At 36.3% G+C, this 72,089-nt stretch overlaps 3 protein-coding genes across 3 annotated transcripts in view; all 3 read right to left on the bottom strand.

Annotated features, from left to right (window-relative positions):
- Nucleotides 1-27,471: 27,471 nt before the first annotated feature.
- On the bottom strand, nt 27,472-30,598 carry LOC128867692 (endocuticle structural glycoprotein SgAbd-4). Its single transcript, XM_054109136.1, has 2 exons — nt 30,187-30,598; nt 27,472-27,959 (listed from the first exon to the last, which is right to left on the bottom strand). Exons 1-2 carry the CDS (start codon nt 30,360-30,362, stop codon nt 27,722-27,724), a joined length of 414 nt encoding a protein of 137 aa, XP_053965111.1. The 5' UTR covers nt 30,363-30,598; the 3' UTR covers nt 27,472-27,721.
- An 11,988-nt stretch (nt 30,599-42,586) lies between these two features.
- LOC128868045 (endocuticle structural glycoprotein SgAbd-3) lies at nt 42,587-46,091 on the bottom strand. Its single transcript, XM_054109767.1, has 2 exons — nt 45,933-46,091; nt 42,587-43,040 (listed from the first exon to the last, which is right to left on the bottom strand). The coding sequence occupies exons 1-2, from the start codon at nt 46,043-46,045 to the stop codon at nt 42,767-42,769; spliced, it is 387 nt and encodes a 128-aa protein (XP_053965742.1). The 5' UTR covers nt 46,046-46,091; the 3' UTR covers nt 42,587-42,766.
- An 11,096-nt stretch (nt 46,092-57,187) lies between these two features.
- The window catches only part of LOC128867329 (endocuticle structural glycoprotein ABD-4), a 20,003-nt gene continuing 5,101 nt past the window's right edge, over nt 57,188-72,089 (bottom strand). The window contains exons 2-3 of the mRNA XM_054108448.1: nt 65,833-65,960; nt 57,188-58,466 (exon numbers count right to left, since the gene is read on the bottom strand). Coding sequence (XP_053964423.1) covers nt 58,199-58,466; nt 65,833-65,960 — 396 coding nt within the window. The 3' untranslated portion in view covers nt 57,188-58,198. The remainder of the gene's footprint in view (nt 58,467-65,832; nt 65,961-72,089) is intronic.

Genomic DNA, 72,089 nt, shown 5'->3' with positions numbered 1-72,089 from the left:
ATTTTGGTGTGGCGAGTCATTCAAGATTACATTATTTATGATTATACGTACATGCTTTTATTGGTAGATAAAAAAATTGAGGTAGGATGGATGAGTAATAAAGCTGCGATCCCAAGCGATCGGTACCCGCCTAAGCTGAAAATCATGCTTCGAGAACCAACACATTGTATTTTTGTATACAGTTTTGAAGCCCATATTTTTAAATAATTTGAAAACAAAAATTGCAAGGGTGGTACAGATTTCATGTAAAGAGTGGAATAGCGTAACTAAGTTCTCTCTTAAGTCGACTCAGGTGGTTAATACTTTTGATCAGAGGATTATTTACAATATAAGGTTAAAAACACATTTTCTGATTTTTCTGATAACATTTTTACAAAATATGATTTTGGATTTGATTCAAAACTTCTGTAATAAAATAGAAACATATTTCATGGAAATTATTTGCAGAACATTTTAGAGTTTTCTCTATATATTTAATTGTTTTTTATGAATATTTTTATTAATTTTACTACCAAAAATTAAATGATATTTTCCTCTTTTTTCTTATCATACCTTGGGTGATCTGCTTAACATTTGTATGTTGCACATTTCCAACGTCGAAGTAGAGGAATGCAATTAGCGGTACTTGGTGTCAGAGGTGATGACAAATGACAACTTTTGACATGGGCACCATTTCCATTGAGCAAGTGTTAATTGCTTTTGGCGCTTACACTGGGTACCTTAATTAATGCGGAAAACAATAATACAAAGCAACAATAACAATAATAATTTGACAGATATGCATACAGATGGTCTTGTAAAATAATTAAAATGAATAAAAAGGGAACATAAATTACTTCAACTATTAATATACGTAATAATAATAATAACGGACAAATATACCAAGTCAAATTTCGCCTTCAATTTCCTTTCTCTAATTTTGTGGTGTGGCTCCTGATGTTGGAGGGATCTGCATTTTGATGACACTGGTTAATAGAAGATACATTTTTCTCAGATTTTTAGTTGCAAAAAAACACTCGGAGGTCTGGCATTGTCTGCCTCACGCTCAGGTCAAACTGCGTATATGCTACGTATAAACTAACTAGGCCTTTGTGGTTGCAAGTACCAAATTATATTAATTAAATGAATTAATTGTAAAATAAAATTATCCATCCAAATATTTTGTAATTTGGTTAATTGGTTAAAAAAAGTTATTCAGTAGTTACTCAACAGTTTAAAAATACTTTGGTAAATTTTCATACCAAAATATTGAAATTCAAGTGCCACGAAAAATTTGGTTTTGCGGTTCTCATCATAACTCGCAAGAAAATCATTTAAAATAAAAAAATTGAAATGAATTTTTATGAATGATATTACTGGGAGGATATTTTTTGATTGTCTTTCTTTTATTTAAAATTTTCTCTCTTTTGACGTATATCGCCCCAGAAAATGAATATTTCCCTCAGCATAGCTGGGAAAGTATTTTTGTGCAATGAAGCAATGCAAGCTGTCTCTGAACTTCTCAAATCTACTCTCCTATTAATTCGAAATTATATAGATTTCAAGCAGAGCAATATTTAAATTGTACAATGAACGGTACGAAAGTAGCATGAGTGTCATGAGTCTGCGCCTACATACTACTATAAATTACATGTTACATGTGAAGCCAAACAACGACACCAATTCACGATAAAAAGGAGACGAAAATGAAAACAAGCCCAAGAAAAGATAATAATCGAAGTTACTTTCAAGGCCCCGTTGGTCATTTGTCGCATGAGTGCATCAGTATGTTGAACGTGTGTATCTGTTTACATATCCAAATGTATATATATACATACATATACATATATGTGTATGCTTGTTTGTTTAATTATACGATGCTCTTGATTTGTTTTGCTTATTTCAAAGCTTTATGGCCACTTTTTGTTTACCTTTTGCAATGTTTTTGTTATGTGAAATGAACAGAAATCAAGTGACCATATGGCGATAAAAACTAATTTTACAATACGACAAAAAGAAAAATACTGAATTAAACCAAATTTGGTTAATAAGATTAAAATGTCATTGACCTTTCAATAATGTAGCAAAACATTGAAATTTCTATAAAAATTGGAGGTTCGTAATTTTTTTTGGCATCCTTTTCCAAATTTTAATACAAATTTGGTATACAAAAATACTTTTAAATTCAAAATTCCTATAGCTGTATAGACATCTTCAAACAAAACTTGTAAGTGTGATATTTAGTAGTTAAATAAAAGCTGAGCGACTGAGGAGTCAGTAATTAATTTTTCAACAGAAATACCGACACATTTTTAGATAGCTCTTATTCTAACGGGCGATCAGATTGGAAGTACTTTTTCCAACATGGTGTTTTTGACAGATCACGTGTGACTACTGTCAAAATAAATACAAATTTTTTTAAGTACTCATTGACATTTCATCATGGAAAGACGTATGCCTCAACAACGTTTACAAATCGTAATAGGACTATGAATAAGTTCGTGCGGGTTTTTTTGAAATTTGAAACTTTATTGACGTAAAATGGTTACAAATTTAATATTCAAAATATTGTCCATCGCTTACTACTACTTTTTCCCATCTTTCTGGCAATTCACGGATTCCCTTTGTGAAAAATTCGGTCGGTTTTGCCGCAATCCACGAATCGATCCATTTTTTGACTTCATCGTAATTACGGAAGTGCTGGTCAGCCAGGCCATGTTGCATCGATCGGAAGAGATAGTAATCGGATGGCGCAAGGTCTGGACTATACGGCGGGTGGGGTAGGACATCCCATTTGAGCGTTTCTAAGTATGTTTTGACCACTTGTGCAACATGTGGCCGAGCATTGTCATGTTGCAAAATAACTTTGTCGTGTCTATCGGCGTATTGCGGCCGTTTTTCTCGCAGTGCTCGGCTCAAACGCATCAATTGTCGTCGGTAGACATCCCCCGTAATCGTTTCATTCGGTTTCAGTAGCTCATAATACACAACACCCAGCTGGTCCCACCAGATACACAGCATAACCTTCAGGCCATGAATATTCTGCGCCGACGTCGATGTTGAAGCATGGCCAGGGTATCCATACGTTGCCCGACGTTTTGGATTGTCGTAATGGACCCACTTTTCATCGCCAGTCACAATTCGATGCAAAAAACCCTTTCTTTTGTGCCGTTGAAGCAGTTGTTCGCATGCCATAAAACGGCGTTCAACGTCTCTTGGCTTCAATTCATACGGCACCCAATGGCCTACCTTTCGGATCATTCCCATGGCTTTTAAACGTTTGGAAATGGTTGATTGATCAACTCCCAAAGTTTTTGCAACCTCTTCTTGCGTTTGAGCCGGATCTTGATCGAGCAATTCCTCCAATTCGGTATCCATGAACTTTGGCGGCGCACCCTCGCGTTCTTCGTCTTCCAAGCCAAAATCACCACTTTTAAAGCGTGCAAACCACTTCTGGCACGTTCGCTCAGATAGAGCATGCTCACCATAAACTTCCACCAAGATACGATGACTTTCGGCTGCTTTTTTCTTCATATTAAAATAATGAAGAAGAATTCCCCGCAAAAACACATTATTTGGCACGAAATTCGACATTTTCAAGTGTGGTAAAAATATTGTTGTTTACGCTTCAAATAAAAAACTTATACTGACGTTTGTGCCTTACGACAGTAGCTCTCCAATGAATGTTTGGAAATGTGGATCGATGGAATAATAATCAAGTTACGCCATCTGTTGTAAAACCGCACGAACTTATTCATAGTCCTATTACATTTGTATTACGAAAATAGACGGTCTGTGAAAAGCGTTCAGCGATGGCGCCCATTTTTGGCTTAATGGCTACGTCAATAAGCAAAATTGCCCTATTTAGGCTGAAAAGCAACTCGAAGTCATTCAAGAACAGCCATTAGATTAATTGAAAACACCCTTTTAGTGCGGCCTATGTGCACCGTGATCTCCACAAAATGTGGGTCCAACAAGACGGCGCTACAAGCGACACTGCCCAGGATACAATGGATTTACTGCCACATCGTTTTTATTTATCTCTCGTCTCGGACCAGTGGATTGGCCACCAAGATCATGTGATATCACACCTTTGGACTTTTATCTGAGTGTTATGTAAAGTCTAAATTATTTAGGGATGGCTGAATTACGGCAAAGTGGACGTCAACATTTGAAAGGGATTATCTTTAAATAAATAAAAATTAATGCGATGAATGGTTCTACACAAAAATAATAAAGAATGTCCTACTAATTTAAATTTTCGTTGTTTTATTTCAATTTAAAATCCGATACCTGTAAATTGATCACCCTTTACTATATCTTGTCTGTGTTGTATTTTTATTTCAATTTAAATTTTTATAACTGTTAAGATTTTCCGATCCGTCTATTCTTAACCGTCTATTCAATTATATACTTAAAAGTATATTTAAAGGTATTGTTAAAGTCCAAAACAGGAAAAAAGTGAGACAACAAATATAGATTATTTTCTTCGCATTATGCGACGTTTGGGGGAGATCAAATTCTTGAAAGGTTTCGCACCAAAAAATGGAAAATGGTTCAAAAAGTTTTAATTGCACCGAAATATTTAGCTTTTGTGTTTTTGTTTTGAAAGTTCAAGCCCGGTTTAACAATAAAGGAATAAAACAAAAAATTTATTTATTGTGACATTTCGAGCTCTGTTAGAAGTCTTCTTCAGGAACTCTTGAATGTGCATGATCGACCAGTGAAATAATTTCAGGACCAAAACTCAGAGAGTATGATCAAACGTTTATCATATTGACTTCATATGACTTCCGCTGACTTGTTTCTTTCCAGAGCACTTCGGAGAATTTCGCGACGAGAACTAAACTGAATTCCAATAAATACGTTTGAAAAATGATTTCATGGTTGTATTATTCGTTGGGTGTTGTTACGAAAGATACCTATTTTAGCGAAAATATGATAAATTTGAATGAATAATAAACATTCTTTGTTTTGTTTACAGATTCCCGGTAGGTTTTTGACAGAACTTATATAGGGCATTGCTATGTGATATTGTGATTGACATTGCGGATAGCTGCAAACTCGAAAATTTGGCTGAAATGGGTGTTACACCCAAATGTAGTACTTTTTGAGGCTTAAAACAAGCCGAAAGCTCACGATCCTCTGTTGAAAAATACTATATTAGAACGAAGACGTCTTAGAGATATTTTGAACTTATAAATATTAATCTTGAGCAAATAATGATAGTGATCGCAGTAATTGAGTATTATTTGAACAGAAATTGAATATGTATTATCAAAACAATGAGTTTCCTATCAAGGGACTTATTGACGAGTTTTGACAACTCATTTGCTTCTTATTTAATATCAACTATATAAATCCAAGTTTCAAACTATGTACACAGTAAAAAAATTTCAAAAATTTCACATTTGTCTTTCAGAATTTTTAAAAATATTTCGAGTCAGCAGTTTTAAGTCCTTAGAAGTACAATATAATATCCCTTTTGTTATAATAAAGAGTAAGTTTGAACCGCCATTTGTGGAGAATATCAAGACGCACACCACAAATAGGAGGAGGAGCTCGGCCAAACACCCAAAAAGTGTGTACGTGCCAATTATTATATATATATATATAAGTTTGAACCGGATATTTTGTGCTGACAATTATTTTGCTATTTGAGCCAAACATAGCAGGATTTGCTTTAACATTAATAAGGTTTAAACATTACTTTCTCCTTCTAAATATGTATTTCGTATTCGGTAGGAATAAAAGAAAAGAAAAGCAAGCAGCCTAACGAATGCAAACAAGTATAAATATACAAATTTCAGTTCGGTAATCTGGTTAAAAGCGAAAAATATTATGCAATACATGATTTTTGGTACTACCCAGTGAATCCCAGAAGACGTTATTTAGGGCAAATGTGAACAAAACGTGCTCTCGCGCATTGAACTCAGTCGCTAAGTAAGAGATGCTCATGTAGTGGCAAGCAAAAGAAGTGGCGCTGACAGAAATACAAAATCCAGTTATTGTACTACCAGTCAGATGAGTCAGCAACAATTGCAAGGCATTTTTAAAACTGTTATTACTTTTGTTTTCATTGCTGAAGTGATTGCTGCAATTTGTTTGGCACTGGCGGGTTGCTGGCTTAAGTCTTTCGTTTGGGTGCGGAAGATGCTCGTTAACATAACAAAGCGAGTGGATAGGTAGCCATAGTCCAATGAAGTGGAGGATATTTGACTGGCTGGCTGGCAGCAGCTGGGCTGTTTCATTCGTAGAGGGTTTCCAGCCAGTTTAGCAACTTCAACGCCATCATTTAAGAAACAATACCAACTTGAAAGCTTTTGCAACTCATCGTTGCGCACTGCGTCTCAGTAGTGGTGGCTTCTGATGTTTGTTGGAGTAGTTTAAGCATCAATAAAATAAAAAAAGTAAGCACTGTACAGCGTTTTGTTACGATTGATTATAGAGTGTAAAAAAAGTTGGAACTCCATAATGACCACACTTGTTTTTTAGGCCGGTAAGTGGTTATTCAACTTCTTATTTATTTGCCAAAACTGTTTTAAGATGTGGAAAAACTGCTAAAACCTACAAAAATTAATTCAAGGGATATAATGTAGTAAACGGAGGAATAACACTTTCCTAATAGCCAACGAAGTCAAATGGCTTTGACTTAATTATGATTTGTTTAGATGTAGGGAGGACAAATCTATCCAACCCTATTTTATAATAAATAGAACAATGCTGGAATTGGTCAGGCTTTCAGTTGGCACAATCTCATTACACTCAGGCACCAATCATATTCGGTGTTGAGTTTTTTTTTAATTATTATAATGCGTGTAACGGCATACGCTACATATATCAGCTCAGCAACCGTAGGTAGGTAGCGAAAATATTGGCCTATAAAACTAATTTCCAGTCAAAAGCTTCAAGAACCAGACCACTTAAATTTTCAATATCTGGGGAATCAGTTAACTTAACATATTAAGTGATATATCAATTTAAAGATAGTTAAATTTATTTATTTTAATAATCTACAGTACAAACTACCTTACAGACTAGACACAAATGTAAAGAAAAGCAAACCAAATATGTCAACTATAATAAATACATTATTATGTAACTAATTTCTTTTTACACATTAGATCTAGATAAAGCAAAATCAAGCATACTGATATTAGATAATGAATTATAGTCTGGCAAATTTAGTCTTAAAACCTTCCCCATAAAAAGAACAAGGTACCTAAACGCAGCTTAGCTAAATGAAGCAGAAATAATAGGTATACTTAATGGCTACAATTAGAAAAGGCTAACTTGTTTTATATACTCAGCCTTACGCTATAGAGTTCAATTATTAATTAATTTTTCAGCTGTGACAGACAACATTGTTGTTCCACAAATGGAGGAACCTACAGTTTCAAGCCGACTCCGAACGGCAGATATTTTTAATGAGAATCTTTTTCATGGCAGAAATACAAAATATTACTACTACTACTTTATGATTAGCATTAGCTTTGAGTCGAGAAATATCAGTTATCCGAGAGTTGGGAAGGTTAAATCAAAATTGTCTGATTTTTGAAAGTAATTGGCATTCCACCGATCCTGGAGGTAGCGGAAAATATTGCTGATATCTCTGCCATTCAAGCTCAATTCTATGGCAACCTAATCTTGAAAATACAACCTAATCACTATCTCAGACAGTTAAGCATCTCACTGCATTTCGCCCCATTTACATCTCTAGTATATCTATACTAATATTATAAAGAGGAAAACTTTGTTTGTTTGTTTGTTTGGTTGTAATGAATAGGCTCAAAAACTACTGGACCGATTTTAAAAATTCTTTCACCATTCGAAAGCTACATCATCCACGAGTAATATGGATTATATTTTATTTTGGAAATAGGGCTCGAGATATAGGTCAAAACGTGGACCCGGGTAACCTTCGGATGTGTATGTACAATATGGATATCAAATGAAAGCTGTTGATGAATGCTTTAGTCCAGAGTATTTTTCATGCCGCTCCGTGACTAGGGTCTCGAGATAGAGATCAAAACGTGGACCCTAGAATGTGTTTGTACAATATGGATATCAAATTGAAGCTGTTGGTGAATGCTTTAGTACAGAGTATTTTTCATGCCGCTACGTGACTGGGATCTCGAGATATAGGTCAAAACGTGGACCCGGGTAACCTTTGGTTGTGTATGTTCAATATGGGTATCAAATGAAAGCTGTTGATAAGTGCTTTAATACGGGGTAATTTTCATACCTATTGATGACTAGGGTCTCGAAATATATGCCAAAACGTGGACCCGCCGTGTCTTTGCACCGAATTAAACCAAACTTACGCACATTGTTAAGTAAGTATTGAAAATGGGTTTCGTAAAGTTTGGTTGTAATTCGGAGCACTGGCAACGGGTACAGCGTTCTTTTGAACCAGCCATAATGTCGCTTACTTTTTTAACGCTTGGGGCGGAACTGAACTGTCAAATTGACAGTGTGAGTTACAATGTGTCAATATTTCTTTCTGGTTTGGATGCCATAAGGAAAAAACGTAAGTGCAACATGTAAAAATTGTTTGTGAATTTTTTTGGAGTGGATTTTGGAACAGTGAATAATTTCTTACGAAATTTGAGAACTTAATGTGAAATCCGAATGTTCAAATGAAATTATGTGTTCGTGGAAAAAAAAATTTTTTTCGTTTTTTTTTTTGAAAAATATAAATGGATAATGGTTAAAAAAGCTCCAATGCTTAATAAAACATATAAATTGAAACGAAAAATTCATGGATGATCAGGAAAAAAGACGATTGTTTCTTAGTTATTCATATGCGTTGATTTGACATTTAAAAACAATCTTCTTTTTTCCTGATTTTCAATTTATATTTTATATTTACTCAAAAACAAATAGAAAAACAAAAAATATTGTTTATGCCAAAGCGTTTGAATAAAGAATAAAGAAATAAATAATATGAAAATCATATATTTTCTGTTCTAAACCATATCTATTCTATTTTAGTGTGCCCAGCGAAGGGGGCCGGGTTTGCTAGTAATATATAAACCGAAGAAGAACATCAATGATTAAAGACCGACAGGTTAAGATGCAGCTGATAGCCCCAGCAGTTTACCTATTACATTTTAACGATAAACGTAGTGGTAGATGGAGTAGTAGTAACTACGCAAGGGTATCGTGACTGCTTGGGTTAAGCTACTAGGCCACTTCCAATTTCCATTTTTTCACTTTTTTATTTATTCATTAATGTCTAACAAAATTCAGAATTAATTCAAAGCTGAAATACAAATTTTACAATATTTAAGATTAAAAAATGCAGGACAATTAGATTATCAACATAAGAAACCCTTAAAATGCTAAAAAATGTATATGAGTTAAAATTGAATTTTAACGAAATTAATAACAAACGAAAACGAAACGTAACAAAACTTACGAAGTATTACTTTGATTGTTTTTATGGAAAGTAATTTTTTAATTGCATTTGAAATACTTGTTTGGCCGCAGAAAGGTCCAAATCCAAAAAAGTTGAGAGATAATTCAAGTCAGACAACGTTCTAACGAGTGGCGCATGGGCACTATATAATGTCCTACTAAAGCCAACGCGAAAAATCTTAAAACGCTGAAAATTTCTGCTATGAGCATTAAACTATATTCTTTATAACATTTTTCAATATTAAGAATATACTATTCATAAGGCACCAGGAAAACAAATAATTCAGCTCAGACTGTAGGACGGCTGAATCACTAGAATTTCTTATTTCAGCATAAGCGTTTAGATCATCAGCATAGAGAAGGAAATTAGCAAAGGAAAAACACGAACCGCTATCATTAATAAACAAAACAAATAACAAAGGTTCTAAAATACTACCCTAAGGCACACCAGAGGTGGCAATAAACTGTTTCGAAGCAACCACATCGAAAACACAGCACTACACCTCTTTATTACAAAGGATCGAATCCAATCAAGAAAAACCGAATGAGAACCGAGACAAGCCAATTTAGTTACTAAAATCATATTTACTTACTATCAGGCATTGCCAGTAAATGAGAAACAGCTGGTAAGATTATCAGCTGACTAGACCTAATTACGACCCCGTTCGTACGTGAGTCCGCATTTATATGCGGAGAAGAGCTGGCACTACAAAAGTTTATGTGGGAATATTTTATGCTATTACAACATCAACCAATCAATCTGCTGTCCGTCTTCAAGGTTTGCTTTGCATTTATCAGTTGAGTGATACTTGAGGATATTACAATCTGCTTACATGCCATAGGTAACTTTTGAAATAATTTTTGTAACGTTTTGCGACAGAGAAGGCAAAATCTGGATACTCCCTCCCTCTTCAGCGTACTGACGAGCCTAACATCTTTCGTAGAACTTAAAAAAGTAACTTTTCTTTTAAAGATGCGTATTTTTTTCTCCAATAAAGCAGAGTTCCAAGATGGATATTCGTTTCTTCAATTGCCAAAGTTTCTATAACACGGTTTATATGATACAAACCAGATTCTTTATGAAACCTTTCACACCGTAAAATCGAATTAGGACGCTCGTACTTTTATAGCTAAGCTACGATTATTTTCTTGCATACATAATTTTATGTACCTATATATGTTAGTACATCTTTCGCTTTGGTGTTTTGAAAGGCAAAAGTAAATTAGAATTCAAAGCCACTTTTGAACTGTAACAGTAACTGCAACTGTAAATACTCGTTATTATCATATGTAAGTGGAAATACATTTGTATGTGTTTCATATGAATTTTTTTCAAAGGTATATTACAGCTATATACATACATAGGTACTCGCCTAAGCACTTACTGACAACAATTTACAAGTAAATTTTATTGTCAGACCTCACCACTACTTTGATGATGTAGCATTTTCTACTTGTGCATCAACCCGTGTAAGCCGACAGTCTGCAGTCTTTACAGTCAGCATAGGAAGTTGTCTACAAATCTAGGTTAACAAGCCTTCTGCCGATTACGTTTTATATAGGCATTTTTATCTTTTTTTCCAACTCAAGCGATTTGTAAAGTGTATATTTTTTTACTATTCAATGAGTACTTTGTAGAAAAAACGAATTCCAAATAATGCCGTTGAGCCTGAGCGAGCAGCAGGCGTCTCACGTTTGACATTTGTTGCTGCGATGAGGCTGCTTCAAGATTTGAGGCGTTGCCATTTTACGGAATGCCATTCTGTGCGTCGCTATCACAAACAAATTTATTTAATTTTATTAGATATTCGTTAGCAAATGCTGTTTTGCTAGTTGCAAATGGTTTTCTTCATTTACCACACTTTGGCGCAACATAGGTGAAGCGAGCGCGTAAAACGTACATATGTTTGGCAACATCAAAAGCTCTGTTCTGTTTATGTTTTTGTTTGTGTTATTGTTTGGGTTTTTCATATGCATCTAGCATTTTATTGAATTGCCATAAAATAAATTACTTGCGTTGCCAATTTATTTGATTTGCCATGCATAGTAGTTGTAGCTAAATGGAAAATATTGAAATTACCCCAGGTTTTTTGATTTATGGACGACGGTTTTGCAATGACCACCTACAATTAGATCCGCAAATTTGGTTTTATTATTGCTTATGCTGGCGGAATTCTTAGAGCTGAGATCAGCAGTGTGGTTTTGGTAGCGTGAAATAACTGATGCGTGTTAAATGATGCACTAAATTGATTTTATGACTATATTTTCATTACACAATTTTTTATTTCTAAGACATTTTTTATTTTTATTTATTTGGACTTAGTTAATAGCAAGAAAACTTATGGTTATGCAGTACCAAGCTTTCAAAGTAATGCAGTAGTCTTCCGATAGTAATAAGGAAAAGGAATTTCAGAAGAGGATTTTGAAGACTTATACAAAAAGTTCTTAAACAGTATTAATGTGTACACATAGATATGTGTACTCTGAGCAAAATCGGCCATAGAATGATAATTCTAAAATAGATTTCGAGACTCTTTATTTTTAATTTGAGCTATTAATTCTCAATAAACTTTTTTTGGAATAAATTCTTCGTATTTCAAATTTCGTTTGCTTAAACCCCTCTGCGAGAGCATAGCATCAGTAACAATCTGCAGTTTTTCACATTAATCCAACTGTATTGCCAAGATGACAATTGCGATCCGTGGCTTGCTTTCCGTTTTTGTAATGCGTCATATAGGTGACGAAATGCCAGCTGATTAAAACATAGAAAGCACAACAATAAATGTTAAGTTATGTTAAAGTTATTCCAAGCAACCTTTACGTACTTTATGTATTTATTTAAGGGAGGGTTCATTTTTCACCCTTCTGCACATTCTTATGGTAAATCGCCTTTGAGGAAAGCTATAAACCAAAGTAAAAAAGACAAATGGGAAGAGCTACGAAACGATCTTAACAATAACCCATGGGGGTTGGGCTATAAAATCGTTATGAAAAAGCTAGGGGCCAAATCCCCTGCTGCTGATATGGAAACCGAAATGGTAAGCAAAATAGTCGACACACTCTTCCCAACACACTGTGCTGAGAGGGAAGAACTCGAGTATGAAACAACGGAACCTGTCCCATTCACAGAAGAAGAACTTATGGTTGCTGCAAAAGCAATGAAATGCAATAAAGCGCCAGGACCTGATGGCATAGTTGCAGAAATATTGAAACTATTGGCAATCGAACGCCCTTTTTTGCTGCTAAACATGTACAACGCATGCCTAAAAGAAGGAATTTTTCCAGAAATATGGAAAAAACAAAAACTAGTACTAATTAGTAAGGGAATGGGAGACCCAACATTAGCGTCTGCTTATAGACCGTTATGTATGCTGGATAGAGCAGGAAAACTCTTTTAGAAACTGATAAAGCATAGGCTTAGCGAAGCCATAGAGAACAGCGGTGGCCTCTCCGACAGCAGCATGGTTTTAGAAGTGGCAGATCTACCTTAGGAGCCATCCAAGATGTAATAGCTAGCGTAGAACATGCCCAGGCAGATAATCGATACTCCAAACGTTTAGTACAGGGTGGCTGATGAAAGCCGCTACCAAAAAAAAATTGAATAACTTTTTTTCTTTTTCAGTTATTTGTTCCATTTTTGTTTTAATTTGCAGATTGATCTTTAAAATTTATTAAAATGGATAACTGGGACACGCAAACAAGAATTTGGATAGTCCGCCGCTATCACGCACTGGAGTCCGTAGTTTTGGTACAGAGAGAGTACAGGCGGATGTTTGGCGGCGATCCCCCGAGCAGATGGACCATAATGAGACTGGTGAATAATTTTGCTGAGCAAGGAACAGTCGCAAGAAGGCCTTATCATCGAAACCCACCAGTTCGGACGGAGGAAACGATCGCTGCTGTAGCTGCAGCTATACAAAGCAATCCAAGGGTTTCAACAAGAAGCTTATCTGCTCAACTTGGTGTCAGCCGACAGTCTTTGCAAACAATAATGCACAAAGATTTAGACTTATTTCCCTACAAAATTCAAATGGTTAACAAACTGAATGCAGCAGACTTGCCGATTCGCTTGGAATTTTGCCGGAAGATCCTGCAAATGGTGGAAGAAGGCCAAAACATGTTAAACTGCCTTTTCATGTCTGATGAGGCCCATTTCGATTTAAACGGCAATGTGAACAAACAAAATTGTCGAATATGGAGTACTTCTAACCCACAGATACTCCACGAGACGGAATTGCATCCTCTTCGCGTGACAGTGTGGTGTGCGGTTTCTTCACGCTGTATTGTCGGGCCTTATTTTTTTGAAGAAAATGGTCACACCGTTACGGTTACTGGAGACCGTTATTTGAAAATGCTGAAAGAATTTTTCTATCCAGAACTACGCCGAAAGAGAATTCCTTTCAACTCTGTGTGGTTTCAACAAGATGGGGCAACGTCTCACATAGCCCAGACTGTTATGACAGAGTTGCGACGAAAATTTCCCAATAAACTGATTTCAAGAAACTCCGAATTTCTTGGCCCCCCAGGTCGCCTGACCTTACTGCACCTGACTTTTTCTTGTGGGGTTTATGTAAACAAGAAGTTTATAAAACAAAGCCAACAAATTTGGATGAACTAAAACAATCCATTCGGGCAACAATTGCGGCTATTCCTGTCGCAACTTTCAAAGCAGCAATGAACAACTTTTTACTAAGATGCCGCACTTGTGTCAACGAGCATGGGGGCATTTAAATTCAATTATTTTTAAAACTAGTTAAGCTACATTTAATAAAATTTAATTACCTTCAACTTGAAAAAAAATAAATGAATTCCATACACTAAAAAAAAGTTATTTGAGTTTCTTAATGTAGCAAAATTCATCAGCCACCCTGTATTACTAGCCACACTGGATATCAGAAATGCTTTCAACAGTTTAAGTTGGGACGACGTAATTGAAGCCTTAAAGGTAAAATTCAAGACCCCGAATAATCTATTGAAGATTATTCGCAGCTATCTAAGCAATCGCGTGCTCTTATACGAAACGCGAGAAGAGTGTAAGACCAAACAAATAACAGCAGGTGCGGCCCAAGGATCAATACTCGGACCTGAACTTTGGAATATAAGCTACAATGAAATCCTTTGAATAGAGATGCCCGAGGATGTGCATTTGGTGGGATACGCAGATGGCATTGCAGCTGTAATAATCGCCCGGAACACTGACGAAGCCAAAAGGAAGTTAAATCAGGTGATGATCCGAGTTCAGACATGGCTAGAAGACCATGGATTAAAGCTGGCCACAGAGAAAACTTAAACTTAACTTAAAACTTAAAACTTAAGCTTATCCTTCTAACGAACAGACGTATCCCATTAGAAGTAGACATACAAGTACTCGATGCCACTTTATCGACAAAAAGAGTGGTCAAGTACCTAGGAGTGCAATTAGACACAAGGCTAACCTACTGGGCGCATATAAACCATGCTGCCACAAGAGCTGCCAAAGTAAGTGGCATGTTAAGTAAGCTCAGGGCAAACCTTGGAGGTCCAACGCAGAACAAGCGAAAACTTTTAATGGACACGACGAACTCGATTCTCTTATACGGATGCGAAATATGGGCAGATTCGCTAAGGGTGCAATGCCGGCGGAAAACTTTGCAATCTGTGCAACGCACCTGCGCTCTCAGAGTGGCTTCGTCATATAGAACAGTATCTGAAGCAGCGGAACCATCCCTATAGATATTCTAGCACAAGAGCGCAAACGGAGAAGGGAGGCAAAAAACACATGAACCTCAGTGTTACGTTTCTCCGATATTAGAGCCCAAACGCTCACACTTTGGCAGGCAAGATGGAACTCTGAACGGTATGGTAGATGGACAGCGAGACTAATACCCGATCTAAAAAAGTGAGTAGAAAGAAAGCACGGTGAGGTTAACTATTACCTCATACAGTTTTTGTCCGGACATGGGTCCTTTCTCAAGTATTTGTGGCGAATGGGTAACGTGAGCCAGCCAAACTGCATATATGGAGATACTGAGTATGATGATGCGGAGCACATCTTCTTTAAATGCGAGAGGTGGAACGTAGAGAGAACAGGTCTGCAACGAGCTATTGGTGTATCTACACCTGAAGAAATTATCGACAAAATGATGATAGACGAAGAAAAATGGAATGCCGTCACAAATTTTGTAGAGGATATTATCCGAAAAAAGAAGCGCGAAATGGAAAGTTATGCTGAAGAGCATTGAGCATAGGTTTCTCAAAACAGGCGACCCTGGACGCAGGTTGAGTAAGTAAGTGTCCTTCTTAGGACGCCGTTTTGGCCCTCTACCTCGAAGCAATGCGGAAGCAGTCCCGGGGTGGAGGGAAAACTCCAAGAGAAGAGGGGGGATATTTTTAGTGGAATCATCACACACGTAGTAGCGACCGCCAAAAAAAAAAAAAAAAAAAGTAAGTTGCCTTAGGAAACTATGTGAGCCTTACATTTTAGATATATGACATCCACAAGTAAAAAATAGCAGCGAAAAGGTTTGAGAAACCAATTCCTCGATAGATTTTTAATTTTTTTCTTTTTTGGTCTCCAACGAAATTAACCTTAAAATACAGTTTCCGTTTTGATTTATTTCTGGCATCAAGTTGAATTTTGATTTGTGAGATATGATACTTTTTTATAACAAATATTTTTATGGTACATTTTAATCCATTATATCACTCTGCTATGAGCACACTTCGCACAGTAACTAAAAAATGATTACTCTGTCGTTTTCTCATGTTTTTTTTTAATCTATATCGTAAATTCTTTAATGATGAAGTAAAATTATTAAATGTCTTTGCCGAGCCTCGGTGGATTGTAATAATTAATAGGTCGTTGAAAACAGAATTGAAAGTGGTTTATTCGGACATAATTTATACCCTAGGAAATAAAAGGCAAAAGGGGTTTTGACAGTTCACGCGTGACTACTGTCAAACTAAATTCATGATTTTTTTCAGTATTCATTGACATTTGATCATAGAAAGACGTACACCTCAACAATGTTTGCAAATTGTACAATTATATTACAAAATTCGGCGCTCTGTGAAAAGTGTTCATCGCGCGCTCAGGACAACTCATGGTGTATAACGATGAGGCCCATTTTTGTCTTAATGGCTACGACAATAAGTAAAATATCCATATTTGGGCTGAACAGCGACCCCAAGTCATTCAAGAAGAGCCAATAAATCTATTGAAAACAACCGTTTGGCGGGGCTTATGGGCTGGAGAAATCATCTGCGCATATTTCTTCAATCACGAGACTATCGCCAATGTAACAGTGAATGGCGAACGCTTTCGCACCATGATAAATGACTTCTTGATACTTGAAACCCGTGATCTCCACAACATTTGGTTCCAACAACACTATAACATTCCTCCTCCTCGGCTGATTTCCACCCTGGAACCACGTTAGCATTTCTTCAAGAGCCGCGTTTATGTCTATTGACAAAACAGGTACCTGCGTCCAGGTTCCGCTCCTGTGGGCATATGGAAATTTTTCGTCATCGATAGTATTCACTTCTCCCACTGGCTTCGAAAGCGGTTGTGGGGGGAGTTAAACATCTGAGAAAATGCAATAGTCCGATACTCACAAATTATTGTCTTGTCTTCAGTTCGGTACTGTTGTGAGTGTTTGGCTGAAGCGTCTGTGTCTGTCGTCGGTTTGTCTAAAACAGTTCATCTCTACTGTCCACCTGCTAGCAAAGGTACCAAAAACTTTGTAATTAACGAATAGGCTTTATATTTATAACGTTGTTTGGTTGTTCTTTTTTTCCCTTCCTTTTCTCCTAAGAACTGTCGAGTTATGGCTTGGCTGGATTAAGCACATTGCATAAAAAATAATCTAGCTGGTCTTGCTACCTAATTAATTTAGTAACTTAATAGTATTGAATACTTAGTCTATCTTTCTGCGTCTACTGCTGCTGCCGCTGTTGTCGCTACAGTAGCAACTGTTGCTGTCGTTTCTGGGCTTTCCTTTCCCAGTCAATGCGGTTTAGCCTCGTCACGACTGTAGCCGCGAACGTTTTTGCGGCGTCCCATTTAGTGATGGTCGAGCACATATCCTGGACGAATCTTGCGTGGGATGGCGGGTGTTCGAATGCCTTCGTCAGTATTGCTCGTTCTTCACTGAAACGTATGCAGTGAAAGGCCCCATGTTCTGCGCTCTCGATTGTATTCGAGCAACTCCGGCTTTTTTGGCTTTGATCGAAAGAAGCTACTGAGGCTATACACAGGCAGCCCTTTTTTATGGAGGTTAAAATCAAAATATCAAAAACATCACCAAACCAGCTGTGGTAAGTGGGGCATACTCCCACTAACACAATAACAATCCTCCTTCACGGCTGAATTCCACAAAAGGAGACTCGAAAATGGCAAAAAATTTCCAAAGCGTCCACTAATTATTATGTACTGTATATGCTCCTATCCTTTGATATACCTATTTGTAACAAGCAAAAAACGAACTTTTAAGAATCGTTCTGTAGGTTTAGAAAAGTTTCTTATTATCAGATTTTAAGATTATTAAAATTAATGAAGAAAGTGGTGGATGGATGCAATTTCATTCAAAGTGATCAAATATAATGTCTTTTGTTCTACAAGTGTAATCCATTTGGACAAAAATTTAAAATGCCGGAATGCAAGAAGTCCTTGTCCTATTGGTAAAAAAGTTTACCAGTTTATTTTCACCATCCTATCTTGAGGAAAATTTTGTACTATTAAAAAAATTTGTAAAATACTTTTACGCAATAATCGCTTAGTGTCAGATCGAAATTATAGGACAGATGCAAACGACCGTTCCCTCGTCAAAGATTTGTGCGGCCTGCCTGTATCTTGATAGAATCCAACTTACTTCCTATTCGTTAAATTTTTTCTAATTATCTGCTTAAATCTAGTCAGATGTTGGGGCAGCTCAAAGTGGACATTTCCTTCTTTGCTCGTTACTTCCGCCTTGCCAATCGCTTGGAACGGCACAGCGCAATTTGGCCAAGATCAGCTTTTAGTTTTGTATGTGACACATTTTTCATCGTTGTTTACAAGCGCTTCAAAAATGGATCGACTTCATGACATTTCTGCATTAAATCGTGTGTCACTCTCACATCGGGCCTCTTATTGAGCATAATTTTATACACATTTTTTGTCCGTGGGCAATGAATTCCACGATTTTATTGACTGTTTCGATGACTGTTCCATCAAAGCGTTTCTCATACTTAACGTCCAAATTATCAGGAAAGGATAGTTGGAACTAGGTTTGTTGTTGCATACGTGACGATATTAGCAAACACTTTATGGCTTCTCAAAATTCTTTTTTAATTTGGAAGGTGGGTTCGTCGACGATGACCCTTATTAAATTTCTTATCCAGGATTTTGTAATGATATGGTAAATAGAGATCTTGTTTTATTTTTGGGATTGACACTCTGACCTCGAGGGTTGCAATAAGGTAAAAATGAGTCGGTTTCGAAATTCACAATCGAACTACGGCGATTTCTAGTAACAACTGTAAAATATTTTCATCAAAGTCCATATTGTTACTTTTACACGAGCGGTGGTGTTTGGGGTTAACTCAAGGCTCTTTTATATTCTTCATTGAAGCTTAGGAAAGGTTGCTTTATTAAATACTTTATTGAGAACATTGACAAGGAAATTTTGTTTTACTTTTCTAAAGATATAAATTTCACAGATTTGAAAACCAACCTGTCTTGATAAAGGGATAAAATGTGGTATACAACATTCAAATGCGTTCTGCGAAAATACACCGGTAAAGCCATCTCATATATCACTCCGTGCCATTCTGACACCAGATGCGTTATCGCAAAGCCAAAGCTGCCGACAAGTTCCCAAGCGTTGTACTTAAATAAACCAACAAGTGCATGCAAATACCAAGATCTTCCACGATTTAAGATTTTCGTCATGCAGACAAACACATTGGCTTTCAAGAAGTCTACTCATTCACCAACTAAAGCTAGCCGTCACAGAATTTCACGCCGGGAATCACGCAATACAATTTCCATTTCATTAACTAAGTAAAACAACAGCAACACATGCGAAATATCTTGTTGCTCTAAAAGTTGCTGCACCTATTGGTGCTTTTGTAGATGACAACTTGACGCAGACAACGCCAGCTTTACCATCATAACCATCTTTAGCGCTGCCTGCGCTGGCGTAGTTCCCGCCTCAACTTTTACTGCATTTCATATAAATCAACGTGACATATCAACTACATAGTTGGCATCTGTGCACACATACATATTTACATACATGTATACCTGCCGCCGTAGCCGAATGGGTTGGTGCGTGACTACCATTCGGAATTCACAGAGAGAACGTCGGTTCGAATCTCGGTGAAACACCAAAATTAAGAAAAAGATTTTTCTAATAGCGGTCGCCCCTTGGCAGGCAATGGCAAACCTCCGAGTGTATTTCTGCCATGAAAAAGCTCCTCATAAAAATATCTGCCTTTCGGAGTCGGCTTGAAACTGTAGGTCCCTCCATTTGTGGAACAACATCAAGACGCACACCACAAATAGGAGGAGGAGCTCGGCCAAACATCTAAAAAGGGTGTACGCGGCAATTATACATATATACATATATATATACCTGCATTACAAAATATAGTGTGATGGTATACCATATGTGATGGGGATATATATATGAACATTATTTCTTGTCGCTGCTATTGCTAGCCTAGTGACATGTAAATGCTCATCAAATCTACCGTTTGATAGTACGAAGATTGCTATCCAATAACTAATAATTAATACTAGTCACGTGTAGGAATCGAAACAGAAATGCTCGTTAATGTCAAATGCCAACTGCATACGAAAGTGGCGCACTCACGTTGCCTAAGAACATATGCAGACATCCGCACACATGCCGGCGGGTATGTACATATTTACACAATATTTAAAAGTAACATGTGCAAAAAAGTTGGATTCGAGTAGACAATTGCTTTTATTGCTTAAATTCTTCTAGATTCTGGTTGAATTGTCCGTTTGGCTGCTAGGCGTTGGCTTTTGAGTAGTTGTTTTACAGTGGTGGTCGTTGGACTTTTAATGGTGTGCCAAAGTATTTTTACCAAACGTATATCAGATGAGGAAGAAGCTTAAAATATTTTTCTTTTGGGTAGGTTTTGAACATTTGTTCATCAGTACGTAAACTTTAATACATGAGTTTAAATTAAAATTGCTTACAGTTAGTGTTTTTGTTTATTTCTGACACGAAGCTTTTGATTTAGCTAAGCGTAGCAAGTGTTGCCTACATTTAGGATGCTTTTGCATTTGGTGAACGGCGGCTACGATAGAACCTTACATGCTGTGATTAAATTTTCGCTATTTGATTACATTTTTCGCTAATATTTGTTCAGTGATACATGATAACATGATACGATTGTGTAAGTAGAATATTTGAAAACAAATGAAGAACCTTAATTTTCTTTTTGAAGTTTACCAGCTCTATAACGCCTTTCTCCAGGGAGCATGCTATCGTCATGTAAAAGGAATTAAGTAGATTTTCATGAAAATATGTTTGATCTGTTTTATTTAAATGGAACAACAAACAATGGAAATGGGAGTGTGAGACTAAATGATTTACAAGCGGCAAATATGTTAAATCTGTCTTTCGGCTGTTATCCCACACAATATTTTTATCATGGTCGAATAACTCATGAACATGGAAGCAACAACCTTCTAAAAAGAGTAAACAGTTACGTGAATGCTAATTATTAGGCGGGTTGACTAACACGAGCTTCATAACTACAGAAGAACAACACTTTCTGCTACGATATGACTACTAGCAAAACATCGGAAACTGGGACTACACGAAATTGAAAGTGATCGCCAAAGTGATGGAAAAAATGTGCTAGAAAGTATAAACTTATTTACATTAGTACTCTAGAGTTAAATAAAATGTTTAATATTCTCATAATATACGTTGAGTATCTTTCAGTACCACTCGTAAGCACTTGGGAAGGTTTAGAGGATACAACTACCGGTTATTTAGGAAATACATCGATATAGAACACTGCGGCCGTAAGACTTAATCTCTCTAAGTATAAAGTATTTCATATGACAATCCAGCCATTGTGAAGGGTCTTCTAAGTTGAAAGTTCATTAAGAAAATTAGGGTGCCGCATGCCTTTAAGCTTGCGATTGGAGACAATTAGGGTTGCAAACCTTCTATAGTTCACTGGATGTAGGTATATTAGTAACACCCCTAATATTATTTAACATCGACGAAAGCTCTCGAAACCTTTCATATCTTTGACCTATCGACCTGGTATACTATATTTAAAACTTCAGGCAAATTATAAAGCTGTGAAACTCAATACAGTGGCCCTTTTGTGCCCTCGCGCAACCATAGGAACTTATATATTTATTGGGAAACTCAAGATTATAGCACTCGAAAAAGTAAGTAATCGATAGTAATAAGTATCACTATGCTATGGGGGGAATGGCAACTGTTTTCCAAACAGAAGTTTTTGCCATCCTAAAAGTAGCCGAATGGATAATCGAGAGGAGATGGAGCGGGAAACAGATTGGAGTCTTCAGTGACAGTCAGGCTGCATTGAAGGCCCTGGAGAACGCGAAGCAAACCTCAAAGATTGTTCAAGAATATAAGAAGAAGCTTAATTCTGTCGCAAGACAAAACAGGCGTGTACTTATATGGGTTCCGGGAAACTCCGGTGTTCAAGGAAACGAAATTGCCGACGAACTGGCCAATCGTGGATCAGCGGTGCCCCCACAGGAGCCAGAGCCAATAATCGGAATCAGTTCCGCAGGAATCAAGGATTGGATCAGCGATTATGTGGGATATCTACATAAAGAGCGATGGTCCGGTCTGAAACGCTGCAGAACTGCAAAGTGTTTTGTGACAAGTCCGAACAGAAAACTGTCAAACTTTCTACTAAAACTTAGAAGGAAAGACATTCGGTTGATGGTCGGCATCATTACAGGACACAACCCATGGGGTCAGCATATGACCACCATTGGAATCATCGAGAACCCGGTATGCCTGTCATGCTTGGAGGAGGCGGATAGCACTGACCACTTTCTCTGTGAGTGTCCTGCCTTTGCTAGAGCGCGACTACGAGTATTGGGTTCCGATGTCATGGGAATGAGTAATATTCGTTGTCTAAAACTGGAGGATATTTACAGATTCGCCAAAGAATCTGGAAAATTCTCACAGGACTAACTATCTCTATCTCTGTCTCTATTCTTTTCTATCTCTTTCTCTGCTACTTTTCTCCCTCCCTCCTTAACTATCTACCCCCTTTCCAGAGCCTTAAATACAATGGGCTCTGAGAGGACTAACTATCTCTATCTCTGTCTCTATTCTTTTCTATCTCTTTCTCTGCTACTTTTCTCCCTCCCTCCTTAACTATCTACCCCCTTTCCAGAGCCTTAAATACAATGGGCTCTTTAGCCTGAGTGTTTTAGGAGCCACCAAATCTCCTGGTGCTCCTTGGCTCGACTTTTTCAAATTCAAATTCAAAAGAACTCGAAAAAGTTCTACGACTGTCCCGCAACTTTCAGATAACCAGATCAATCAAATTTAAGAATAGTAGAATAAAAGATTGTGCCATTCAACATCCATGATATCAGAACGGAAAAAAATGAAAGTAAACACACGGAAAGCCAAGACTGGTAGAGTACTTCGTGGTGGAAAGTAAGGGTAAAATTGCATTTAGATGCTTTCACAGTCTAACATTCGGCACTTAATTTTTAATATATTTGATATATATTATTTTCCGTTCTGTTATTTTGGGTTGGTGACTGACGACACTGAAATATTAAATTCACAAAGAATAATCGCATCACATTGTATTCTCTACATTATGGAGAAGAGGATTTAGTACTGTACATTAACTATAATGTAACTTACGCCAACGCGTCGGCGAATAAGGTTGGGTGTAGGATCCAGTCGTAGGTACCTTTACCTAACCTGAGCTTTGCACCGCCAGATTAATGCAATATTATCCAAACCGAACTTACAACAATAAGAGAAGATGGGTCTTAGCTCATCTTTTTTTCACGCAGACTGCAATACTTAGGCGGTGGTTAAATCAAAATACTGCTCTAAAATCTCATCGTTAATAGTAAGCGAGTGCAATCTAGCTTTAAGTGAACTGGCCAGTTCATAAATATATAGCATTTAACTGCTTAGCGGATGAATTGCTGAGGAGCCGAATTTCCATATGTGAACCTCTTATCAATGCCTTTCGTAATTCGAGCGTACCGATAACTTCTTAAAAACTCGACTATAGTTTAGAGCTAACTTCATCGAAGAGGCAAACAAAAGGCCGCAAACTGTTAAGAAAAAATCTGACCATCGCATTTACATGGAGAGCCTATTCCTTGTGAAGTAACTAGAACAATCACTGGCCACTGGGGACGGAAGCTAGTAGAGTAAGTTGTTCGTGACGGAGGAGATCTCGGAAATGTCGAACATTAGTGGAAGCTCTATCTGTCTGGCGTGAGCAAGAAGGCTCTTCTTTCCTCCCCAATTAACCAAATTCAGCGACTATCCATGAATTTTCAAGGTTTACTAGTTCACAAAATGGGGTTATTTCTAGAAGTAATGATCCCATTGAACCCAAGGATCCTGAATAAGAAGCATATAAAACTTAGTCTAACTACTTATACCGCCTATTATTACAAGTTCGCTAAGTTATTTAAGAAGGCAAATTCCTTGAAGCTGCATACAAGAAGAAAATAACCAATTATCGTTTTAAACTTCAAGACTTGGATTGTACAAGCAAACTAATAATTTATTTGCTTTACGAGAAAATGTATTATACCACCTCTGGGGCTAAATTGGAACTGCTGCAAAATGAAAAATGCACAGGACAGATTGAGGTTGTTGTTGAGGGTATACTGGAATAACTTTTATGTCACTGGCCAGCATTCTGAAAATGGATTGTTTTACCTTCTTTCCTTAATTGAGAATTATTGCTGATCAAGGGGCGTGAAGAATCGCACTAGAATTCATATTTGAAATCTATGCCTCCACCCCTTCACTTGGAAACACTAGTTGCCAATTCTGTGCGCGAGATCAATGTTTATAAGCCGAGCTAATTAACCTAAGCTCCTCAAATGTGTGTAACGGATAGAAGTCATGCCTTCGCTTTCAACTGAATGATAGTTGTAGCACATATTTCTTCGACATTACTATTCACTTTTGTTGCGGAAAGCCAAGCGCGATTTGAACTTGTTTAAGACCGTAATATTACAACAATTTCTACTTTGTGCTAAAGAGTAATGGTTTGTAACACGACCAGTCTAAGCCCAAGTTCATTTAGATTTCAACGCGATCTTACCGAGAAAATAGCTCAAATAGTTACTAACAGGGGATGAAGAGAATCGCGTCCACTTTCAAAGGCACTTAACAAATGTAGAACTGCGAACTTACTAAGTTTGACTAAAACTTTTATAGAATACGGCTTCATTTGGCCATACTACTTATAATGCAGACCCGAACTATTGGCATTCTGGCTGACAAGTTCAAAGCACTACACAATGAATTATGCAGGAGTTGTTAAGATTAAAAAGTGTTTTCAGCACTTTTGGTGTGACTGTCTGGCGAGGTTGTGTAGAACGCTCTTCAAATATAAGGGGGATCACGAGAATTAAGGCAGCCGGAGTTAAGTTGTTGAGGGATGTGGTAACCTATTTAGATACAAATAGGAGGATTTACAAACATATTCCTTTTCTAGGTATAAAAAAGGTCATCGAGTGAATTCATTTTAGAGGGTGGTCACTCACAGTAGCTTTTGATTCCATACTGTTGGGAGTCTTTGCGCTCAGTAGCTCAGAAATTTCAAATAATTTAAGGCAGGTTTGACCAGCTCCATATCACTATAATTATGCACGTAATAGTACTGTACAATTCCAAAAAAGACAAACTCTGGCTGTGCAGGTTTTGGGCTTGAGAGAATTGTCAACTGTTTTTATTGACCCTTTCATGGAAATTCTATTTAATTTGTAATTTTTTCGTTTACTTTTTTATCGTGAAGTGCAAATTGCTACAATTCTAAATTAGTTCATAAAAATAAAATTATTATGCTGTATAATATATTACGTATTATTTAAAATAATAGACGGTGAGGGGAAAAACATATTACTTAAAAACGGATACGGAGAATTCCTCGTATTTAATGTATGTGTATTTATAACGATGCAGGGATCTCACTTGTGTAGGTTTATCTAAATCTTTGACGCCGGCAGCCAATTAAATTGCCTCGATATTGACAAGCTGCAAACTATTATGGCCATGCTTCGATAGGAATGCAATAACAAAAGATCAAAAATCACCTTGACAAATACTTTTTCCACCATTTAATATAAAATGTATGCGAACTCAGTACAGCACGCTGTGACAGAGGGGTTTGAAATAAGTTTGAGTTTAATATTTATATGGGAATTGGCAAGTGTTTGCGCTTTGGTAGCAAATCTAAAAGTAAGCTGCGGTGAAAACGATAATAAGACACATGAGGGTTGTATAGATATGCCTTTAGTTTTCGGTTTTAGCGCCACCAGAATCGGAGTAAATAGATGATTCTTACAGTTGAATCTGCAAAAACTGCTAATTTGTTTCAGCCTCCCACACTGGATCACGAGTTTGGTGTAGAAACATACCGCATGGACTTTGTACCGATCAAAAAACTTGAAAATTTGGAAAGGCCCATCTGTACTGAAATTAATATAAATACAATATTACTAATATATACAATTACAATTTAATACTCAAGAGCACGCTGGGAACCTCGAAATCGTATACGTTTATTTGCATCAATGTTAATGTGCTTGTGCCATTGTTTCGATAACTAACTGATACATCCAATGGCAGATGACATATCAATAGCAAAAAATGGGCGAGTCAACTGAAATATACATACATATAAGTATGTATAATAAAATATGTTTACCGCAAATGCAGAAAAGTCCCACTTCGAAAAAGCCACAACAGCAAGATGCTTAAAGCAGCACATACACAAACATAGATGTATACATATTTGCATATGCTTTATGAACGCTGTTAATTGAATCTACTAAGTGGTGCGATTATTGTCAATATAGATATAAACATACATTTGCTCACACATCGACAATTCTACTAGCTTTGGCCTTTTGGCTGTGGTCGTAATGCGAGTACAAAAAAGAGAGAAGAAAAGGGCAAAAAACGCAAGCACGCGATTTATTTTAAGGTAATTTGAAAAGTGTGTGCCGCACTTGTCGCTGGAATGCCGTTGACTCGATGAATGAATACACATGTGCGGGTAAGCATCTACAAGCCACATATATGTACATATGCGTATTTATTATTGCGGTTATTTATTGCGGTTAATTTATTAGTATTTTATGTATTTACAATAATTTAACGCGCCTATGCTTATGAGTTTACGAAGATGGCACGAAAAGCTACAACAAGGACAATTTAATAAGATTATTTGCAGTAATGCGAGTTTAATAGTTATCCAAAAATTGAATCAGAAGAAATGAGTCAGTGCTGAAGGCTATAGGCACCGTAGTCTGCTGTTGAAGGTTAAAAAAATTAGCGGGAATAATTTGTTTTTTACTTTCAAGCTTTCCTTGATTTGCAATTACTTTTAATTTTATTTATTTTTAAATTTTTGCTTTAAGTCGTTTTAATCATTATTTCATAGCCTTCACATATTTGTTGAAAAGAAAAAGTAAAGGGTAGAAGTTGAATTGGCAGAATACAATTCATAGTACCACAACATTTTGATAATTTTTGACAATTTTTCCCCTTATTAATTTTCAATATTTTAATAATAATAACGAATGTGCGACATTTTTATATGGAGAAAATGCATAACTTCGCCAGAGAGAAAAATTGTTTAAAATCAAAGCGGAGTTTGAATCTTGTTTTCATACAAAATTATTATAAATTAAGATATCAAAGGAAAAGTGGACAAAACTGGTCAAAACGGAACTATAGTATTTTCTAGGGGTCTACATAATATGTATGTGTGCCAGTCTGTTCCGGCCTTGGCTATACTTTGCTTTTGACAGTAAGGCATATTTATATTAAACAACATCATACATATGTAGGTTCATAGGCTCCAAACTTTATTTTTCATATTTTTTATTTATCATTAAATGGCAGCATTGTCGTTTGTTAATTATCTTAAATTTATATAACTATTGACTTATGGTTTATTAACCTTTTTGCTTCTAATTAACTTAGTTAAATGTAATACTTATTGCTTACAACTTAATTGTTTTTATTTTCTCTTTTTGAGCTGTATTTGCTTGAGTGTGTCGGAGCAAATAATTAACTCTCATCCAATTCACTTTCTGATTTTAAACTGGTGGTACTGGCAAGTGATCCCCTTGGGGCTGGAAACCATTCTCATCGGCCACGTAATGCAAGGTGATGATATTTCCTTCTGGGTCCGAGTAGGAGTACAAGCCTGTCTGCACCAACACCAATTCTTCGTGTTCCTCAATCACCTGACCATCGGTGGATTCCTGTTTTGGCACTAATATTTTCTTCAAGTAACCAGCGTTTTCGACTTTGATGCCATTGGAGGTTTCGTAACTAAGATAAAAGTTAGAGAAATAATAGAAAAATAATTATAACGCAAGAAAATGTTACGAAATTGAAAATGTAAAAATATTATGAGGAAATAAATACTGTTTTCTTTACTAGCTTGAAGGACGTAAAGGAGCCTAGTGACGGATATGAGATTTTTTACCTAGTTTTGCGGGAAAATATTGATTTTTAAACTATCAACACTCGAAACCAGGCATTACGATAAGACTAAAAACAAAAAATAAAAAATATTTAGTTGAAAAAAATATTCGAAAAGTGAAATATATTTCCTACAAAAACGAGAAAATGGGTGCTACTTTTCCAGGAGGTATTTTCAAATTGTCCAGCTCACGAAATTTAATTTAATTTTTCGTAATTTTCAAATTCCATGACTATCAAAAAGGTGATGTTTTTCGAGCTTTATGCTATATTAACATTTATAATTATCCTTCTAAATACATATTTGGAAACTGGTGAGTTGTAGCGTTATTGTGGATTTCGGTCTAAGTAGTGTAAGTTATTTCGGGTCCATCGGCGGGATAGGCGGCTAGTAAATTAAGCTCGGACTTGGACAAAGTAAGCATACAAAATTATAGTAAGCAATAAAAATTTATTATCTTTCCAAAACCCATTTTTCCGAAAACAAAAATATACTCCTATATGACTCTATGAATGTACGCTAAGCCTTAAACATCGTTAAGTTCTAATAAAACCAAAGTCAAAGAACTGCTAATAGTTGTTTTGTGATTAAAAATACTTACAATAAATCTCCCAAAAGGTGAGCAATTGCCGATGGCATATCGACCTGATCTAAACTTGAAATCATTCAAATTTAAATTATCTTAAAGAGAGGCCGAAAAGTTTAGGTTCCCCATTTGCGGAACAACAGCAAGGCGCAAATCACAAACTGCAGGAGAAGCTGGGTCAAAATTCGATTAAAAGTTGTAATATCAGAATTTGCAGCGCTAGCCAGGCTGCCTTGAAGGCGCTAGAATACTTTCGTATCTTCTAAAAAATGATGCAGGAAATGGAGGCTAAATTTTGTTGCAAAGGATAATAGACTTGAACTCATGTGGATATCAGTGCACAGTGTTACTCAGGGTAACGAACTGGCGGATGAATTAGCGAATTGTGGTTATGCGGTTGACCCAATCTGGACCGGCCAAATTGTCAAACCAGATTTTAGAGCAACAATTAGGTAAAGGAACTTATTCGTGTAACCTCATTAATTACAAAATCGCTAACATATTTTTTATCACAAATAATCATCCGAAATTTTCAAGAATATTCAAGGATAAATTTTGAAATGGACATTTGCAATACCCAATGGTTTTTGTGCACCACGGTTGTAATTTTATTCAACTTCCTCTTTTATTTAATTATTATTCTACGCTGAACTAATTTTTTGTTAATATATTTTGAATTATTCATATCCTTGAAAATTCGAAGTCGTGTTTTACAAACATGGCCGACTTGACGTCAAAGAGAAAAGCTAAAAACACTATTTTACTATTTTTTACCACTTATTTAGTATAGCAAGAAAATTTATTTTTTAGTGAGTTCAGAAATTTTGTAGTTTTTGTTACACGATCTTCTAAGTAACTAAGTAAGTAAAAAAATGAGTTGTGAGCTACAAAACAATGAGGCCTACGATTTTATGCCGATTTCATGGCATTTGCAGGCAAAACCCACGTGGGAGGTTTATCCGCCGTTATTAGAAATAAATTTATATGTTTTATGTTCAAAAAATAAGGATTAAATCCATAACATCAATTCATTTCCGATGTGCTATACATCCATGTATATATGAATATGTCTAAGGAGCTTTACATTATTCCTACATTTAAAGTTTCATTAAATACTCAAAAACTTCAGCAAAATAAATGAGAAGGTAACCTATAAAATTACGAAGTATTTTTAACTTTTTGCATCTCATTCCCTTAATTCATTTTATCTGACTTGGTTGCAACAAGTTTATTATTGTTTAAAGTGCAATTATTTATAAGATAAATGTCAAACATAGTAACTGAACCATTTTCTTTAAAAAGTGGTAGCACAAAAAATATTAATCAAAGTCGGGATTTTCGAGTCTGAATCACGCATTAATATCCAGAAAAAAATATTTAAACAAAATAAATGAAAATTGTTCTTTTGAAATTTAAAGCTATTCAAATAATTGTTTTTTACATAGTTTTTTTAAATGCAAAAAATACTCTCACTTCGAAATACACACCTGTTATTATAGCTGCCATCTGGATTGGTTACATCGATTTGTTTGAGTATTGTGGCAGGTGTTGTTGTTGTAGTAACAGCAGGTGATGTGGCAACTCCAGATTGCTCCTCTGCAGGACGCGCTAATACAAAAGCGAATAGAACTGCCGAGAGTAGAACGATAACAAACTTGTACATTTTGTTGCTATGTTTTTTATTACAAAAGCAAGAACACTTCGTTTAAAAGAAATTATTCGTAAGAGTAGATTATTTAACTGTTATAAATTTTATTGGCTAACTCTCTCAACTTTAACATTTAAAGAGAAATGTGGCAGATATCCTTTGGTGAGTGATTGTTTCAATTTTTTAATCCACTTGAATGTCGGAAATGCTATTTAACAACTGGCTGACAGGTACTTAACGTCAGTGCCTTTTTATACACGAAAATTTTCTTGAAGAATCGCAATATCGCATACGAAACAAAGTGAAGAACCGCGGTGAGTAATGAGAAAAAAATAGCGTAAAAAATGAAGCGGACTCCAATTACCGGCGTAATGCGTACGTATGTACGTAAAGGTATGGGTGGCTGCGTGCGTGAGGGTCGACGAGTGAGTTGCGTTACGAGCTTGTGACTGTCTGTCTGTGTGCGAGACAAGGGAAAGATGGGCGCGCTAGATAAGAGATATGACTATTGCTAACAAGAACAACAATAACAAAACGAAAACTAAAATGTGAGCATGTGTGAATAAATGGCACTAACCGCAAAGGCAAATATACGCCAGCAGTTTGTATGGTGTGCATGCATGTATGTGCGTATTTATAAAGGTGAGTGGCAAGCAATAGTGTACGCGCGAACATGTGCGAAAGCTGACCATGCTCGTATTTTAGATTGTATTTTCTTGTTTTATTTACATTATTTTGTGCGCACAATTTCATGTACTACTTATTTATCTACTCTCTTTTAGGTAAATGTGTTGGTAAATTGAAAAAATATTAGTAACTCTATTTGCATAAAGGAACGGAAGGCTCAATTATACCGACAAGCTTGCTCCTATGGTATAAATTATTGGTCGAATTTGTGTTCGTCATTCAGGCGATGAAAATTTGGAGTTACACTGTCTATTCAGCTTGTTTTTGTATTTCTTTTCGCGAATCATGGAAAAACGTTATGTGATCAATATGAATCATTGTTTAATTCATTAAAAATCATTAAACAATTTTTAATAATAGGCACGTTGGCCTGTCGAAATTGACAGCTTCATTTCAGCAGCGTGTACTGTACGACCATATATTATGAATGCAGGTCGAAAAGGTATTTCCCATGTATGATAATTTACGATATTTGATTAAATTATGTAAATTAGATGATGTGCATTTTTGCGTATATGGGTCAGATGTGTAACATTTTTGTTGCGACAACGAATAGGTTATGCATAATTTGCTTGTATTTTGTTTTATAAAAATAGACGAGCTTTAGGGGATACATTCATTTACATATATATTGGCAAACGTGCTTGAGATTTCCAAGGGCGTTAATAGCAGGTCCCACTCAAGAAGAGCGCCTGCTAGAGTGAAATAATTATTCTATACTAATTTAATAAGTAAATCATTTTTGATTTTTTACACTCTAGTTTATCGATTTATATAACTGAGAAAGATGCGAAATTAAACTAAAAAAATAGAAATGAGAAAAAATTTAAAAAATTACACTGTACAACAAAATGCCATCTTCGCAATGTATCAAAATTCTGCTAGTGAAATACGGCAATTCGGGTGAAGGAATAATTCTCTCATACGCCATTTCTATAGTTTATGTCCGGATTTCTATAGATACATATACTATATGTTAAGTGTTTAGAACTTAATTTAATTCGGCAATAAATAAAAGATGCTTGAATATTTTTAAAAGATTTTTTTAATTTTAAGAGTAAACCTTGTCATGAAATATGGAATGCAATTTATTTATGACTTCAAGTATGATTTCCACTACTTCTCTCAATTTTTCAGTACATTTTCAGAAGTTTCGTCAATTATTTTACCTGTTGCAACTTCGCTTTTATATTCCGATTTTAGAATCGTTTCTAATGCTTCGCCCCCTTTATTATTTATTTATTCTTAACAACGTCGCACAAAAATAATATAGAAAATAGTCGCAGCTTCTATGTGTTCAATTGATATCACCGCTTCAGTGGAGTATTCGGGTTTTGATACTCCAAGTGAAAAGAGCCTCATATTGTGAATATTTTGGCATAAACTTAATTTCTGAAATTTTTGAAAGTGATTAGTTAATTGCATAGAAGTCTTAAAATCGCCGGGTGTTAAATTGTGCAAGCACGAATTATAGCAATACCTCCAAATGCAGTGTTTCGCTTTTTTTGCCAATGACGACGAGGCAAGGAAGTGTGTATGTGTGTTGCCCCATTTAGTTGTTTTTCCTTACTTTCTCTTCTTTTTGTTCGTTTATTCGCAGCACTGACGTCTCGGAAATTTGGGAAGGCATAATCGTGTATTTTATCATCCTTGTGTGTTTTTCTACTTTCTTTGAAATGCGCACAAATATCCATATGCGAAAGAGATATCTCTCTAAAAGTTGTAAGGAAATATTTATGCGGTGTTTCACGTGAAATTTTTGAAATTATTTTATACGTCAGATAAAACAGTCTTCTCATTTCATATCCCGTTTGATTCTAAGAAGAAATAAGCTTTGGCAATCTCTAAATAAATTCTGATAATATATGTACACTGAAGAGCAAAACTGTAACAAAATGTAATACTTTCTATTTCAACACATTTTTTTTTAGACATGTTTTAACAAATCAAATATTTTTTTTGCATAACTTTATTGGCATGTATGTACTCTCTCTCTCAAACCGGTTTGGTGTCAATGCAACAACAACAACACTAGTAGCAAGCAATGATGCAAATAAAGACAAATGTTACAGTTTTGCACTCAACCCATTTTTTATTTTTTACAATAAATAAAATAAATATTAATAAGATGTCCAATATCCTTTGGATTTTTTCAGCTCGTGGATACGATTGGGCATACTTCGTGTATACCTCAAGACAAAGTCAGTCGGAATAGCATCCCATACATCGCGTGTTCGCTCCCACAGCTCATTAACTCCACTGGGCGGACTTAAATATTCGGCAAGCTTCGATTTTACATGGCTCCATAAATTTTCGATTGGGTTCATGTCCGGTGATTGTGGAGGCCACTTCAAGTTACGAAATTTTTGGCGTTGCATCCAATTTCGTACAACATGTGCGGTGTGCTTAGGGTCATTGTCTTGCTGAAAAATTACTTTTTCAGCAGCAAGACCCATACTTTCCACTACACCCGGCAGATTTTATTGCAATATGGCCAGGTATTCCTCTTTCCGCATTATACCGTCTATTCGTACTAAAGGACCCACACCATTTTTGGAAATGCAGCCCCACACCATAATGGAGCCACCACCATGTTTTACTGTCTGCTTGATGTGATGTGGCTGGACTGCATTTGGGTCTTTAACCCAATACCAGGCCCGACCATCTGACTGAAATCGATTGATTTTGGTTTCATCAGACCAAATAACCTGCAATCGTTTTGAAATTTTATGAAAAAAGGTCTTTTATAATCCATTTATAAAGACCTACCTGATCCCAATCTTCAACTGTCCAGCTTTGGTGAGCCGCAACAAAATCCCGCCTCAACCGCACATGTCTTTTTGTCAGCATTGGCTTGGTTTTCTTCTCCGCTGCCTTTAGCCCCAGTTTTGACAGGCTGCGCCTGGCTGCCCACTGACTGGCATCAATATCCAGCATCTTTAGTGCTTCTTTGGGAGTGACCGCCTTGCTGCTTGTTACCAAATTTGCCAGATGGCGGGCATCGCGGTCGCTTATCTTCCTTGGCCGGCCTCCTTTGCTACTGGGAACAGCGTCTGGTACATTTTTCCGCAGCCTTTGCACAGCCATGTGGCTCACTTCGAATTTTTTAGCTATTTTTCTTATAGACTCGCCCTTCTTCAGCAAATCAATTATTTGGCGTTGTACTTCCCGATTTAACATTTTGTCTTATTCACGGTCACGTTTATAATAATTAAAAATCCACCAAATATATAATTACGAGAAAAATAACGGAAAATTTGAAAATTAAGAGTGAGTGCAAAACTGTAACATTTGTCTTTATTTGCATCATTGCTTGCTACTAGTGTTGTTGTTGTTGCATTGACACCAAACCGGTTTGAGAGAGAGAGTACATACATGCCAATAAAGTTATGCAAAAAAAATATTTGATTTGTTAAAACATGTCTAAAAAAAAATGTGTTGAAATAGAAAGTATTACATTTTGTTACAGTTTTGCTCTTCAGTGTATATAAAACTATCCATTAGCTCCTTTACTAAGAGCCGTTGTCAGGACCATGTTGTTTTTGTGTTATTTTGGTGTTGTGCAGTGTTATTGTTGAGTAATGCAAAACTATAGAGAACCCATATTAAATGCGGATAAATGCTACTCGTATTGGAAAATTGAAGTACGAACGAGTCTATTGGTTCACTAACTAACTGATCGATCAACAAAATATCTGCCAGAAACTAAAAGTAATAAATTCATTAGCGTATAACATTTTTCAACAGAAATTAGCACTTCGAGCACCTATAAAAGGTTGCTTCTACTATTTACATGTTTTAGTTGTTGGTGCTGTTGAGTGAGTGGGGAAGTAAACTAAAAACTGTACTAAAGCAAAAAAGGTGCAAAAGCTCGATTACGTCCGATTGGGCTTCACGGGCCAGTTGAGAATTGAGAGTATGAACATAAATGCCATTATTACAATTCTCATACTCGTATATGCAAGAGTGCATAAATGCATGTGTGCCTGATGATGCCTAGCTGTAATTGGCTATTAGTAGTTCATAAATGATTTTCTCATTTATTTGTACACACATGCATACATAAAGTTGCTAATACAAATGACCTACAGCAGTAGGTCTGTATGGAAAACTATATTTATAAAGCTATGCTCTGCAGCCAAATAAAATGCAATAGAGGAAACTCAACAAACGAAATAAAAATACCCATCGTTGCTCACTAACATGCAAAAATTTACCAGTACTAATTGAAACAAAAAATAACAAACGAATTTATTTTTATTATAACTAATACCTAAATGCATTAATTTATTTCATTATTTATCTAAGAAATATCTCTATCTAAAGTCAAACCAGACACACTACATGTGTTTATATTATATGTATAATATTATATTTTTATTAAAATTGCTAGAGTGTGAGTAGAATTCGATTTCCGCATCACTACCTGTCCATGGGCTTAACCATATCTATATGGATGTCAAAACTTATGCAAATATTGAGCCATCTCAGTCATATTTGGTGCAGAGTCGCATTAAAAATACAAAAAAAAAAAAGTTGTCTATATAAGTAAATATGTTATCTTTAAATATTATTAATTATTCTGTCTTTATCTATAAATACTCTGTCTTTGAAGTTGATTGTTTGTTTGGTTTATTAGTATGTATGTTTGTATATGCACACTATAACTATTAGGTCGGTTGTTCCCGGATTCGGATGCCCTTCGGCATGTACAGGCCTAAAGTCTCAGAGGACTAAGAGCACTCGAACTTTGAAATTAAATAAAGCAAATTGTTAACGTTTTTTTATACATACTCAAAGCCTTGTGAACAGGCATAATCAGTAGAGCATCTGATTCGATTTTTTTATTTAGTCTCTAAATGCAAAAATTTCGCTTAAATTACTCCAAAATGTCAATTTATGTTTGTAGGTTTTAACTTTTTAGGAATCAGGAGCAAAAAGATCCGTTATTTTTGTTGTGTTTGCATGTATTTAATTATAAAGGGTCTTTCAAAAGACGCGCTTAGATATTGTTATACAATAAATTATGTAAAAATATAGATTCTTCCGGTTTCACTATTTTAACAATTATATGTGAAAACTGACATCATTTAAATGATCACTACAGGTCTACAGGTAAAATCCGCAAAACTGTCGATTCATGAATGCCTAATTGTTGAGAACGTCGAGATATCTACGTTGAAGTTTGTTCAGCAACACTTTGCGCTACAGCAACAAGATTTTCAACAGAACGTCCAGTTTTTGGTCTGCCAGTTGTTTTTCTATCCTCGACAGAACCGGCTTCTTTAAATTTTTTTACCAACCTTGAATTGTCGACTTATTCGGACGATTATTCCTACCGAAATCACGAATTTTGCGATATGTTACGAGTATTCTTAACCTGTTCTTAGACAGCTCGATTTACTGTGCTGAATTAATTTCAAGCGAAGACTGTCGATGCAAAACCGGTTTTCAGCCAAATATTGGATTCACCGTGCGCGTTGGCTGAACGATTATCAGGAAATTTAATGTTCATGCTTACTTTATAATGTCAAAATAACAGGGACATTTTCGTTTTTTGCTTAACTTTAAATTTCATAGCAAATGCAATTTCCTTTTTCGGCATGACGCACATTAACTGAAAAATGAACTTTTGAAATTGGCGCATATATACGACATAATCACTTCACAGGTTAAAGATCGACAATTTTCATAATAAGTTAAAAAAAAAAATTAACGCGTTTTTTAGGGTGTAAAATTCTAAATATCGCTTTAATTACGTAACAAGTGCGATACGTCTACATGACAAGTGTCAAAGATGACATAAAAAAGGTTCCGCCTAGGAATTATTCACTTATGAAGTCTAGACGCCACTTTTGAAAGACCTTTTATTATGCACAGAATACATATGTATATTTGAGGCGAATGGTCAGTATTACAAAAATCAAACTCACATGCATTTTGTGGTTGGATTGTCAAAATTTGAATCAGAATCTAAAGAAGCAAACAAAACAACAACAAAAGAAACAGATAATTTGATATTCAGACCACCAAATCGCATGAAAAGAAAAAATCAGCTATTTACTGATCATAGGCGTACTTGGAGGAAGTAGCGCCCATGGCAGGGAAAAAATTGCGCCCCACCCACTCCTCTTTTTTCTATAAAGTTATGAATGTGTTGTTTTTGATCCGTGGAATTCGTTTTTAATACTATGAATTAAAAAAAAAATTGTATTGTATAATAATTTAATGAGAAGTACTTCGTAATTTGTTTCACTATCACAATGCTAAAGAATGGAAATTAAATTTGCATTTTCAAGATAATTTGAGTGGCCAGGATCATGTTGTGATAGATGGAAGACACGCTTCTAGTGTAGTAGATGTACGTACGATCCGAGGACCCAACATCGACTCGGATCATTACCCCGTTGCAGCCAAACTGCGCACACGCCTCTGTGCAGCAAAAAACATACATCTAACTGCGCAAAGAATGTTTGACAACGAAAAGCTGCAATCACAACAGACAGCCAGAAGATTCGCCACTCGAGTCTCACTCCTGCTCTCAGAGAGTACTGCGCAACAAACCGGCATGCACGAGCAATGGAGCAACATTTCTCGTTCTCTACGTACCGCCGCCGAAGAAGAAATCGGATTCCGGCGACTCCGAAAAAACAGTTGGTACGACAAGGAATGTCATGCTGCCGCAGAAAGAAAAGATGTTGCCTATAGAGCCACGCTGCGATCGGGCGCAAAACGAGCCATATGGAATCGCTACCGAGAGCTAAGAAAGGAAGAGAGACGTATTAATAGAAAGAAGAAACGAGAGGCCAAAATACATGAGTGCGAGGAGCTTGAGATGCTGGCCAATGGGAACAACGTCCGAAAATTCTACCAGAAAGTTCGGCGGCTTACAGAAGGTTTTAAGACCGGGGCGTTTTCCTGTAAGAACAAAGACGACGACCTGGTGACTGAGATCCAGAACATACTTAAATTATGGAGGGAACTCTTCTCAAACCTGCTAAATAGTGATAGCTGCGCATGTCACAGAGATTGTGAAGACCCCGATACCCCAATTGTTGACGACGGAATTGTCGTTCCACAACCCGACCATGGCGAGGTGAGAATAGGGATAACCCGGCTAAAGAACAAGAAAGGTCTGCCAGCTGAGCTATTCAAACATGGCGGCGAGAGGTGGTAAGGTGCATGCATCAGCTTCTATGCAAAATATGGTCGGATGAAAGCATGCTTGTCGATTGGAATTTAAGTGTGCTCTGCCCAATCCATAAGAAGGGCGATCCTGCAATCTGTGCCAATTACCGCGGGATTAGTCCTATAAGGTCCTAGCGAGCGTATTGTGTGAAAGGCTCAAGCCCACCGTCAACCCACTGATTGGACCTTATCAGTGTGTCTTTAGACCTGGAAAGTCTACTATTGACCAAATATTTACAATACGCCAAATCTTGGAAAAGACCCATGAAACGAGAATCGACACACACCATCTCTTTTCGTCGATTTCAAAGCTGCATTCGACAGTGCGAAAAGGAGTTATCTGTATGCCACGATGTCTGAATTTGGTATCCCCACAAAACTAATACGGCTTTGCAAGATGACGTTGCTCAACATGAGCCGTTTGATACCGAACGAGGTTTCAGACAGGGTGACTCGCTATCGTGAGACTTCTTTAACCTGATGTTGGAGAGCATCGTACGAGCCGCAGAGCTTAATCGCTCAGGCACAATATTTTATAAGAGCGTACAATTGTTGGCTCGGCATACGCCACATACGATGATATCGACATCATCGGCCTTAACAACCACGTTCTGCCTTCTCCAAACTGGATAAAGAGGTAAAGCGAATGGGTCTGGTGGTGAACGAGGACAAATCGAAGTACCTCCTGTCTTCAAACAAACAGTCGGCGCACTCGTGTATCGGTACCCACGTCACGGTTGACAGTTATGATTTCGAGGTGGTAAAATACTTCGTTTATTTAGGAACCCGCATTAATTCCCATAACAATGTCAGCATGGAAATCCAACGTAGAATCTCTCTTGCCAACAAGTGCTACTTTGGACTAAGTAGGCAACTGAGCAGTAAAGTGCTTTTTCGACGAACAAAACTAACACTCTACAAGACTCTCATCATGCCCCTCCTAACGTATGGCGCAGAAGCGTGAACGATGACAACATCCGATGAAACGACGCTTGGAGTGTTTGAGAGAAAGATTCTGCGTAAGATTTTTGGACCTTTGCACGTTGGCAACGGCAAATATCGCAGGCGATGGAACGATGAGCTGTATGAGCTTTACGACTACATAGACATAGCGCAGCGAATAAAGATCCAGGGGCTACGTTGGCTGGGTCATGTCGTCCGAATGGATACAAATGCTCCGCCTCTAAAAGTATTCGATGAGGTGCCAGCTAGTGATAGTAGAGGAAGAGGAAGGCCTCCTTTGCGTTGGAAAGATCAGGTGGAGAAGGACTTGACTTCATGTGGTGTGTCCAACTGGCGCCGGTTAGCACGAGAAAGAAACGATTGGCGCGCTTTGTTAAACTCGGCCAAAATCGCGTAAGTGGCTATCGCGCCAATTAAGAAGAAGAAGAAAAAGAAGTTTTAACTTGCTGAAGGATCTCTCGCAGCTAGCAATGGAAATTGCTATTGTCAGTAGAATTTGAATTTGAGAAGGAATCCAAATTTTTCATCGATTTCATTCAACCGTAAGAATCTTCCGTTCATTTCTTGAAATAGTCGATCAACTCTTCCTTTCAAAACCCTTTTCATTTCTTCGATGGCACTCAAACCTGCTATCCATATTTTTGATTCTTCTTTGGCGTCTTTCAGTAGCAAAGTCCTATTTTTGACATGAAATTATCCCTTCTTCGAGTGAACTTACTTGAACTGAATACTTACCGAAATGGTGGCTCCTTACACAATTTTTATCTTTATGTGACAAACAATAAAACTATTCAACAATATTTCACTGTATTGAGAAAAAGAGGATGAAAAACACTGAGCGAAGGTTATGTGTCGTGACGTAGCCAGTTAGTGGCATGCAAAGACGTAAAATGTCCAGAAGGGGGCGATCCTTCGCGTCCCACCTCGGTGTTTTCTCCCGATCGCACATACTGTTTTCTCCGTAGAGCGTAGAGGAGCGCGGACAGTAGACGATTCAGTTTTTCTCACTGGCGAGTATACAGATTACAGACTCGCCTATCCTGACTTCTTGTATCTTTATTTAAAACTGAAATCGCAAAATCGCGATTGAAAATATATTGAATATACAAAGTTGAGGTGTCGCTTTTTAAAAATTTGCTCATACTTGTATGCGCTATACGAATAGACGGAGAGCTGGCGGCCGCGGAGGTACTACGATAACACCTCCGGCTAGAATTTTGAGAAGTGGTTGGGAGAACCATGAAACAGTGCCATTTGCAAGGATTTTGCTCAAAACCCCTGCAAAAAAGACGTCAGACGACTTAAAGTTGCAAAAAAAAGTTGCTAAAAAAATTTTCTTACCTCCGGCTGAAAATTTGTAGGCTTACTGTTTGAAGGTCACAAATGCTGTATATAAATCGTCAGACGTCTAGATCGCTGCAAAAGTAGTGTCAGACGACCCCAAATTTATAAATTTTTTTCGAAATTTTTTTTTTTTTACCTCCGTCTGACGTTCTCACATATTATAGTAGGCACTATTTTAAGTGTATATTTAAATCGTCAGATGTGTGCATGTGTTACGAGCATGCGCAAATGTGGCTTAGGGCCTATCGCAGAGGTATTTTGCAACGGTATTTTCGTCTGACAATTTAAATGTGTACTTGAAATGCTTTTTGCAATAGTATGTAAAAATGTCAGACGGAGGTAACAAAAATAAATTCCGAAAAAAAAAAAAAAATTCAGGCAGACCGGAACTTCACGGATATTGTAGGATGACTAGCAGCGGTATTTCCGTCTGACGATTTAAATATACACTTAAAATAGTGCCTACTATAATATGTGAGAACGTCAGACGGAGGTAAAAAAAAAAAAAATTTCGAAAAAAATTTACAAATTTGGGGTCGTCTGACACTACTTTTGCAGCGATCTAGACGTCTGACGATTTATATACAGCATTTGTGACCTTCAAACAGTAAGCCTACAAATTTTCAGCCGGAGGTACGAAAATTTTTTTAGCAACTTTTTTTTGCAACTTTAAGTCGTCTGACGTCTTTTTTGCAGGGGTTTTGAGCAAAATCCTTGCAAATGGCACTGTTTCATGGTTCTCCCAACCACTTCTCAAAATTTTAGCCGGAGGTGTTATCGTAGTACCTCCGCGGCCGCCAGCTCTTAGTCTAGAAGATATTTTTTGAATTAAAAAAATTTCGGTTCTGCCAGCGTCAAGACTTCTTTCGAAGTCGCAATGGAATTTTGCTACCATTAAAAAACTATTTGACAAAATCAATGTATATATTTTTATGCATGTATGTATGGGTGTTTGTCTTTCTATATACGCAAAATAATTTTTGGTCAGAGGATGTTCAAGGTTTGGAAAAAGCGTTGGCATATATCGGCGGGGCATTTCTTTAGAGGTGATAAATAAATAAATTTTTGCGAGAAAAGTAAAAAGTGGCCTCACTTTTTGAACACACCTCGTACAAGTGTGAATCGAGGTACTTGGTATTTTCCATATTATGTAAGCTTTCATCAAGTATGGCTAAGTACACTAAGCGCTTTATTGTCTATCTAACGCTCTGCTACAAATAAATTCAAGTCACGTAATAATTATAGAAAAAAATTGCTGGGTTTTGACAATAAATCTGCGAATTTAGTTTAGTTTTATTGTTGAGCCGCTAACGGTGAAATAAAGCAAATAAGGCTTAATAGAAAGATAATAGAGAAATATATTAAATAAATGACAAAGTAAATGAAAAAATTTAAGTACTGCTTGCTGTGTGGTAGAAAGCCCAAAATTTGCACTGAATACAAGTCATTCAAAAAATTATTTTACTGCGTTTATAAATGTGTGCCGACTTACACACATATATATATATATATATGTATGGTATATAATTGGCGCGTATACCCTTTTTGGGTGTTTGGCCGAGCTCCGCCTCCTATTTGTCGCGTGCGTCTTGATGTTGCTCCACAAATGGAGGGACCTACAGTTTCAAGCCGACTCCGAACGACAGATATTTTTATGGCAGAAATACACTCGGAGGCTTGCCATTGCCTGCCAAGGGGCGACCGCTATTAGAAAAATGTTTTTGTTAATTTTGGTGTTTCACCGAGATTCGAACCTACGTTCTCTCTGTGAATTCCGAATGGTAGTCACGCACCAACCCATTCGGCTACGGCGGCATATACTTATACATATAAATATGCACTTAACTATTTTTAATGTTTTTGTTTTGATTTTGTTTTTTGGGTGAATAAACTCGAATCACACTGCTCACATACACTTACACACATACCTTCGTAAATAGTCAAATCACACATAAATCTTTTATCAATAAATAATTTTACGTTTCTTTAATGTATTATTTTTATTAACTTTTTTACACAATTTTCGTAAGTTCGCATTTAATTATGCATTTTCAATCACGTAAAAATAAATAAGAATTGCGTTTAAGCTTGCTTTTACAAATCAGTCCAAAATAATTTTTCTTCTTTATATTTAGCGCATTGCATTGCAAAGATCACAGTTCTCTATATTGAATTGCTTTCAATTCACTCATACAAAAACATGTATATTATATATATATATACAAACATTTGTTAACTTAGTGCTTCCTCTTGTCTGCCTCTGGATTGTAGGGGTGTTCTTCCAAATACTTTAATGTCTTCAATACCGAATCGGGTACTGGTGGTGGTGTTGGTAAATGTTCACCCATTGGCTGGTAGCCATTCTCATCTGCCACATATGTCACCAAATATTGCTTGCCATCATCAGCGACAAATGCAAATTTACCCTCAATTGCTTCGCCCTCGTGCGCTCCATCCACATTTTTTAAAACACCGTCCTGTGAGACTTTCGAGCCATCGCCGAGTTCGTAACTATAGGAAACGGAAAAAGAAAATAGAACAAAATGATTAACTGGTATTAGCATATGAATTAATTATTGAGGTGAGGTGACAAAACAAAAACAAGTCGCTTTGATAGGTATGCGATTTATGAGATGTGCGAAATGTTCTTGTTAAAAAATCGAAAACATGTGGTTATTTGACGCGTTTGTGTGCATTTTAATTTGCCAGTACTTTGGAGGAGAGATAAAGATTGCTTGAACGTGGAATGTGATCTAATTTTTTAAGTAAGTTGGTGCTTGATTTGATGGGAAGATACATAGTTTATGGGAGAAATTTGTATATAAAATTGTTGATCATAATTTAAATGTACTTTTCTATACTAATTTTGAGATTTTCTCAAACGATATCTAGAGTTCATTGCACTGATAAAATATTCTAAAAATGTACCAGTTTCATATAGGTTCTTAGACGAAGACAAGTAATCAAGTAAATCGTAATATATATGTGTATGTGTATTACTTATTATAGGAAATACGTCTTTCTTAAATGTTTGGCTGAACTTTTGCTCCAAATTATGGTGTGTGTCGAGGAATTGGCCAATGCCATTAAGTATTATGATTTTTTTTCCGAGAATTGTTGATTAGAATTATAAAAATAATTTTTGCTCACTATATTATTTTGAAAGGAATTAAGACATGAAGAAAAGTTTCAAAAAGTTTATGAAACTCTTGCTTCAAATATTGTACTACTGATAATCCAACCGTTTGTACTGTTTGTTTGTATGCTTACGATTTGTCTATTTGCCTACTTTATATTTCTCATTATGATCTACTGGGTGCATTGTCCTGATGAAAAGGAAGGCAAATAGGAATGGCGGAATTGGGAATTTTAACTGCCTTTATAACGATTTTATGTACCACCATTGATACTTTCTCAATAACTGAGTTCACGCGTGCCTCAGAATAAATGAATGAAGTAATTTAATGCCCGTAGGTACCTATTTTCCTTCTCGACTAGCTTATAGAGCTGTCTTACTTACCTATATATATATAATATATATATAATATATATATACATACATATATATAGTATAATTGGCGCGTACACCCTTTTTGGGTGCTTGGCTGAGCTCCTCCTCCTATTTGTGGCGTGCGTCTTGATGTTGTTCCACAAACGGAGGGACCTACAGTTTTAAGCAGACTCCGAACGGCAGATATTTTTATGAAGAGTTTTTTCATGGCAGAAATACACTCGGAGCTTTGCCATTGCCTGCCGAGTATACTGGATATTATTATTAAAAAAAAGGATATCGTATTGGAAAATCGTCGAGTGACTGAAAGAGATTTAGTAGAAGCAATATTTTTACTAAATTACTGGGATTCAGAAAGCTATGCTAATAGTGGTACAAAAACACATTCGAATGCGATTTTCCAGCAACATTTATAGCGTTTTCAAAAGGATAAAATGGATTTTCTGCGTCCATTCATCACTATGGATAATACTTGGGTCTATCACCATTATCGCAAATCAAAAATATCCTTTTCATCCATGAATTAAATTTTCCAATTGTTGGAGTGTCCACCGACGCCCTTTGTGTTTTTCATCAAATGATGAGGCATAACAGCTTTCTAAGCGTATTTTGCAGTCCTTACATATTCTCACTTCGGAGATGGAATCCATTAATTGGAATCTCGTTCGAACCAGTGTATTGATATTCGGGAGACTATGCTGAATGATAAAGTGCAAAGTTCAAAATATAAAATTGTGTTTTTCTGATGGAACCGCAAAACTTATTGAACAGTTTAGTATTTCGAATAAATTTTTTGATAAAAAACCCCACGAATTAATGACTCATTAGTCGTATTTTTCTCTTCTGTACTACTCTTATTATAAAGATTTAGGAAAGCTGCTTGAAACATCGATGCATAATTATTGATCATAGCAAACATATATCGATATCTTAAACATCAAATTGATTAAACCATTTATTTTTCGTAAAATCGATTGTATGGATAGGTTTATAATATTTCAAGCACGCGTTTGAGAATAATCTAAAAAATTTAATGACTTGTTTTGCACTGACCTCATTACTAATTCTATTACCGGTTATATAATCGTGTGCACGGTTTATTCCATTTCGACTACCTTCTTGATAAAAAAGTCCAAACAATTAATGTCTCATTTCTCTTTCTACTTCTATACGCTTATTCTTATTCAAGTTTTGGAAACCGATCAATACATAAATATTACCCGATACCATACATTAATCGATAAGAAAACCAATAGCTAGATGAAATCATTTACCGGTTAAAAAATCGTTTGCATGGTTTTGGATGAAAAAAGGATAGTTCCTTCTAATATTGATCTCTTCTCAAGGGTTCATTTATATTATTGAATGGTACATGGCAACTTAAGGGCCTCAGCAAATCAAAAAAATTAAGTAATTACTATATTTCGAAAGAAAAATTTATTTGAAACAAAGAACTGTTTGTACAAGGTATGGGCAAAGTCAGATATTATAGCTGGCAATTAGAAAAAGCAAGTTAGTTAATGATTTCTAAATTTTTTCACCCACAGTAGCTTATACATTAATGTATATATTATGTATATAAAAAATATATTATGAGAAATGTTTTAGATTGGCGTTTCTGCTTCAAAAAATAATTTAAATTAAACCTAAAACAAGTTATTAAAACAAAATATTTCTTAATGAATGCTAAGTATTCTTGTAGGTAACTGCTTTGTCGATATATATAGCGATTTCTTTCACATTGTTTTATACCACATCTCGTAACTATATGTATATTTTTTTATAGAAAGTATGTATGCACTTATTCATGTATACATACAATCACTTCAAATTGATATAATTCTATTAATTCCTCAGTAATTCACTTTTCATACATTCACATTAGTGCTTACTGGTAGTGAAATTTTCCATTATATTCCACCATGGCTTCATTTGAGATAAATTCCACTTCTGCCTTTGTCGGTGACGAGATAAAGAATAGACAGAGAGCCAATAACAGTTTCATTGTATGTTTTTTTAATTTGACTAGAAATCCACACAGAAGTAACGGTGTAAACTAACCGCAATTAAAACTACTCAAATTCTTTTAATTAATTTCTACGTTAAAAATAATAACAATACTACTACTTAGTACAGTTTAAATTAAATCGGAGAACTTCGCTCAAAAACGCGACACGTTGAATGACAAGCAACATGTACTAATAACAGACTTTTATACGTGTATCAAAGCAATGGTCCAGCGACAGCGTCAGCAGCAGATCGCGACGAGATTCCTGACACCAAAAAAATACTTAAAAAGATGAAATAAAGATATGTGTTTGTACGTATGTATACAAACATGTACAATTATACTCTTAAAATTCGGCGACTATTCAATGTCGATAAAAATAAACAAATTTTTATTTTTGAGTGGCATTAAATAAATTCGTACGTTTATAATAAATAATATTGAACTTGTTTTCCATCTCAAGAATTTCACACTTATACATCGGTGAACAAGTGGTTAAATGTATATATATATAATATATATATATGTATATTAAGGTACAATTCTTGACACCAGAGCATATGTATGTATACAAATATGTCATTTTGTTGTTGAAACTTTGATTTGTTTTGTTTTGGTCATTTTTCATTGCAGTTCAGCACTCAGACCTAATCGCCAAGAATTTGTGAAATTTGGATAAAAGCTGGAAATAAAATTCTGTCAAATATTATAAAGCGGCCAGTTTAGTTGTGAATTGAAATGTACCATTTAGCTAGACAGGGGCTCCAGAGAAATTAGAGGATTGTGGTTCTCTTGAAAATCTGTGGTATGCTACTGGGGAGGTAGGTTTCGCGACATCCCAGTGAGCGTGACAACGGGTGGATCGGAGGCACTCGAGGTCACTTTTAGGCTTAGCAAAGCCGCAACCCTCGGTTTTCGTGGATTTGCTTTCCGGACATTGCCCGTTACTATTCACGCAATGATACTTGGTATTGCTTAGAGTCCTTTTGACCGCAGCTGGGCGGCGGATGCAGCGGAATCATCTCAACAATTTCTTCTCAGATGTCCTGCTTTCATGAAGTTGAGAGTTTGACATCTTGGTTTTCACCTGCAGATATAACATTTTTAGATGTTACCCGCCTGATGACATTCGTAAGTAGTATGAAGCCGTTAAGACGGCTTGGTCTTCTCCATAACACTCAAATCCCCCTGGATGAATTCCGGCAAATAATCAATGTCTGTGAATATTAGGGCAGGTCGATTTAAAAATCGTTCATTGCTCTGTGAAAATCGTATTCTAGGGAAGGAATCATACATCTAAAACGAATTCCGATGCCCACCAATTTGGGTCGAACGAAAAATCCCACTTTGACCCATTTAGAGTGCTCCAATCGAGTCCAAATGTATGACCGACCCCCACTTACTTTGGACGGCCGATCTCCCCTGGGGGGTTCCCCATACAATCATTTCAAAATATCACCATTTTTGGCCTTTACATGAGAAAAGAAACTAAAAAGTTCGACCCAAATTGGGGGACATCAGAATTCGTTTTAGAGGTATGGTTCCTTCGGCAAAGTTTCTTATTTTGATCTCTAGAATATGATATTCACAGAGCAATGGGGGATTTTTTTGCCTCCCCACAAATCGACCCGGCCTAGTGAATATTCTGGAATATTTTGGGTATACATACTAGTTCAGCTGTGTAACAAGATATTATGTTTGACGCCCATTACACCCTAAAATCCTCATGATTAGCCATAGCTTTGAAATGTTGTATGAGTTTAGCTCGTTCGGAGAAGGGTGGCAGTGGGTTAGAACCCTTATTGAAATTTGTTAAGAGTAGAAAATCAGTTTTATTATTCTTTACTGTCAATTTATTTGTTTTTTAATACATAATAACGTTAAGTATGTTTCCCTTTAGCAAATATTGGTGGAATCCGTTACCAATAGCCCGCTCATGAATACGAGGTGTGTTCAAAAAGTATCGCGAATTTTGTGTTTTTTTTCAAAAATTATTTATTTATTCATTAATATCTATTTTGTCCCCTTCAAAGTAATCCCCATGAGATATTTTGCACTTGTGCCAAAGTTTTTTCCAATCTTCGAAGCACTTCAAAAAATTATTTTTTTTATCTTGTTCAGCTCCTCTTTCGATGCCGTCTTTATCTCGTCAATAGTAGAGTAGCGTCATCCTTTCATAGGCCTCTTCAGTTTCGGGAACAAGAAAAACTCACAGGGGATAGATCTGGGGAATATGGTGGCTGTGGCATCATTAGTGTGTTGTTTTTGGTCAAAAAGTCGCTCACAAGCAACGGTGAGTGAGCAGGGGCGTTATCGTGATGGAAGAGCCCATTTTTGTTCTTCCACAAATCAGGGCGATTCTGGCGGATTGCTTCGCGCAAATTGCGCATAATTTGCAGGTAATATTCCTTATTGACCGTTTTACCCTATGGCAAGAACTCATGATGCACAACGCCCCTGCTATCGAAGAAAACGGTAAGCAAAACTTTTACAACCGACCGAACTTGGCGCGCTTTTTTCGGTCCTGGTGCGGAAGCTTCCATTGAGATGATTGAGCTTTGGTTTCCACGCCATAACCATAAGCCCACGATTCATCACCAGTAATGACCCTCTGGAGCAAATAGGGTTGTCGCGGACAGTGTCCAACTACTCTTTAGCAATGTTGGTCATGCTGCTTTTGGTCGAAATTGAGCAGTTTTGGTACGAATTTTGCGACGACCCGCCTCATGCCCAAATCATTGGAAAATATCGAATGGCATGGGCACGAGCTAATCGATATGTCTAGGTCCTCAGCAACTTCTCTAACCGTGATTCCACGATTGTCCAATACCATTTTCTTCACTTTATCAATTTGTTCGACTGTTGTTGAAGTACTCGGGCGTCCGGCACGCTTTTCTTCGTTCACATCTTCACTTCATCAATTTTTTCGTCTGTTGTTGAAGTGCTCGGGCGTCCGGCACGCTTTTCGTCGTTCACATCTTCTCGGCCTTCTGAGAACATTTTGTATCACCGATAAACGTTCCTTTGGTCCTAAGTAGCTGCTCCGTATGACACTGTCAACATTCGGAATGCATCCGCGCACTTAATTTCGTTTTTCCCATAAAATTTGATATAGGTTCTGTGATCCATCTTTTTGAATAGGTAAACATCGAAAATGGTAACATTCAAAATGGCCGAACTCGTCGGTATGAGTGAGAGACATGACTACCAACATATCGCCACAAAAAATCGAAATTGGAATATACGTAACCTGATTCAAAATTCGCTATACTTTTTTGAACACCCCTCGTATGTACGTCTAGTATTACTTCAGGTTTAATAGTCTCTTTCTCGTTCCCTATCGAATCCGCTGCATTAAAAATGAATTAGAAATAAACTAGTTTTACATCTGGAACCAGTTAATTCATATTTGCTTGTTTTCTTTTGCTGAGTCCCAGTTGTATTATATTATTTTAATTGAATTAGCATAAGAGGAATTTGCCATCAACGAAGCGTAGACTATTGTATCAAATACGTGCAAATTTTATTTTTAGATGAAATACAAATTCTAGCAAGACATCAACTTGGATGGCTTAACCAACAGCTCCAGATGTAGAGCTTTACAGCTAACCACAAATATGTAGAATTCTAAAAAGTAGCAAACAGTTTTTGGGAATATTTTTCTAGTAGCTGCTTTTTCATATAAGGTAATGCAAAATCAGACAGCAATCGCAGTAGCCGAATCGGGTGGTGCGTGACTACTATTCGGGAGCGCGCGGGCACGAAACACCAAATGTAGAAAAAGTATTTTCTGATACCGAATCTCCAAACAGGGTATGTTTTTTTTTTCTTCAGCTTGTCTAAAAGGTTAGAATAATATTCAGAATTTATTGCTTTTCCAGTTGCAAGTATCCGATTTCTGGATACGAGCTCGTTTCCCAGCCGCGAACCCGGTTCACACCACTCTTTAGCCGTTTTTAACACACTTTTATTAGGTCGGGTTGTACGTATTGTATGCATGTATGTATGTATGTATTTACGTATGTATGTAACGGAATCTTTGAGCTTAATTTTCACTGGCTTCTAAAAATCTGATCGACTTGAAATTTTGCACACCTATCAAGGACCGATGACAATGCAATAATTTGATAAAAGTTTTCCATTATTCTTATTAGGATTGCCAGGATTACAAATAGAGTAATTCAAATTAGAGTTAAAAGCGTGGGATGCTTGATATAGTAAATATTACAATCATTCTATTGGCAACTACCTATGTACAGAGGGTTATGAAAATGAAGCAAAATGCATCCCACGCTTTTAACTCTAATTTGAATTACTCTATTTGTATCTTAATTTTTGTTATAATTCTGTTCTGAGGTAGTTGACTATGACTGATCGTTCGATTTGCTATTACTTCATTATAGGTCCCTTTGTCATTAAAATTTATTTTCTACTTTTTAGTTCGATTAGCAATAAAAGCGTGTTTTTTAGTTTTTTTAAACTATTTTTTATTTTTGATTTAAGATCATTGTGATATACTTAAGTCTCATCCATAGTTATGAATGGACGCCCAAAATCCATTTTATCCTTTTGAAAATGCTATAAATGTTGCTAAGAAAGTCGTATTCGAATGTGTTTTTGTTCCATTGTTAGCGATTGCGACACCTGTTGTACACACAGCTTTCTGAAGCCCAATACTTCAGTCAAAATATTGCCTACACTGCTAAGAAGCCCAAGGCTTTACTAAATCTTTTTCAGTCAGTCGACGATTTCCCAATACTGTTGCTGTTTTTGGACATCCTTGACGTGGGTCGTCTTCAAGGTTTGTATGACCACGTTCAAATTCATCTTTCTACTGTACTAATTGATGGCCAGAAATAAAAATTCAATCACTGCACGATACTTAATTTTCGCCATTGTAGAAAATACTCTGACCCATCGATATTAAATGGCTTGTAAACAAAGAATTGAATGGAAGTTTGAAATGAAACTTCACGTACGCTCATATGAAGACTGTACCAATATAGAAAAAAGTTAGGCTAGTAGTAGTGGGAACGGGACGATGGGAGACAGAGCGAGTCCATCCATGTATACACAGATGGCTCAAAGCTCGAGGGCTGGGTGGGCGGAGATGTATATTCCGAACATCTGGCGATCTCCTTCAGTTTTCGGCTCCCCGACTACTGTAGTGTCTTTCATGCTGAACTGACGGCAATAATAAAAGCCGCGACACTGATACAATGTGATGCGATATCCGGAAATGATATCTACATTTTCACTGATAGCCAAGCGGCTTTAAAATCCCTCGCAAAACAGTCGACAACCTCCAAGCTAGCCCTGAAATGCCGCACATCTCTTAACGAGATGGCTGAGTCATTTCACCTAAAGGGAACATGGGTTCCTGGCCATCGCGACATTGAGGGTAACTGTAGAGCCGATGAACTAGCAAGACTCGGCACTAAATTGTCTGACGAGCACATAGATAATGACATAGGGATACCCTTACAAATATATAAGCTACTCATCCTTGAAGAAATTGTAAAGAAAGCAAACGAAAGATGGCGTAATGAAGCCACCTGCAAAATCGCCCGTCAACTGTGGCCGACTCTATATGCTAAACGCACAGAATCTCTGCTAAGTCAAAATAAACACAGTCTTAGCACATTGATCTCAGTCATAACGGGGCACTACCTAATAGGTAGACACGCCCAAATGATGGGTGTGCAAACACATGACTTCTGTAGAAGTTGTCTAGATGAGGCCGAGGAAGAGACAATCTCGCACCTACTGTGCCACTGCCCTGCTCTATGCAGACGCAGGTTTACTATTCTGGGTAAACAATTTTTTAATGAGTTAGAAGACCTCAGTTCTATAGAAATCAGAGATATTTTAAAATTTTTGAAAAACACACACTGGTTTTAGGAGAGATAGGGACAAGCTCCCCACGCGGCATCACAATGGGCTATGAGCTTGAGTGTGTCCCACAGGACAACCGCTTCAACCTAACCTAACCTAGGCTAGTAGTACTGTTCTCTCTTAACGAACCGCAAAACTTATTGAACAACCTAGTAAATATGTAATATAGAATTAGATTTGTATTTACTGTTAATATTTTTATTTCTTTATTTATTTACAAATGAAGCGGTTAGAGCTATTGTTCGGAATATATAATATTTTAGTGTATATTTGTATAATTGAAAATAAATCATTAAACGATGAGCGACCATTAGACGGAGCAACATTGTAAATGGTTTTGTCACTTCATTTCTTGTTTGTCTGGCAGTAAATTTAAATTTAGCAATTTGCATATAAGCAAGAGTTTTAGCTATTATTTTTTATAATTTATCATAACTTTTTTATTTTATTTCGCAGTTGTTTAGCCGGTTGTTGTTGTGATTTGGAATTTTCGCTCAGCAACTTGCTTATAATGGCTATTTTTAATTATGGTCTGGTGGATTGAAGATATGATAAGTGTTATAGTTGGCGTTTACGGTATTTTACGAGCATTCTTTAACTGTCAGATTTATTTGGTAAAATACAATTTATAATATTGTATAATAAAAATATGGATTTGTTTCAATTGAAAGTAAATGCGCCTTAAATATGGAAATATTATTTTTGGCAAAACGCGTTGACAAAAAGATCTTAAACAGGACAAGTTTCAATTGTATTTATTGGCATAGTAATGATTTAAGATTTCTTTCAAAGTTTACAGCAAAGGCATAGACTGGGGAATATTTTAAGATGTCTTTCTAATTTGACAGCAATGGGGGAAACAGAAGTATTTCCAGATTTTGTTTACTCTTGCCTGAGATATTTTATGGTTTTAAATATTCAGTTTATGCCAGGTACTGACATGTTATTTCTAGCCGGATGACTGTTTCTTTGCGTGAGTGCCTAGCAATGTTTTAGTGTGTTTATTCAAATACAGTTTATCATCATATTCAGTCGAGCTCCTTTGCGGGGCATAGACCCAAAGCAAAATTTGTTCACTGCGTTCTATTTCCTGCTTTTGCTTTTACTTGCTGCCACGTTAGGCTTTTGTTTTATTTCACTTTCGAGTGGAGTTTCTAGTCTCCCATGGGTCGTGCCCCAGCTGGCAGATAGGGAAAAGCTCATTAGATATGCAGGGTAGATGGGAAATAAAATACTAGTTGTGGATCAAAACTAGAAATCCAGCAACGTCTGTCTCATAAGCAAATAGCTGTCCCCGCCTTCGGCCAGTAACCTACTGTCTCCGAATTTGATTTGTTACAGAAACCAAAAGCAGAATACATAATTTTATCCAAAGCTAATTTGTGATTTTGAAAAATATTGCTTACAGTAGGTTTTAAGGTATTTCACTTGTAATAAACTAATCAAAAATGTGGTAAACCTAGAGATTTTGCATTTTTATACTTACAGTATGTCTTAGAGAAGCGTGACCACCTTAACTTAGAAACTATTGGACCAAGACGATTCTAATAAACTGCATTGTAGCGGTTTATAATATTTATTATACATAATATATTCAAAATTCAGTTTCTTGTTGCTTCCGCTTTCCGTTCCTACTCACAAACAAGTAACTTCTCTTCTTTTGGTTAGTTATTTCGAGGCACTGGCGTCATCGGTTGTCGAAACCGCGGAAAATAAAGTGGCGGTTTTAAGAAAGCGCTGCCTTCTGAGTTCTGTACAGCGTGGGTAGGATCGATGTTAACCTTGTGTTTCATGGCTTGTTTTGCTTGAGCTCTACAACTCCTGTGATGTCTTAGCGGAGGCCAATGGTATGTGGAGCTCTCGTAAAGAGTTGCACTTAGGCGAAAAAGCTTCTTAATGAACGCTTTCAATTCACCAATTCATAAGTTCTCTGAGAGGTGCAGAGATTCGCTAGGTGATTCATTCACCTGCGACAGTAGCAAGTCCTCGAAGGGCGAAGAGGAAAACCGAAACCTCCATGGTGGTCCACTGAAATAGCAAACCTAAGAAGGGAATGCAGAACTAAGTATAATGAAGCGAGGAGAACCAACTCCTGGGATAGATACAAAGACTGCCAATGCAGATTGAAGTATGCCATTAGGGTAGCAAAAACAGCGTCTTGGAGAGACTTATGTCAAAAGATAGAAAGCGCTTCCGAAACCAATAGACTCCGGAGAGTTGCATCAATGAGCCCCAACAACTCTAGTTACCTTATGAAAGAGGATGGCAATTGAACCTCTTATAGTGAAGAAACACCAGGGTTGTCTCTGCAATAAAGACAGTAGAACGGATCCTATAGTTCGCAGTATAAATCCCCAATAGGCGAGGAAACCATATATACGAAACCGATATTGTGATGGGTTTGCTCGTACTACTAAATAAGTGCTGCAATACTGCAACCCCGTTACTTTGTTGCTATTCTAATGCAGATACGTCTGCCTGTACTTAGCCTTAATATTGTCGTTATTTTGCGCTGTTTGCATTTGTGGAAGTGAGATTTTAATAACGCATTTTTTGACAAATTTAGCAGTGGATAACTTGGAAATCAGTTATTATCATTGTTACCAAATATAAATAATCAAGGGTCAAAGCTTTCTGCGCAAAAGAGAGGGACTTATGCATCTGTATGTGAGCACAATAAACTATGATAATTTGAGACAAAAGAAAATAAATGGAAATTTCATACTTACTTACTTAGGTGGCCATAACAACCCGTTACCGAGTTACGGCCGACCTCACTAGCTCTCTCCAGGCGCCTCTGCTCCGCGCGCGCATTCTCCAATTCTGTATACCAAGCGAGCATAGGGTTTCCTCCACCTGGTCTTTCCACCGGAGCAATGGTCTTCCTCTGCGTCGGCTCCCTTGGACTTCGCCCTCGAACACTTTCTTTGCTGGAGCTTCTTCATCCATACGCACGATATGCCCTAGTCAACGCAGGCGTTGGATGGCGATGCGTTGAACTACGTCAATGTCGGCGTAGAGCTCATACAGCTCGTGGCGTAGAGCTCATACGCGCACAGGACCGAAGATCTTACGAAGAACTTTTCTCTCGAACACCCCAAGAGCGGCTGCATCGCTTTTTGACACTACCCATGCCTCTGCGCCATAAAGCAACACGGGTATGATGAGCGTCTTGTAGAGTGTCAGTTTGGTCATGCGAGAGAGTGCTCGACTATTCAATTGCTTACTTAGCCCATAGTAACACCTATCTGCAAGAGTGATTCTCTGTTTGATCTCCAGGCTGATATCGTTGTTGCTGTTAACGGCGGTGCCAAGATAAATAAATTCTGGCACAACTTCGAAAGTATAGTTGTCCGCAATGACGCGCGTTCCTACCAAACGGCATGCCTTCCGTCGATCACAACATGATCAATTTGGTTGCGCGTTCTTTGATCAGGGGACACCAGGTGGCCTTATGGATGTTGAGGTGTTGGAATCTGGTGCTACTAACTACCATGTTTCGCGTCGCAGCGAAGCCGATCAGCCTTAGACCATTGTTCGATGAGGTCTCGTGGAGGCTGAACTGACCGATGGTGGGATCGAAGACAGATTCTCGCCCAACCTTTGCGTTGAAGTCCCCGAGTACGATCTTCACGTCGTGGGCTGGGCAGCGGTCATATACTTGCTCGAGTCTCGCATAGAAATTGCCTTTGATGGCATCGTCCTTTACCTCCGTTGGGGCGTGCGCGCAAATCAGGCTTATGTTGAAGAACCGTGCCTTGATACGGATTGTGGCTAGCCTATCGCTCACAGGTGTGAACCTAGAGACGTGGGACCGAAGCCTCCCGCTTACAACAAATCCGAATCCTAATTCGCGCCGCTCCGCATGGCAGCTGTAGTAGATATCGCAGCCTGCTTGCTTAGAGCAGCCTTGTCCTGTCCATCTTATCTCCTGGATGGCGGTGATATCAGCCTTAACTTTTTCGAGGGCTTCCGCCAACTGGATAGAGGCACCTTCCCTATTTAGGGTTGGGACATTCCAGCTGCATATCCGTAAATCGTAGTCCGGTTTTCGTTTGCGATGGTCGACAACGTTGAGGGGTTCATTATCCGAGGCTATTGCAGTCTTCACTGGTTGTTTTTTGTTTTCCGTGGCGGGTCCCAAACCCAGCGCGCAACCCAAATTTAATGTCTTGGGGGGACATTCGTCTCACACATTCGTTCACTGCCCGGCGGGTGCTCAGCAGCTATCCAGGATGGCCAAGGAAAAGGCAGGATCATATCCAGGGGGCTGTGTGTCGACTTGGATAAAGCAAGTGACAAGGATAGATCCCTGGAGTTTGCCATGTTAAACCCAGTCAAGGCCGTTGCCTTGTATTGCGAAATCCCATACATCCCAAATGGAAATTTCGCTTTCTTTTATTCTTCAATTACAATTTTTTCCGGTTTCTCACAATTTTCTAACAGGAATACGTCCCTAACAAAGCTTTTTAAAAAGTTATTGGTGAGAGTATAATGCATAGGGGTATACAGTTTTTTGGTTTCTGAATTTTTTCTTCTTAACATGATTTTCCATTCTACTGCTTGTAGCAATAAAAATAAGGCAGATTTAAGGTCGATAAGTTATGCTTGCAATTTTCCTTTTTCTATGCGATCTAGTATACCTAGAACCTAAAACCTCTAAGAATTTTGAGACTGCTGCTTTCGAGACGAACTGTTGTATAGAATTTAAGTTCTTCGAATTCATTGTACCGTTTATTACTATATAGCCACCTAAGATTCTTTTGCGTCTAGTCAGGTGATAGTACAGCCTACAAAGCCTAGTCAGAATTTCGTCTATCTTTTAAAATATTTTAAGTTGTAAGATCTCAAAAGTTCACTAGATTAATTCAAACCCCGTAAACTGCCCCACTTTAGTTCCCTATGAACTGTTTTCCCTTTTTTAAGAGTGTACAGTGCCCCTTGCCGGGGAAATGAGATGATGAGTTTGACTTCGCAATTAGCCATTTTTGATATTCTGTCCACCCGGCGCATTGAATACATTCAGAGTTGAGCTGTAACATTCTTTTTGCATCGCTTGATTTCATCGTTTTTATTACTTTCTTTCAACTTTATATTAAATTAAAAGAAAAATACGGTTTTTAATTTTTTTAAAGAATATTTAATTCTTCGTTTGCATTTCTTAGTTCATTACACTGGATTTTATAACATTTGTGTATAAAATATACATTTATGGAAAATGTAAATAATCGTTCATATTATGTATATAATTTTTACATATGATACAACAACATCTTTTAGACTTTTTTATTTTTCATGCATAAAATATTTAAATATTTTAAGTTTTTTTTACAAAACATAGATTACAGTTTTTCTTCATTAAAAAAGCAACGATATCACAAGGGTCCGAAGCGATAAAGTTCCGGCGACTACAAAAATATTACAAAAAGTGAAATAAGAAACAAGAAATAAGAAAATTGACAGTGATAACAGGAGAAGAAACTTTCAAATGTGGATAAGAGTGCTGGTTATATAAAGTTGATTTCGATATGAAAGTGCATAGGACTCCAAAGAATGAGAAGAACAATATTTTAGTTATGAAAATGTAGCGGATGCTAGTGATATGTTGTTCGTTTTTCTTTGCTTTAGTACTATAGTGCAGTGAAGTGCTGAGTATCATTGTAGGTAGAGTTAAAGGGTTGAAGATGTGGTGCACCGAGTAAATATTGAAGCAGAAGTTGTAGAGTGAAAGTTATATATACATTTGCTAGGGGTAGTGAGCAAATGCCAGTTGAACACTAGTATAATATTATTTCATATTATTAATTTTTAATTGTATTATTATAAATTTTTGTTTATTATATTTAACGGTTCATTCAGTCAGTGTACTTAGTAGTTTTACCTTTTGCTTCTTTTATATCTTTTCTTACATACATTTGCACTTCACCTCACTACAAATGCTTCAACTCACTGATGCTAGCAAAATTTCCTTTTCACATGTGTGTCTATATGTATGTGTGTGCTTGTGTTTGATAATTTGTATGCGTGTCCACATTCGTCCATATGTTTTAGTTACATAAAAGGTTTATTGTACAGTACAGCAATCTTTGAGGGCTTCTCATGGCAGGGAATTAAACTCTTAAAGAGTTTAGAAAAATATATTTATACAATTGTTTTGTTGCGTTGTCACATTACTTCTGTGCATGTGTCGCGAAAAAAAATGAACTTGTCTTTCTTCGCATTCATCCACCATTAAGTGTTTAAGCTATTAAAAGCTTAACGACGCTTCGCTGGGGGCAAGCTAAGCAAATAGTCGAGTGCCTTTTGGATTGCTGGTGGGATTGGTGGTGGTGTGGGCAGATGTTCGCCTTGTGGCTGGAAGCCATTCTCATCATCTGCAGCATAGTTGAGCGTAATTAGATTACCTTCGGGTGAGGTGTAACTGACAGAGCCGCGCGCAATAATCACATCGCTGGTATCTGGTGAGGTGGCCTTCTTAAGCGTACCAGTCTCCTCGCCTTTAATGCCATTAGCGGTTTCATAGCTGCAATGGGAAATTTGAGAATGTGGAGAGGGGTGCAAGAAAAAGAGAGAAATTATTAATAAATTTAATTTATTTCCTCACTAATAAATAATTATTGATATGAGTATTTAATATTAGCCGTTCTAAGTTGATAAATCGTTTTAGCTTTAAAAAAGCCTTTGCACAAATGAACTCATTAGCATTTATTTGATTTTACAAAAATATATAGCATTGACGTAGACGCATTGCAAACCCATTCCGTAATCATTTGAGTATGCCCAGAACAGGTAGTTGAAATGTTTGCTTGTTTATCTCTATTCCAGAAACACAAAATAACCATCACACTGCATTGCAAATGGAACAGGTATTTTTTGGAATTTCAAACTGATTTAATTAAATGAAATTAAATTTTGTCAACTTAAGTGCGGCGCAATAATAAATGAAATTTATAAATTAAAATAAAGAAATTTGCGGTATCGTCTGGTTGGCACCGTTAAGTGGCGACAAATAATCGTCGCGTAAGAGTTGCAAAAAATTTTACTGCCTAAATTTCATCGAAAGAGAATTTATGATTAAGTCATACACCTAAATGAACAGTGGCTAAAGAAAGTCTCGAAGCAGCTGGAATGATTTGATATTAAAAGAAATTTTAAAATTTACAATCTCTTTTGCTGAGTTTTTAGATTTGGAATTTTTTCAATTACAGTTGCTTTTACTATTGAGTATCAATTCTTAATACTTGAAAGCACAAGAATAGAATAGCAAACTATATTAAGTTCAAAAAGTGGAAACATTTATTTTTATTTATAATACTAGTTTGGGGAAGAAGAAATACATCATTTTCTCAGTAGATGGCTGTAGTGATTGATATCTCGTAAAGTATTGGTCAACCAATTTAAAGTGTATGCTCGTTGTTAGGGTGGCATTTGACACTAAAAACACTCTTTTGCTGTTTTTTTAATGTTCCATTCAGCTGTGAGAATAGGGTGTTAACAATGGAAGACAACAAAGAGAAAATTCGGTACACTTTACAGTTTTTCTTTTTAAAAGGCGAAGATGTAAGGCCGATGAAATTGTGAATGATGTTTGTGGTGCTGATGCTGTAACAGCTAATTACGTGAAGTTTTGGTTTGCATTCGATTTAGGCATTTTTGAAGCTAAAGAAAATGTAGATAATACTGAAAATGTCGATAAAATCATAACTATAATCGAAGTTGACTGGTATGTCGTAGTCGTGCGGAAAAATAATGGATTAATTTTTTAACCAAACTAATATCAGGTTTCAAAACTATTTACAAAAAAAATAAAATAATTGGAGGTAGGCCACAAACAAAGCACAACTTAACAACACGAAGGATTTTCTGAGATTACCTCTCCAACCATATGAGAATTTTCAACAGATGGTGCTTCGGAGAGTGCTGCGGCTTTGTATTTTTATGGTAACGATTTTTTCTTTTTCGTACAAAAAATTATAGGAGTATATTTGTTAACTAATGATTTTTTGAGCAATCTAATAATAGTAAGTGATAGGATAACAATGAAAAATTGTAATAATTTGCTACAAAAGCTTAACTTATATTTGAAATTTTCAGTTACGCGTTTTTAAATTAGGAGTGTTTTGCAATAAAATAATAAATGAATCATAAATTTACTTGCAAAAATATAGTTTTATTACTATATTTTTAGTGTTGAGATCATTTCACTTTGCGAAAACCATAACTTAAGAGAGAATAAGTGTTACCAACTAATAAAATATATGTTTTTAATGTTTCAAACTCCAGGAAGAGGAGCTTGGTAAACACCCAGCAAAGGGTGTAAGCGCCAATTATGTATGTATGTATAATATTTCAAACTTACAAGTTCAGATTAAACAGAATAAAACTAAGCTCAGTGGTTGGAACAAAAGCTCAACATATTATATTTTTATGCACACGGAAGAAAGCCCCCAACACCGTCAGCAAAAAAAACAATGGTCTAAAATCAATGCATTTATGAGCGACTTCAAACTTGCCGTTTGTTATGCCAAAACCTTGCTTACTCGAAATTTTTCTTAAAATTCTGTTAAAAGGTTTGAAATTTTCTTGCAGTTTTTTTAACTCAAAACTTGTCAATAAGTCCCTGTGCTATAGTAATTTAATGCCCTGTACGTAGCACTGAAAAAAGGTCTCAAGGGGCCTGTGCTAAAATCCTGACTCGATTCTCAGTGAAATTGACAAAATCATCCTTTTTTCTATGATGTTAATTGTTTACATTAACTTATTTGCATTTTTCAAAACCTGACTATTTTTCTCTCACACCACACCTTACTGCAAAGTTACGCTAATTTTTATACTTCAATCTGTGTAATTTTGTATTCTTCATTCTTATTTCACTTTGCCGTAGGACTCTTTAAATATATTCGCAACTAAGGGAGCAATGAAGGCAGTGATAAAAATATATTTTTCGCATCCTGTCGTTCACGGGAATATGAATATGAAAATAAATAACCGTTAAATAAACGGGGAAAATCAGTCTACTAGGCTAAGAGCCATGACGATGAGTTAAGCGATCAGCAAGTACCAACGCGAGATACATAAGTGCGGCGATAAGTGCCATAAGAACTATCTGGGAATGAAAACGTCTGGAAAAATGAGAGTATTGGACAAAGTGAGGTAACTTCTGAGGCCATATTTAGTTAGCGTAAAGTGATTTGGATAAATATCAAGTGACAACCTCTGACAGTCGCTGTGAAAGCGTTCATGGACTACGGGCCAGGTGCCATAAGAAGAAAACTCTTAAAAAGCAGAGTTCGATCGCTAAGGGGCGCCAAAGTACATCAAAGAGCAACTGACTCAAAATTACATTTTCCGGTAGTGGCAGTGCCCCACAAGGAATGTTTGTTGTTATATACAACTTGGGTAGTATGCTTTTTTGGTATGTTTCTGTATGTATGTATGTATGTATTTTTTGTGAATACATATTAGGTTAGGTTAGGTTAGCTTGGTTGGCAATAAGCCTACCTACAAATAGCATAGACCTTTTGGTCCCTAGCGATACCAGATGGAGACCGACCTCGATGAATATCTAAAGTAGACATCATGTAGGATGTCAACTCTTTTGGCGAATCTAAGTAGGGCTAGGAGTTCCGCTTTTTAAACGTCTTCCAGACCCTCGAACAGTGGGGCTCCCAGGCATCTTAGTCGCGTTTTTGATAATGCCCGACAAACGCACAGAAGGTGTTCTAAAGTTTCCTCAACATTCTCTCTGCATTTTCTGCATTTGTCCGTGTTAGCAATCCCTATCTTATACGCATGTGCAGCCAATAGATTATGACCTGTTAGCATACCTATAATAGTTCTGCATTCCTTTCACGAGAGTGTAAGTACGAATTGAGTCAGTTTTTTGTCGTTAGTTCTACACATGACTTTTGCATGTGGTCAGGTTAGTCCACCTAGTTTCCACTTGCCTTTTCATGTGGTCGTCCATTTCGTTGTATATTGTATTTAGCGGTTTTGGTATGTCATTCTCTTACGCAAAAGGTAGTCTAACGGCACTTTTTGCTATCTCATCTACTATTTCGGTGAATACGAATTACTTCGAACGATACAGATTGCCTTGTCTTCATTTCATTTCATCAAGAGCTTAAAAATTGGCTTAATGCGTTCTTGTAATAAAAAATAAGCCATTTCTTTACTACGAATAAGTTATTCTATTGTATTTTGACTTAATTTTTCTATTTAAGACTCATAAATTCAAGAGCTGCCATTACTCGTGATCGAAATTACTTGCCTTTTCATCTGCGCTTAGCTGGAACTAAGTAGTCGATGTATTGAAAAACTGGTTAATGTGTTTTTAAAAAGCACAGATCAACAGAACAAAGTTTTAAAATTCAATTTGTAGTTATTTTGAAACAAGAATCTGACATTAAGAGTAAAATAATTTTTCAATAAAGCCTGGTTGCGGAATACTATCATAAATAAAATATAATAAATATTTAAAAGCAAGTTGATTGCCTGACTATAGTGGCGAAACTTGTAAAATAGATATAAATTTCCAATTTTATAGGTCAACTTGAAATCTCTGTTGTTTAAATATATACTTTTATGTATGCATGCATGTATACGTCTAATATTTATGCATAGGTATAAGAATAGAAAAGAATTTATGCTGTTGAATATTTCCATGGCAGTTTATTTTCTTTCATGATATAAACGTCTGCTAACAATAACAGTTGCAAATCTATCATTCTAATATTTTCAATCGATAATGTTAGCGAAGTGGTTACGCGTTTTCATAAACGTTTCTGAACTTTTGATTAGAACTCTGAACATTTGAATTCGGCAAGACGTTCGGCTAGAAATTTATGTTTATTAATTTTGGCAGCTTCATAAAAAACAAAAATTTGTTCGAGCAATTGTGTGGCATGTTGCGACTACTAAATCAAAAAGTGGGAGCATAAAATGTGTATTAGATAAATCAGCGCTTCCGTAATGTAGTGAGAGTTTAAAACTATAACTTGAAATTCTGCAAATTAGGCAAAATATTACCTAATTTGTATAGACTTTTAATTTATTTAAGTTTGCGCAATAGTCGAGGATATAATTAATAAAAGTTGGAATTTCCAAAAAAAAAAAAGTAATTTGGTCGTAAAAATTCTGAGAATGTTTCAAACTCTAATTTTTCTTTAAGTCTTTATGATTTTTCTACTGAAACGAACCGATTTTAAATATGAATTTATAATTGTGAAATACTCTTTTAAATTATTTGGTTAATTAATTAGTAGAAAAAAAACAAATTAACTGCGTCGTATTTTATCTGAACTGCGCATTTTCTCTAAAGTATATAACGAAAACTAGTCATTTTATTTACATATATAGAAACACCCAACTTCGGTAGAAAAAAAGTTGTAATAAATCAATGCGATCTTGGAGTTGAGTTTTTTTTACTGTGCCCGAAGGACGTTCTATTAGCCAATCATGGAAAATTGGGATACAATTATGAAATTCATTGAAGCATCAATTCATAGCAGAGACCTGCATGGCTCACAGTTTTCTTGAGTTGTTCATACGCTAAATTTCTTGCTTACATTCAGTCAATTGAACCAAAATATTTGGTCAAGTGCAGTCAGCTCATGCAGGCGAACGCATAGTTCAGCTCAGTACACGTATGATCTAATGTCTTCGGCTCAAATCTAATCATTGAACAAAAAGCAGCATTGAATGAAATTAGCATCGACCATTGCGTTCAAACGATCAAACTTGTTCAAAGAAGTAATTGTCATTATTGTAAATAGCACATGTTCGAGCAAACGAGCGTAAATTGCGTTTCGTATTTGAAAGGATTAGTTGGTTTCAGCCGTTGTAAAATAATGTCAAACGATTATTATAAGTTTTAAGAAAAAAAAAAAACAAATATGAAAATATAGTGTTTTTGCTTTAAAATTTTGCTTTTACTTTGCTATCGTTACATGAAAAACTCATGCGGGATCATACGTGTTCAAACCGGCTCATTTGGCTCTATAGCCCTTTTATTCATGCTCAAAAAATGAGTATACAGCCGAACGAGCAAATACCCGAAACGGTTGCTATGAAGACGATTGGTGATAACATCGGAGAGCTAAAACGCAGCACATGATTTGATTGAGCTGAAATAAACAATGACAATAACTTATTTGAACAAGTTCGATCGTTTGAACGCAAAGGCCTGTTTTTTTTGTTCAAGCGAAGCGTATGAATGTTTTACACTCAACCGGTGCAGTTCTCTGATTCATAGCATCAATCGCTCAAATCAATAAACAATCTAAATTATCATGAGTCATGCCACTAAAATTGATCCTTTATCGTATAATTAATCAATTATCATTATACATAATTGATCTATAGCCTAACTATGTTAATTGCAAAAATAGTTTTACTTCACTTGATATTAAAGTTAGTGATTGCAATCACAAATAATATTGAAATTTTTCTTTGCACAGGCAGTTAACTGGTTGGCCTGTAGTGGAACCCATTTATTGATTTGCTTCTTTGGGCTGCCACATGGGCAAAATTGCGTCCTATCTTTTCTAAAACTAATTCGAGCATAAGCCTTACTTAGCCTTATTTCAGATTTCTCGAATTTTGTCAAATTTTGCAGAATTATTTATCCAGAGCAGAGAGCTTAAAAAGTTCTCATCTAGCTAAAGCAGGACACTGGTAAAATAGCTTCAAAATCGGCGCCTCCTCTTCTTCATTTTGTAACTTCTACAAAAGTTGTTTTGTCTGCGCTCCTAGAGCAAAGACATGCCTTCCTACGAGTATAAGACAGTGTCCTATAGGGACGGACCTTATAGAAAAATAAATAAAGTAAAAGAGGTTTCAAGTTTACAAGGCATTCCTATGTCAGCGATTATGTCCCTGTCAGAAACTGTGAACCGGGGTGCGCAAGTATATCAACTTTTCCATTTACCTCTATGTCGCAATGGGCTGATACCCAAACTACTAATGAATCACCCAGATAAAGAGGTAGGCGGCGTTTCTTCGCTATTCTGAAGGAGGGCGACGGTTTTGTGAGTGATTTTGTTTCTGTCTGACTATCAATGAATTTATTGTTATATCGTCGAGGTCTGATGAAAGCAAAGTAAGTTTCTAATAGAGGCTTCAACAATAAAGTTCATGGAAAAACTTAGCTTTCACTTCGCTGGAACGTAGGAATATTATGAACAGTATGGCGAGAGCTGCAGACGGTAATGACTAACTGTGGATTCCATGTAAATTCGGTTAACGCCATTTATTGGGTGTAGCTTATGTTTGACCACCCTTTTACGGGTATTCGGGGAAATTATCGCGCTACTTGTGGCTTGTTTGATGCACATCTCTACCGGAATGCAATTCAATATCGTATAAGTGTAGAACCTTCAATCCTGTGTTGACGCACGTACAAGTCTTGATAAATTAGTTATCCAAGAAAAAAACTTCGCAAGTGAATTTTACTTTTCACTTAAAAATGTTTAAATTTATGTTATTTAATTAAATTTTACCAATAATAAAATGCAATAATTTTATAGCATTTTCCATAAACGACATATCGCGTGTGTGCTGTAAACCTCTCACGCCTAAGTAAAAATATTTTCCGCTTACGAGAAGCCCTTGATGTTGATTTTTCTTACAGCGGTATATTTATTATTATTATTCTCATTTCGGTATATTTATTTTAAATTGTTTTGTTTTGGATTACAACACTCTTCCAGCACACCAACTAAAAGAATTTAAATCAAAGTAGCCTTTCAAGTGATAAATTGCTTGTGATTTACTACAGTTGCAGGGCTGCGTGTGCTCTCTGTAGCAAGTTTGCTTCCCAACTCTTTTGGTTATGTTAAACTTTGCGCCGCAAAGTATGTTATCATTTTCTTAGTGTCTTCAGTACTCACTTATAATTATATGAACCATCCGGTTCAATATTCGACTCCTGACTAATAATGGCTATTGGTTCACCCTGCGCTTGTGGCGCGGCAAACACAGCAGACGCGGTGCAGACGATGAGAAGTAATGCGATTTCCTGAAAAGAAAATGGAAATGATTTAAAATAATTGTACATTAAAACTGTGTTAATAAGCAGTTGAATAAAAAAAGCTTTGGAGAAAAAAAAACAACAACAAAAGGTGTGGAAATAATGCATCAAAACATGAAGAAGCAAAGCAGTTTATGAGTTTACTATCTTAGACTTAAAACGTAGAAAGTAATTTGTCTTAATGTAAAAATAAATTTTTTGATTAGAATTAAAACTGTATATTTCTTCCGACGAAAATAAGACATGTATACCTACATAAAATCACCCAAGTATTTACGCATTTAAATGCATATGGCTAAATTTCAACCCTGCAAAGTATTTCCAAGTACTTCCAAAGTATTTAACTAGGATAGTTACAAATGTTTCAAATCTTATTACGATATTACTTGGATATTAACGGCTGACGAAAAAGGAATAACGACCTATATCAGACTGGCTTCCGATTCAACTATCTTTATGGAGTCCACAATCATCCCACCCAAACACCCAAAGATACGTTCGCATAAATGTTGTATCTGTCAATTAGACGCATTTCATGGTTGTGTTTAAATTGACTTCACTTGGAAATTCTTTATGAACAGAAAAACGTTTGGAAATGGCTGAAATTTTTTTTAAGAAACATGCTTCAATTCGCCACAAGTCATTGTTGAAATGTATTATTATATCCAGAGGAACTCAACATTTGGAGCGCTTTGCGTGCCGCTAGAATCAGTCTTTTTCGTGCAACAAATATCAGAAATTAGTGCTCCATGCAGGAGATGCCCCGCAACGTGAGATACAATTAATTTACTGAACGAAATATTTGATCAGTGATTAATTTCATGAAATTGACCTGTGAACTGAAACCTCTATTGCGCGAGATGACTTTTCTGCATAAATCGGGATACAATTACACTATTTTGATCGTTTTTTGCCCAGGAAAAAAATTGTACAAACAAATTTAAGTCAAACGTACACGCAAGAATTGCCACTGATGTTCCCAAAAAATCATAAATTTATCATTCTCTTCAAGTGAGAGATGATAAAAAATTAATCCTGATATTATACATCATACTAATATTTGTAAGGCAAACCTATACTTCAGCACTGGATTAAGTAGTTGCAACCTATACGTGTGAACGCCAAACAAGACGCTGGGCGATTGCCTTTTATTTCAACACGATCGATACCTCAGTATACTCGTATACTATGGCTGTGTTAAAACCTTAATGAAATTGGAATACAAATTTGAATAAATGGTATTTTTTGGTGGATTTGGTTACTTATGTTGGTAACTCCTCATACTTCTTGCAGGCAACAAATACAACACACAATCTAGTGCCATCACAAACCATGATAACTAAAGATTCCATATTGCACTTGGGAAAGAGAGAAAGATATTTTTGCCCACACACAAAAAATTCTAGTAAAAACTAATCAGCTGCGACAAATGTGAACAATGTAAATGTAACTACATAAAATTTCCTACTCGGTCATTTTGCTCCACTATTTGTTCATATGGGGTTGGTCCCGAATGTGGTATTTTTGTCTAGAAACAAATAATTATATTAATATTATTTTGATATTATAAAAGTAAATCACTTCCATATAATTAATTTTTTTCTCCACAACACATATGCACATAGACGTTCACACTAATAATTGCGCTTGCCATCCTTCAAAGCGATGGCATAACCCATCATAGACAATCATTACACAATCATCACCAGTTCAATAGTTAATCAATAGTTGTTTTTTGTTTTGTTTTCTATACTTTTATCAATTGTATTTGACTAGTTGCTTTCGTAATGTAGTTGCAATCTCGCAAACATTGATTTATTTTAACTGCCAACACCAACCCACAATTACAACTACTCAAATTGCCATTGACTTGACAGCTGACTGCTATGCCCGGCAACACCTTTATTTATGAGCAATATTTGTTGCTCGCTTATTTGCACATGCATGCAGTGAAGTACAGCGAAGTACTTGAAATGAGTGTGAGTACTTACGAGTTATATTTGTTTTTGATTTCTGTACATTTCGCGCACATTAAACACACCGAGGCTGCTGTCAGCGTTCGTCGGCGCACATCAACAATGCGCCTAATGTGCCTAATTATCGCAATTTGTCTAAGGCTGCAGTTGTTAGAATTGGTATTGTTGTTTTCGGTAAATTTGTGAAAGACTTAGAAGTATGAGTGTATGTTATAAATATATGGGATATGCGGTACTGCATTAGAGTACTCAAGAAACAGCCGCTGCAAATATTTTTGCATTTTTAATTATGAGTAAACCTATGAATGGATATTTTGCGTTTTTCAAGATATTTAGTCATTGTTTTTGTTGATAGTTCACTTTCGGTTTAGTGCTCATTCACACTTTATGTGCTTGTACATTGCAGTAGAAAATCTCTTGTAATGATTGCCAAAGAAGTGTTAATTTTTATTTTACGCTTGTTTGTTTGCAAATTTTTCAATACTTTATCAGCTTTTGTTCTTGTACAGTCTTGCTCACAACGTTCTTGCGAATTAAATTATGTCGTAATCCTCATATGTAAATAACTGCATAAATTAAATGTTAAGTAAGCGGTCGTCGCGTGTTTCCTACGCCGTGCTGACACTGGAATTTAATTAAATATTTGCGCAGAAATAGTTGACGAGTATTGTTATTGTTGTTTTTGGGCTGTGCCCATAAAAATGTTCAGCATATGTGATGGTCTAAAGCAATGAGGAGCAACGCCTTGAAGCAATACATATCCACTTGCATACAAACACAAGCAAAGGTTAATTTTTAGGTAGTTTTTTCGAAGAAAGAAAAAATAAATAGATTTTTTTGAAACTGCAAGGCAACGTGTCTGGGTTGATATTTCACGAATGATCACATACCTGCATGTACAGCATGGCCTGTGCTAAGTATTGGTTTGGTTTATTCTGACACACTCTTGCCACTCTGCAACAACTGTGCCATCCTCCCTCGTTTGGCTACTCAAGCAGCTGCCTCAGTCTCAGTCTCTGTGGGTCGCCAAACACTCCACCAGCTAGTCAGCCAGACACGGCGTGTTGACTTATGCCATAGGTGCTGTTGCAATAATTGTTTATTTGTTTTGTCTGCTATTTTTAGCAGTAGATTGTGACAAAATTTCCGTGGCAGCCACTTTGCTCCACTGCAGCCCATCAGTCGCTATGGTAGTTTATATAGCCTCGGCAGCATTTGACCTTTTCACATGCCAGAGTGGCATGGCATGGCTCGGCTATTGCTGGTTTGCTTGGCTGACACCAAATCGTCTATGCGCCTCCGCTCCTTAAACGTTGCAAATCAGATAATTGAACAACATTTAATTGTTGTCGTAATGTGATGAGTGTGTCTACTGCACGCCCTCTACCGAGGCTGTTGCTGTTGCCGCAGCAGGGAGGAAGACGCCCATCACCGGCCATTATCTAAGCTTGCCTTAAGCTTGAGTCAGGCGTCTATGGTTAATTTTACTGATTTCATTTTAATTGCCATGGCTTCAGTTTACTTAAAGTTTTATGTGTTTTTAAAGCTACACTTCCTTGCTACAAATTTACTTGTGACTTGCAGCGGACATCTTCAATGGCCCCTCTGAGTATTCGCCTCAGTCAACCATAAGACGGAGTGGCTATAAATTTTAATTGTTCATATGCTTAGCTCATATGTTTTATTATTGTCTGCTTATAATATTTTCTTAAGTTCAACGTCTATTTTTTACGCTGTCTTTGGTTTTCTGTTATGTTTTTAGCGGCTGTGCGCGTTAGTCACATATTTTGCGCCATTTATTGAACAATTGAATAGCTTTTTTATATTTGTATAAACAACAATGCTGAATTCATGAAGTTGCCCGGTATCGCTGTAACTATAACTGTTTATGCAACTATGAATAAAGTTTAAAATTTTCAGAAAGTTAAAGCCGTTAAAATGTTGGCAAGGAGTTTTTTTATTGTATTTAAATGCCTTTCTACTGAAATCCCAGGTTTGCTTACCTTCAAGGTTTATCTTCCTGGATAGTAGTTGGTTTTACAAAACGTTTGAATATACAAACAAACTCGCATTAAGTAAAGCTATAAGTTTGAGTTTGCTTTTAGAGAAAAAAACACACTGAATTGCATTTGTTGGCAGACTGTTTTATGGTTACTTGTTATTACATAAATTTTTTATGACATAATTTGACACGAAATTGCAATATGTTAAAACTTTGCTATTACTTACAATTGAAATTACCCAAAATGAGATATTCTAGGAGGAGGATTATAAGTGAAGTTTTGCTTTTACGGGTGGGCCATATAGCGTTTGCTTTTTGAACCACCTATTTTTTTGAGAATGGTAACACAAATGACATGTCAAATGTGTTCATAATTTACTTAAAGGTTTGACATTTACGAAATGCGACGCTTACGCTTGAACAAAATTGGGAAATATTGGAAACCTATTTCCAAAGTGGTGAGTCTTCTTCTTCTTCCGCGGTTACAGTAAATGGCTAGCGTTACCGTGACATGCTCAATGAGTTTTTGTTTCCAAAAATTGAAGAGGATGACTTGGACGACATTTGGTTTCAACAGGACGGTGCAACTTGTCACACTGCCAAAGTTACACTCGAACTTTTGGCTACCGTTTATCCTAATAATCAGCCGAAATTCCGACATCAATTGGCCGCCTCGGAGCTGTGATTTAAGCCCGTTGGACTATTTTTTGTGGAGAGCCGTTAAGGACAAATGCTATACGAGCCATCCAGAGACGATTTATGCTTTAAAACACGAAATCGAAGTTGCCATTCATGAAATTGGAGCCCAAACAATCGAAAACGTGCTTAAATTAAATTAAAAATTGGGTTGATCGAATGGCCTACTGTAAAGCCAGTCGTGGTAGTCATTTGAACGATATTATTTTTCATTCATAAATGACAATGTTTTATCTTCAAAATAAAAAAAACAGTTTGAAAAAATATTGATTAGTTTTTTTTTATAGCCGATTCAAAAAGAAAATTTTACATGGCCCGTCCAGTTTATGTGATACCTGATAAGAGAGACTTCGCAAAGCAGAAGAAAAACATCTTTGTGCTGCAATAATGGAAAATTTTTTAGGCTCTGGAGAACCAATTTGTTGGTCAACTGATAAGGTGAAGCATTCTGATTTGATCGAATTTTGTGTAATGAAAGGTATTAAACGTGAACACCTGGAAATAACCCTAAGTTTGGACTTCCATCTGACCATTATCCAATATTATTGAGCTATTAAATTAGTCAGATCTGTTAAAAGTGGATACGGACGATTTTATATATATTTATAAATTTAATTATAAATTTTAAAAGTATATTGCATAACTGGGAACTACTAGAGCTATAAACTATTCACTATGGACGGCATGCGAAAAAATCGACCAACCTCCTCTAAGGACAAGGAAAAATTCTTGACCGAAAACTCCAGCAGAAAAAGCAAAAAAACCCACTGACCATTAAGAAAAAATTGCAAATCAACATAATAGCCAAACTATTGATAGCTCTGAAATTCATGGTCACTTCACAAACAACATAAATTAAAAAATAACTTCGAAATAAATACTCATAGCTACTGAGACAAAAATTGACGTAAATAGATCCCCAGGATACGACGAATATGACAGGAAGAATTTTACTTAAGGGGGTAGTATGGTTAATTCGGTGTAAAACAAGCATATTTTTCGAAATTTTTTTTGTCGACACAGTTGATTTATTCAAAATTTTAAAATTACTTCATTATAAAGTCATATTTAAAGAATATTGTGTGAAATTTTCATTGATTTTTATGAAGAAATGAGTTGGTGGCAGCGAATCTTCGCGGACGTCTCATAAAAAAGTTTTATTGCGGTGTCCCTCAGAACTCATTACTGGATCAACTAAAATCAAAAAACCAAATTGATTTCATCAGCTAATAAAGTTTCGCAGGTAACAACGTCGAGTTTTTTTTTTTTTAAATTTTGTCATATTTTAAAACAACAAAGTTTTCAAGTTTTTTTTATGAAAAATCGGTGTTTTGACTTCAAAGCGCTTTAAAAAATTAAAAAAAAAAAAAAACTCGACGTTGTTACCTGCGAAACTTTATTAGCTGATGAAATCAATTTGGTTTTTTGATTTTAGTTGATCCA

This window comes from Anastrepha ludens, chromosome 6, assembly GCF_028408465.1.
Source record: "Anastrepha ludens isolate Willacy chromosome 6, idAnaLude1.1, whole genome shotgun sequence".
Taxonomy (NCBI): domain Eukaryota; kingdom Metazoa; phylum Arthropoda; class Insecta; order Diptera; family Tephritidae; genus Anastrepha; species Anastrepha ludens.
This window is presented reverse-complemented; position numbering and strand designations above follow the sequence as displayed.

Excerpts from the sequence above, each read along its gene's own strand:
- LOC128867692 (XM_054109136.1), bottom strand. The coding sequence starts at position 30,362 with ATGTACAAGTTTGTTATCGTTCTACTCTCGGCAGTTCTATTCGCTTTT. Across the intron at positions 27,960-30,186 it reads GATGGCAGCTATAATAACAG|TTACGAAACCTCCAATGGCA; the intron begins GTGTGTATTTCG and ends CTTTTATCTTAG.
- LOC128868045 (XM_054109767.1), bottom strand. The coding sequence starts at position 46,045 with ATGAAACTGTTATTGGCTCTCTGTCTATTCTTTATCTCGTCACCGACA. Across the intron at positions 43,041-45,932 it reads AATGGAAAATTTCACTACCA|TTACGAACTCGGCGATGGCT; the intron begins GTAAGCACTAAT and ends CGTTTCCTATAG.